General features: G+C 47.9%; 1 protein-coding gene across 7 annotated transcripts; it reads right to left on the bottom strand.

Moving 5' to 3' along the window:
- Window positions 1–1,954: 1,954 nt before the first annotated feature.
- IGSF9B (immunoglobulin superfamily member 9B) lies at window positions 1,955–55,429 on the bottom strand. Of its 7 annotated transcripts, none has more exons than XR_013757556.1 (22): window positions 55,170–55,429; window positions 44,433–44,630; window positions 42,435–42,581; window positions 36,596–36,747; window positions 36,151–36,268; window positions 34,868–35,009; window positions 34,411–34,556; window positions 31,664–31,806; window positions 31,261–31,401; window positions 31,058–31,174; window positions 30,631–30,781; window positions 29,388–29,511; window positions 26,709–26,884; window positions 25,083–25,309; window positions 24,159–24,243; window positions 21,900–22,061; window positions 21,462–21,507; window positions 19,232–20,878; window positions 18,497–18,586; window positions 17,694–17,739; window positions 11,000–11,121; window positions 8,128–8,137 (listed from the first exon to the last, which is right to left on the bottom strand). XR_013757556.1 is itself a non-coding variant. In XM_079102103.1 (20 exons), the coding sequence occupies exons 1-20, from the start codon at window positions 55,231–55,233 to the stop codon at window positions 7,929–7,931; spliced, it is 4,305 nt and encodes a 1,434-aa protein (XP_078958229.1). In that variant the 5' UTR covers window positions 55,234–55,429; the 3' UTR covers window positions 1,955–7,928. The 7 variants fall into 7 exon arrangements, 4 of the variants coding, with proteins under 4 accessions (XP_078958229.1, XP_078958228.1, XP_078958231.1 ...); XR_013757557.1 differs by lacking the exon at window positions 8,128–8,137 and adding an exon at window positions 18,156–18,210 and having other exon boundaries at window positions 11,053–11,121; XR_013757555.1 differs by lacking the exon at window positions 18,497–18,586.
- Window positions 55,430–71,777: the final 16,348 nt, after the last annotated feature.

The following is a 71,777-nucleotide window of genomic DNA, read 5'->3' on the forward strand; positions in this document are numbered from 1 at the left end:
AATGAACTCCTGCTCCCAGAGTGTACCATTCTTGGTCATATTCTTTTAAAACACTTCAGTTTTTTAAGTTCCAGGCTGAGTACAGAAGGAGATCCTCCTAGGACCCATCTTCCCAGTCTTGCCCCAAATTAATCTCTCATTCCTGATCCTCCAACTGGTCCTAGGATTAGAGCATCCCATTTCCAATGACACTTTATTTTCCAATTAAAAATAAATGAAAACAGCAGAGATGACATATTTTTACTAATCACATTCACACTGGTTCCAAGAATCTATAGCAATAATTATCAGGGTGTCTCTTCATCAAAAGTCTCACAATCTCTCTCATCACCATATCCTCTAGGAGCTGCTGAACCCAGGTGCTATAAACTGGAACAGGTGTTAACTCTAAGTCCCTTGGTAGTCTCGATCTCCCCCTTTCCAAGCTACTGAGCTGGATTCCTTCCAAGGAACTGGGTACCAACCCATAGCCATAGGGAGATGGAATCACAGTCTCCAACTCTCCATTATCCTTACTATGTATCAAACACCCCTTTCAAATAGTTCAAATCAGTGTCTCCTCCAGTGGCAAGACACATGTGGATCTGGGTTTTTTAGGGCTATTCGATCCAATATATCCCACAACGATCAGCTCACTTGTCCTTTCTGCAAGTGAGTTCTTTGTTTTGTTATTTTAAAGTTTTTTTTTTTTTCACATATACATATCTCCATCAGAGATACCCAAGAAACTCTGAACAGAGAGTGTATCTCAGGAAAGATGGAGAAGAGGTGGCATCAAGGCATGAGCTAGTACCCCAGACCACATGGGGACAGTGATACTGCTCAAAGTATCTCTAAGCACAGGTACAAAAATAAAGCTAACTATGACTGCATATAGATATATATATAGATAAGATAGATAGATAGACTTTATATAGGTTTTCTTCATATTTATATGTGTGCAGAGGGCATGAGTCCCCACTCATCCTGCCCAGTTTGCATTTCTTACCCACCCACTCCCAACTTCCCACATGGACCACTTGCCTGAAGCTCCCACTGTTAGTCACCACTATTGCATCTGATCTTTGCCCCCCCCAACATAAGTTCCCCTCTTACCTTAAAATAGAACAAGTTATATATATTTATATAATTTTATAAACAATCTCCATAAAAAATACACTTAAGACAGTGTATTACCAATTTAACCCTCCTACCCCAAACAAAAGTTGTCTAGCAAAGAAAAAGCCAATCAAAAAGAGTGTCTCCTAGGCCTGATGCTACTCAGGCAAAGCCATGTGTTCCTATAAACCTATTACGCACACATACAACATGCATACATATATGCACTCACACACATCCTATACCACCAACACCACACCATACACACATACACTCAACACACATACAGACACCACACACACCACAAACTCACAGGTACCATGCATACACTACACACACATACACACAACACAGACACTTACATACACCCATCATACTTACTTCCTGAACCCAGGAAAGGAACACTGAAATAGACAGTTGTCTGGAGGTTAGAGAACAGGAAGATAACCTGTTGCCTGCAGAGGGACAGGTGAGGTAATTCCACTTCTCTGACCCAGCCAGGGCAATGTCAACTCATGACAGGCCTCTCATTGATTATGGTAGGCAATATAAATATTCACTGATAGAATGATTGACAGTTTCCCTTTCAAGGATTACAAGATGACCATATGGTTTATTCCTCTACACCAGATGTAAGGTTTCATAAGTCCCTAAGTCAAAAAGAAGCAAAACACCCTTGTGCCCTCATCACCAAAATGAGAAGCATAAGGCATTTGCCCCTACCATCTACTTATGTGAAAACCCCAAGGGGTGCCCAAAAGCATGCTTGCAGTATTTCTAAGGCTGCAAATGCAAATTCCCCTCCCCAGCCCAACCCCTGCACCCTCCCCGATTCCCTTCCCCACCCAAACACCTCCCTATCATAAACCATGCACAAGTTCAAGATCCCTGGAGCCCTATAGTAGTGGGGGAAGAAGGAAAGGGAACCTAACTGATGTGTACAAGAGGTACACAAGTACACAAGAGGGAGAACTTGCCCTAGTTCCTAAAATTAATCCAAGGAACCCAGAACAAGGGGGAGATGAGATTGGTGGGGCATATTTCTTCAAGACCCTGAAGAAAAACAGGCTAGACAGTCATTCATGTCACCATTTAGTGGGAAGAGGAAGATAGACAACCAGAAGACCAGGAATGGGAGCTGAGAAATTATACCACTAAGGTTGAATTTCTCAATCTAGCTTTCCCAGTCAGTGGTTGAAAGCAGACAACTATGTTATCAGCTCTCTTCAGAATCCCAACTACTCCTACTGACCCACTATAGAAGAGGATGCCCATTTGATTTCAATGACCAGTTGCTGTTCTACCAAAGTACTTAACAATCAAAATATCCTGACTCTTCTTCCCCTAAGCCATGGTCAGCCATTTATAATATTTGCAATAATGCTTAATTTTCCTTATCCTACACAGAAACTCTTAGGGCCTATGGATTGCTTTGGTTCAGGCTTAATTGATTGGGAATTTTTCAATCAACTTAAAACAAGATCATGAGAAAATTACCTTCTGAGCAAAGCAATGCACAAAACATCTGGTGGGATGTTTTATTTGCTCCTGAAAGATTTATTTGAAAGTATAGACAGGGGTCCAGAAATAAGGCTCTGGACCTGTGCAGATTCACTATCAGTCAGAGGGAGGGCTGGTAAGACACACCCCTATCTAAACTCTAAGTTGGTATAAGTGCTAAAGTTCAATCTGGGTTTTGATCCTTGGTTTATGGATTTCTTCTAAAGAAGAGAGCTTAGATTCTGCCTCTTGATCCAAGGAAGCAGAGTTGGAGACATTAAGGAGGAGGGAAAAGTGGCTGGTCTCTGATCACAAAGTGAAATGCTTTCATCTGCTTACCTCAGTCAGACTAGTGACTTTTTAACTTATCAAAAGAAAAAGTGAAGACAAACCTCTAGGCATGAAGTCACTATGTAGCTTCATGGCCTGAAGACATCTCCCATACCTCAAGAAAAAGGGATGACAAATATAGATACCAGGCTCCATTCCTCTTCTACCACCACCTCCAAAGTCTTGTGAATATTTTTAATAATGGATGAGGAGGAACTGGCCCTTCTTATGAGAGCAAATACACAAAGCTCTTAAGAAGGATCCTTCCTTCTCTGCTGACCAAGAGATGGTGATAGAATGAGCATTTCATGTAAGTCTCCCAACTTTGGACCTGAGGAACCCCAAAAACAAACAGATAAAGCTGAAGTAGATGGTGAAGATGTTCACACATGGGCACTTAGTGTTAGAGACTAATTCTGGAAGAAGCAAGTAAGTCCAGCTAAGAGGAAGATCCAGTCTGAGCCTGTGCGCCAGCTGCCACCCACAATCTGTTCTCGGTGGCTAACTCCCACTCCCCCACTAACCTTTGCCTCACAGGCTCTTCGCTGCCACCACTCAGCCTATCCCTCACCAGGCAGGCACTGTTTGTTCTTGAAATGTGTACACAACTCTATTATTTTTAACTAAGTTATCACATGCCCCAAAGAGAATGGTAAGGCTTGATGTCCCCTTCTTTGGGGCTTACAATCCTACCCCTGGATCCCTGCTTCCTACTTCAAAACTGATCCAACACTGTTTCCTTCCAGCCTCACATATATCTGGCAAAGGATCAGAGCTTTTCATGCTCCACCTCTCTAACTACCCCTCCTGGAGCACCCCTGTCCCAACAGTTACCACACTTAAGTGTAGAACTGGCCATCAGGATACCTCCCAAGTCCTCCACAAATGCAGTCATGTGGGGCTCTGAGTCTCCATCTTACTGGAGTTTGCTTTGACTTTATTTTGGAGAAGACACAAAAGGTAGGACTGGGCCAAGTAGCACTACTGGCAATGCTCATGGTTCCCACTGAGAGCATCCAGGAGCTACCCTATGTTCCTGCTCATCTCTGCCCTTTGACTTCTTTCTATTGCTCCCCACAAATCCCTGCAATGCCCCCCAAAGCTCCTTTACATGCAAGCAAAGCAAGCCCAAGATTAACCATTAGCTTTTCTTTTCCTAGGGTTTTCTATATATGAATAAAATGTACTTATCTACAATTCTTCCCTTAGCCCACCCCCATACCCCAAAAGGCTTCTGCTAACAAAACTGGAAGAAACAGTCCCAGCCACAGATTCAAATTCTGGGCAGTGGCAAAGATGCCCTGATGCTCCATGATGTTTGTTTCTCTCCTGAAGCTACAGTTTGCTAGGAAAAAAAAAAAAAAAAGGAAATTCCACATATGAACCTTACCCAGTGTCTTACGCATGAAAAGGGCATGGGAACAAATGACTGAAATCTGTTCAACCCAAATATTTTAGATCACAAATCAAAAATAAAGAGAGAGTACATGGAAAAAGCTCAACAAGTACTTACCCCTCTCCACCCCTGCTGAATCCTTCCCCCAGGGACATGATCATGTGACCCAGACCCTTCCTCACAGGAGGGTGCAGACCCTTTCAGCCCTTTGGAATAAAGGCATCCTTCCTATTGAGAAATAGAATCTGAGAAGGCCTCTCCTACCCCCAGTATCTCAAGGAAAGTTGTTATGGAGATAGGTTGGCCAACAGGCAGGGTCCACTCCCAGTTGCTGGGCCCACATTGACAATCTACACCAGGACTCCACTCAAAACCATGAAGCCACTGGTGGTCAACCAGCAAATCAAGAAACAGAATCCACCTTCTCCTTCTTATTGCTCATCTTTCCCTAAACAATTGCAGTCTCTCAGGTCCCTTAGAGACCCACTTTATCCTCTTCCTTCTCTGTGGATCATCTAATGCTGAAACAGCTACTGTTTCCAATCAAGATGCAGAAGAAAGAGGCAGACAAAAATCTGAGCTACAGGAATAGGTTTTTATCCGGGTTACTTCTACTGCAAGGCTACCAGATCCTAAAGGGGGAAGTTTGGAAGACATGTGATCTCCCACAGAGTAGAAAGTGAAAGTACTAGAAAACTTAAGAGTGGTCGTTGCTATGTTCAAAGGCAGAGTGCAAAGGACATTGGTTCCCCAAAGTGGAAACACCCCAACATCCACATGTTCCCAACTGAACTGTTACACATGTGCCCATACCCAGCACATTATGTGAAACCTTGACCATCCACTCATGGACAGAGGGGATCCTATTTTGTCAATTTCCTTTGCAGTCCTTAAAGTAAGGACTGAAATAGCTCCCAGGAATGCAGGAAGGCTGATGGCCTCCAAGGGCACTGTCACAAGAAGGAAGCCCCCATTAGGAGGAGAATAGTCCAAGGCCACAGAGGAATAGGTAGACCTTGGGTCCCTTCCTTGTCCTGAGGACATCACCACAGAGCTGCCACCTAGTGGCCAGAGGAAAACACAGCTCCCACCATTTGGTCTGATATGCTGAGGTAAGGGGCACTGGTAGAGGCAAGAAAAGAAGGGAGTCAGCACCTTTGTTAGTACAGGACCTCTGGAAAGTGAGCTGTAGGCAGAGATACCTCAGCTCACAAGGTTTGGCTCTTGGCCCTGTATGACATCCTAAAGCAAAACCTTCCACATCAACTTCTCCTCTTCTTTTCTAACCTCAAGACCCAGATGGCCTCAGGGACTAGAAATCCCAGGAGGGTGCTCATAACAGTTGGCCAAATTTATCCCAAAGTCCTTCAGACCTGATGTATGGCAATCACATACTATCGCAGGACCTGTCTGGCCAGCCCCAGTGAGACAAAGGCTACCTGCTGTAAGTCCCAACATTCCAAACTGATATTTCGGGTAGGCCTGCTCCCCATCCCCCCTGGGAGAGGAGCTCCAGTGAGCAGCCCACTGTGGCACGGAGGCAGTGGGAGCACCACCTCTGAAAAGAAAACAAAGAGGCACACAACTCTACTTTTCCAGTTTGCTAGAGCTGTCCAGTGGTCAAGTGGATTCCAATGCCTCACAGAGTGCATCAGCTGAAGGTCCAGGTTCCACACCAAGGGTGCATATCCATAAATGAACTGTGGTGGTGTAGGTCACATGGCAGAGCCTCAAGGGTTGGTTCCCAGCTCACTAGGAAAGAGTAGGAAGCACCAAGGCCTGGCTGGCAAAGGCGAAGCCCATCCCCCAAGATGGAAGCTCCAACAAAGGACCGGCTTCCCAGCCCTCAGAGATCACATCTTGCCTAGGTCATTGGGCTGAGCCACTGGCAACTGCAATGAGACAAGCAGAAGCCTCCTAGTGCTTTGACGTGGCCAATGTAATAGCAGGTCACTGGGGGAGAAGTGGATGTCCCCAAACCCACTAAGACAGCAGCACCAAGAAGGAAATACTTCAAGGATCCTAGCACTTTCCATTATTCTAGGCCAGGCCAGAAGGGTAGCCTCCTACACAAGAAGAGGAGAGAATGAGAACAGTTCCACTCTCTGCCCCATCCTTGGACTGCTCTATTGGGCAGCACCGTTATCTTATGGGAAGAGAGAGAGATATCTGAGTAGGAAGATGGCCTCACAAATGTTTCTGGGTGCTAGTTTGAACTAGGACAAGATTTTGGCAGAGGAAAGATCAAGGCCCACACCCCTGCCTGCTGCCTGTTTCACCTCCATTCCTGTCTCAGAAAGCTCTATTCAAGAGTACTTGGAAAAGAGTACCCCAGAACACAGCCATCTGAGGCATCCTCAGGACATGCTACCAGACTTTGGGTCCCCAGGGAGAAGGGGGACCCTCAAGGCAAAGCAGAGACGGCAGGCAACAAGTTGCAAGTGTGCAAAGAAGCTGCAGGCAACTCTGTACAAGTGGCAATTAATCAATCTGGATAATTAGCTCCCACAATAGGAAAGGAGGAGCCAATCAGCCACCATGGAGCAACACTCCAGAGAGCGCAGAGCTGGAGAGTGATATAAATAGAGCTATGGCAGCTTGGTGCTCAGCACAGGTGACCCCAGAATGGGAAAACCTTAGGCCACAGGGCTCCTGGCCCTGGCTGGACCAAAAGGAACAGTTGATGCATGATCATGTGAGCTCAGGTTTGTGCACCAGGGCCTGCCTGTCAGTTCCATTGCAAAGTAGCTTCTACTTCTGTCATATGGGCCAAACTGTGGAAGGTAGAAAGATGCCAGTCTGACCCTCTGCCTGGTCACACTTACTTCACCTGGCAACCAAGGAAGAAAGGTTTGTGTTTAGTTCAGTGGTAATGGTTTGCTAAACCCACAAAGCAGGCAGCTGGCAATCATGGCAGGGCCCCATTTCTGCTCTGGTTGGGACAAGTTAAAGAGAACAATGGCGAATTCAGCTGAGAGGCATGAATCCTGTTTCAGCAAGAATAATCCCCCGAGATAGACATGAGGGTGCCCAGCCAGCTCGCAGCCAACCCTGCTCATAAACCCCAGCTGTCCACTGCCCTCCTCCTTCCTTCATTGACCACAGAAAGAAACAGCACTTTGCTTCAATGTACATATATATACACATAGAGAAACCCACCAACTACATACATGTGCATTTGTATCTATATCTATATATATGTGGAATTTGAAAGATGGGATGGAAGTCTAGCCATCTCCTGGGACTTGAAAAACTAAAACAGAAGCAGAGAGCAGTAAAAGCCATTGCTTTCCTCTTCTTCACTTTCAAAGACATTGAAGAGGTGAGAAAAATCAAGGGAGAAGTGGATGGAGACAGATGTCTTCCTGTCCCCAACTTGCTCCCTGACCCACAGGCAAAAGATCGGCCCCAGCCCTCTCTCCTGTGGACAAGGCCAGCTGGCCAGGATCTGAGGGAAGACTCCAACTCTGGCAGGAGAGAGGGTACACAGGACAAAGGTCTGAGCCATGCCGTGGTGGACAGAGGAGGATGAGGCCCCACATGATGTCCCTCCCTGCCCCCACAGCCCAGCACCCTGCCCTGGGACACTTAGAGTGGTGTGGAGTCATAGCAGAGTGGCATGGCCTGGGTCATCATGATCCACACTGTTGAGGATTGCTGTCTGGTCTTCTGGAAGCTGGCGGTGGCACAAGTCTGAGAGCCGGGCAAAAGGGTCAGGACGAGAGTGTCTCTTCTTCTTTCGGAGGCAGACAGCTTCGTCGGGCCACAGAACCTGAGAGTTGGGAAGCTGCTGAGCCTGGGAGGCAGAACCGTCTAAAGAGAAGAAAATAGAAAAGAAACAAAGAGAAGAGAAAGGAGGTGAAAAGGAAGAATGCAGCCCCACACACTCACCTTTGGCACGGGCCAGGACATATATGCTGAGTTTCTAACAGTGAAACAAAGGGTGAATCCTCTGAGTATACGAGAGATGAGACTGAACTAAAGAGAAACCACCTCCTTTACTGCTAAGGCAACAATCAATTTGACCCTGCTCCCCTTGTTCTAATGAGAGTCAAAGGAGTAGGATGGATACGATTTTTCCTTCTATAAATGCATAGATCTCATGAATCAATCTACAAATATTTCTTTAGCAGTGTCTACGGGGTACCAGGTATATTAGAGGAACCAGGAATCAAGGCTTCTAAGAATGGGCTGGGACTCAATACATTTTTCTCATCCACCCCAAACAGTGATGGACATTACATAGATTTTAATCATCTGCAATAGATTCAGACCTGGACCCTTCCTTTACTGCCAGGGCCACTCCTCCACCTCATGGCCAATCTGGAGAAGCAATGGGAACGGCTTGCTTTCTATAGGATTGTACTTCAGTATGGGGGTTGGGAGAAAGAGAAATAGAATTTTCAGATGCCACAAGTGCAACAATGAAAGATAAAGCACTCATGTGATAACAAACAACTGAGGCACTGCTTCTGCTCCCTGAAGGCTTAACACTTGAATTGTCTTTAATTATAAGACTTCCACAGATCTAAAGGGAAATTATTCCATTACTAGGAACAGCCAGTGCAAAAGTCCTGAGTTAAGAGCAAATGTGGCATGTTCCACAGTCCAGGAAGACTGGCAGGGGTGTTGAAGGAGACTGAAGTCTGTTCTGATTGCAAGGGGGAGTTTTCTGGCAGGTTTTAACCAGAAGCAGGTGTGTGCATGTGCGTACCCACATACCATTGAAAAAGAGAAAACTGTTCTGTCCTCTAAAGCTTGCTCTGGTTGCTATGTGCAGAACACTCTGTTGAAGGAGTTGGGATGGGACAGGAGGGCCAGCTCCAAGGTACTGCAACAGTCAAGGCAGGAGAGGAGGGGGATGCGGACTGCAAGCTTAACAGTGGAGACAGCACACACTGGCCAGGTTCAGGATACATTATAAAGGTTGAGCCGACAGACCTTACCAAATGAATTGGGTATAAACCATGAGAGCAAAAAAAGAATACAGGTAGAAAGCAATGCCATTTACTAAACTGAGGAAGAAGTGAGAAGGAGCTGATTAGGAAAGGAAAATCAATAACCCTATTTGGGACCTTACAAAGGCTTCTAAAACATCCAATTGCATGTTCAACAGTCAACTGGGAATACAAAACTTGAGTTCAGAAATGAGACCTGGGCTAAGGACAGACAATTGAGAGTTGTCAACATAGAGTAGGTACCAGGACCACCATCATCAGACCAAGAGAGAATCTGACAAGGCTTATTTTGCAATAAGCAAATAAATTTTGCTTATTATAACTTAACAGTTATGTACCACATAACATTTTGGCCAATGGTGAACCACATTTACAATGATGGTCCCTTAAGATACTGCCTAGTGATGTCCTAGCCATCCCAGTTTTAGTTTAAGCACACTTGGTAATGTTTACACAATGACAAAATTGCCTCATGATGCATTTCTTAGAATATGCCCTATCAGGTGACACTTGACTACACACACACACACACACACACACACACACACACACACACACACAAAGAGATGGGTCTTAAATAAAAATGGGCTTAAACAGATCACAAATTCAGCTCTGGATTCCAATTTCTCAACCAGACCCTAAAAATTCATTTTCTTTTTTTCAACCTCAGTATGCGCATCTGTAAACTGATAGGACCAGCATCACCCAAAGGCTAAAGGATAGATCATCAATCACCATCTCCCAACAATTCAGGTGGCTTCACTTTTGTGTAATGCTTTTCTATAATCTTATCTATAAAGGAAGTTGCTCTATAGTAGTTATCAAAGGTCTGCAAATAAACTATTGAGCATTCTCCCTTGACAACAACATTCTTAACCATTGGTAGAAAGACTGTTTTGCTAAATCTCAAGGAATTTTTGGAAGGAGGACTGAGTTATTTTTGTGCTATTTTAGAAAAGCTACCTATTACTGTTGGATAAACATTGGACATATTTCAATGGAGGTGCCCTTTACATGAGATTTTACTCTATGTAACTGAGAAAAGTTTGATCAATCTGTAGAGGCTGGTCCATGCCACATGTAACTTAAGCACCATTACTCCTTTGTTCAGCTAGAAAACTTGAAATGATAAAGGAAAAATACATAAGGATATAGGTGCATTCTCACAGTATGCTGCAAAATGGAAAAAAAAAAATATGATACTATTTATGTCATTAAAAAACACATTAAAACAATTTGATATATTTTCAAAATCTACATGCACAGAAACTGCTCGGCAGACGTACATACTATTGAGAGTGATGGTTCCCTAGGTGGGAGGAAATTAATTGAGTGAGGGAGGCAGCCAGATTTGAATCTTATCATTCTCATTTTATATATGAAAATCACATCTGTGTATTACTTGAAAATGAATGTTTAAAAGGAAACCAAGAGGGCTGGTGCTATAGCTTGGTGGTAGAGTGCTTGCCTAGCATGTGTGAAGCACTGGGTTTAATCTTCAGCACCACATAAAAATAAACAAATAAATAAATAAAGATTTTTAAAAAGAAGTATTAAAATTTAAAAAAAAAAAAAAAAAAGAAAGCAAGAACAAGAGAAGCTAATGAATTTGATTCTAGAGAAAACCCACAGTTGGAATCCTGGACCCAACTGACAAGCATCATGACAATGGGAAAGCAAGGTGGAAAGAGAGGAGCAGATGCTTCCCACCATTTACCGGATCGTTTCTTTGACTTCGAAGAGCCCTTCGATGACTTTTTGGGCTTCTTTATCCGTTGGTATTTCAGAGCCTCCAGCCTCTCAGGTACAGCAGCATTCCCGGACGCAGGTGGAAGTGTTCTGCAAGGGATAATTAGACAAGCACAGGTCAGCTCCTGGATGAGGGAGCTTTGGAAGAGGGCTGGAAGAAAGCCAAAGAGCTGGCCCATAGAAGGATAGAGCCCAGGGCTATGGAGTCCAAGGTGTCCACAATGGTTCCTTGACACCTGCCTTCCTATTGCTCCTGGAAGGGAGAAAACCCAGGAGAAAGTTTCAGCACCAGGTGGCCTATCTCAGGTGGAAAACAATCTGTAGAGAAATCAGAAGACCCTAGAAAATGGAAAGAGAAACTTTAATAGTAAGCCCCATCACACATGACTCAGGCTGGGACGAGTGTTAGAGTAAAAGTGGGTTCAACACCTGCACTTCCTAGAAATCATCACAATCAAGACCCTAAGCTGAAAAGTAAAAGGTGAAAGCCAAAGGTGAGCAACTCTAATTCCAATTGACTGTCCTCCATCTCCAGAAAAGGAAAGGGCAAAATGAGAAGCCCAATGCCCAGTGTGATGGAGGCTCCATAAAACCCACTGGGCACTGGGCAGCTTCCCCTCTGTCTGCGAGATTCTAGTTGAATCTTGCAGCAAATAGCAACAAATAATGATCACAGAACAATATTTTCAGCAGGGGTATCTGGCTGACCCTGCAGATTAGGCTGATTTCCTTTGTCTTATAAGAGAACAGAAGATGGTGGAAGTAGGTTATGACAGGGTATTCAAATCTGAAGCCTCACAAAGCCCTTGCTGTCTATAATAAGTATCCTATGGATTCTACATTTTAAGATTTAATAAAGACACTGAGGTTGGGAGGGGGGAACCATGTATGTAGGTCTCTCTTCACCTTAGTTGGTGGAGGGAGGTGGATTTTGTTATTTACCTGATGGACTAACTACACAGCGAAGACACAGGCAACTGTTTAACCAGAGCCTGCGCAGTCCAGGTAATCAAGGGAACCCAAGTGGACTGAGAGGAGAGCAGTGTGTGACTATCTGTGCATACTAGAGAGAATTTTCAAGAGTCATAACTAAAGAAAATCTGGAAGGTATGTTTATCAAGACATATTAATCAATGTTATTTCTTCTCAAAGGAAGCCAGCCTGGAGCCTGTGAAATAAAGGGGGAAAAAGAGACAGGGGGCTCTTTCTTCCCCAGCACTGTTATTAGCACAAGCAAGGAAGTAGAGACATTCTAGGACATGGCGGCGGCAGAGGTGACTCACATTCTTCCCCTCCTCAATCTTCACATCTCCCTCCCCCTCTCCATCACAATCATGTTTTTCATAAATCCTGATCAAAAGACAGATAATGCTGGGAGGGCCAAAGAAGTCCCCAAAGGTCTGCAAGCCATCTGAGGTTAAAAAGGAAAAAAGGAAGAAAAGAAAAACAATGAGAGAGGTATGAAAAGACTACAAACCCATCCGCCCAACATCAGATGTTTCTATGAGCACCAGGGAAGAGGAAACTTACAGACTCTGGTCTCTGCCGCAGTAACTGGCAATGAAGTGGCCTCCATTTTCTTTGATGGATGTCACCATTCTGAAGTCTTTTAGCATAAGAAGTATCAAGAAGCTCCCTCAAAGTTCAAGTCAGAGACAACTTCTTGACTCCCCACAGCTTCCTGACAGTAGTGCTAAGCAGCAGCCCACACGGTGCCACATGTGGGCACCCAGGTACACATGCATCTCATGAAATAGTAGTCCGACTCACATCAAGTCAGGTCTTTTCCCAAGTCCCTCTAGATCAATGCCCCACTTATTCCCTTTCTACAAACCCCTGAGTCTACCCACAGAGATCTTCTACTATAGTAGCAGCTGGAAGGGAATTTGGATGACTAGGGCAGGAGGGAACCTGCCTGCCCCGAGGCTGGGGGAATGTCCTCATCCCCTTCTCAGCCTTGACCAAGGCTTCTTCATGCTGCCTAAAAGGAAAATCAAAGATGTGATGTGAATCCACCTGTTCAGTTATCTCCATATCCTGGTCTTGGGCAGTTTCTTCAGAAAGACTATACAAGTTAAGGAATATACAATCTGAAGAGGCACAACACAGGCAAGAACAGTATTCTCCAACATACTCCTGAGTAAGCCACAGTTAGACAAGTTTTAGTTACCCCCTCCCCCTCAACACACACACACAAGTCAACAGGCAGAAGCAGTGGTATAAAGAGCAGTTCCTGGCCAGGCACAATCGTATCCACCTGTAATCCCAGCTACTCTGGAGGCTGAGGCAGGAGGATCACAAGTTCAAAGCCAGTCTGGGCCATTTGGAGAAAGCCTGTCTCAAAATAAAGAGCAGTTTCCTCCTCTTCTTCACCACCTGAACACAAACTTCACCTGCCTGCTGAGATACTGTAGATGGGAGGCAGAGGAAATCCCTCACGTACCTACTCTGACCAGGGAAAAAGTGAGTGCATCCACTCCATGCACCCAGCAGACAGCTCAGCAGCAACCCAGCCTGACCACAAGCCAGTCCTGCTCAGTGAGGTCAGGATACAAACTATGTAAGAAGTTGGTACAGGGCACCCCTGAAAATTCCTATGGATTCTTCAAGCCAGGTGAAACTTCTAGGAGGGATGTTATGCTTACAATCAATATATTATTACTATTAGCATTTTTGCCACACTGCATTTGTTTACCACTTACCATGCCAGGCACTCTTCTATGTTGTCTATAATAATTGTCTTTAACCTTTTCAACAACCTAAGCAATAACTTCACATTTCAGATGGAGAAACTGAAGTTTAGAGAGATTAAGCAATTTACCTAATAATCCAGTGTCCCGAAATAGTCAAGATTCATTAGTATAGTATTTGAATAAATTATTCTTCAAATTTCTTCCCCATAAAAACAGGTACAGAAGCTCCAATGAAAGAAAAACACTGCTTCCATGCCACACTTGAGAAATAACTCTTCCCTGTAAATGTTCTAGTTGCTAGTCACCAGTGTGCTCTGCCTTAGTATCAGAGCTAGGGTTAAGACAGACTGGAGATGGAGAAAAACTGGCTAAAGTTATGCCTTCAAGGTAAAAATTCCAAAACAGTAATGATCCAGTGATAAGGAGAAGGAAATCTTCCCTTGAGAAACAGCCAGACTCCAGTCCTTCCAGGACACCTGCTGCCCACCTGCTCTAGCTCCTGACTCAGTGCAGCCTGACAGAAGTCTCCTAGGTGCATCCGGACACTAGCCTAATGCCGGAAGGAAAAAATAAAAGTGTCTAGCAGGACAGATGGAAGGAAAGGGGACAGGCGAAATGGGTTTATTTATGGTAAATTATACAAAAAAGGCACAAGAAATGTGTTCCAACAGACTTTACCAATAGCATGAAGCCCTCGGCAATCAAAATACCTCCCTTTTTAGCAAGGGTGATCATGTCCCCTATTAATATCAATCTCAACCGTTACCTTTCTGGTTTTGGAGTCTCTGGTGCAGATATCTTGGACAGGAAGCTAGAGTTAGTCAACTCCTTCTTAACCCTGGAATAACCCTGGAATAAAGCTATGTAGTCAACCTGCACTTGACCTGTAAAAGGCCCTGTTACAACAGAACCTAACTTTGGGCTCTACAAGAAGCTAAGGTCCCTGTTTTCCTTCCCATCAGCCTAAATCCTTCCAAACATGCAGGAATGCTGCAAACTCTGGCATTCTCCTCCTAGGAAGTAAGAATACCACTGAAAAATGAGCCTCAAAGTCTATGGGGTTTTCGGGTCTCCCATTTTCCATATATCTCAGTTACTGACCCAGTGGTGTTTACTGAAGTTCAGAACTACCAAAAATTGCTAGGGTTTTATTTTAATATGTCCCTCCCTCTTCTCCCCGCCCCCAAAAAAAGATGCACACAAAACCCCAATTATGCTTATTTAGCACAATAGGTCTTAGTTGCTTGGCTCTTTGCTTAAGTAAGATAGCGAAGGAACAAGGCAGTCAGGTTCAAAACAGGCAAATTTCAGGACGAAAAAGTCAAAATCTATCTGGACACTTCCTTCCCTCAATGCCCTATGAGCTGACCATTACAACACAGTTCCCAGCTACCCCACCCAGTCAACAGGCAGAAGCAGTGGCTTAAAGAGCAGCTTCCTCCTCCTCTTCTTCACTGTGTGAACACAAACTCCACTTGCCCAGTGAGATACTGTGGGTGGGAGGCAGAGGAAATCCACTCATGTACACATTATGACCATTCTCCAAGTTCCCACAGACAGCCAGGCATGTTCAGGTCAGCCCCAACCCAGCCTGATTCCAAGACGGTGCTTCTCAGTGGGGTCAGGGTACAGACCAAGTCTCTGCCTCAGAACCTCAAAACTCAGGAGAGGCTGGTAGGCAAATGGGAGTTACCTCCTAAGTTCACCTATAAAAGACTTCCAACCCCCCTGCATCAATGAGGTCACCACAGGTATTAGGGGGGAAGAGGGTTAGGTAAAGATGTGAGCGCAGGGGTGCTACCAGCATCAGATGGGAACTGAGTGAACAGCTCAGCCCCTAGCAATTCACACAAGGACAGGTCCACACAATACAACTCCACATGTTGAGATGGGAGTTGGGAAGAGGAGAAAAAGGGGAGAAAGAAAAGAGGAGAGGCAGGGGAGACAACGACAAGCGTGCAAAGAAGGAATAGGAGAGAAATTGAAGGGGAAAGAAACAGAGAGAACGAACGTAGACAAGAGGCGTCACAACTTCTCCAAGCAAGACCGAGTGGGCACACATGCAAAGGCGCAGCATGAAGACAGCGTCTAGGGAGGAGCCTGCCATCTCCCCATGGCCCCAGCAGCAACTGCGCCCCAGGGAGGCTCTCAGCAAGCAGGAGAGCGAGCAGAGGCTCCTGTTGCCCAGCACCATGAAGGTCTAACTCGGAGGATGTGGGAGGATCTCATTCTCCTAGGCAGGAGATGCTGGCCACCCCAGGAGAGGAGCAAGTCCCTCATCGCTGCCCCTGGTTTCTGGGTTTGCCACAACAGTGACAGGACATCTGGGTTCTCTCAGATCTCGAATGGTGGGATCACGAGGGAAAAGGGCCCAACAGAGTAGGGAGTGGAGAGTGGAAGTGATCAATGAGAACGGAGTCCAGGTACTCTTCAGGAGTTGGGGTGAAAGCTGGTCTAGAGTTACCCACCCCAAGGGCAACAGGGGAGACAGCAAGGAGGGGAGGGAAGGTGCAGTTTGGTCAGTCACTCTCACTCCTCTGAAGCACTCAACCAGGAAGCCACAGGAGGATCCTGGAGCAGGTGAGCTCATAAATGCTACCTGCTGGCCCTCATCCTCCCTCCAGTGCTGGGAAACGCAGCATGATACCAGTAACCTCATATACAATTCCAGGGCCTCTTGGCTACTGACAGTTATATAGCTGCAGGTCATTAAGAACTATGTCAAGAAGTTCTCTTTATGACAGGACATTCTTAAGACCCAAAGTGACTTATAGTCCAGAATTAGAAAAATCAGCCTCTACTGGCATTGCAAAGTGGGAAAGGGTACCTACTTCTCATCTGGGGAAGCCAAAAGCACTTAGATAGAAGACTCTCTCTCTCCCATGCAGGTGCCCAGTGTAGTGTTATGCTTTCATAAGCATGGTCAGTGACATCCATGACCAAAATAAGCATCTTTTTAGATAACCAGGAGAGAGAGAAAGAGCCTTGAGTGTTCTGAGCCTGTTTAAGAGACTCAGTGGCCCCCTACAATGGTCACATTCTTTTGCCCTCCACCCAGAAGGATGTTAGAGGAAGGAGTCACCCATGCAGGGCAGGCTCATGCAGTGCTGATTCATTCTCCCCTCTTGCTAACTTAACTTCCTTCTGCCTGGAGGAGGGAGCTCCTGCCAAGGCCCTTGCCCAAGGAGGTCTGCAGAGCTAATACAGGGACCCTGAAAACCAATTTGGACCCAAGGGCGAGGTCATAGTTCAGTCTTAAAACAACCAAGAACAGGCTGCAGGATGCGAGGAATATGGGGAAGTGGTAATATTTCACCACTCTTGCCCTAACATGATCAGAAGCCACCTGAACCTGAGGAAGACCCAGATGTTGAAGGGGAACACTCGGGCTCCTTAAGATAACCTAATATTATGATTCCAAGAAGTGGGTGAGGCACCAGCAACCCCAGGGGAAGATTCAAGCCTTTGTAGGGTGGGTAGCTAGAATGGGGACAATATGCATGAGGCTGCTGGGAAAACAGGGCAGAGGTTTGAGGGTGAGGGAAGGTCCTAGACATCAGTATGAGTGCAAATAGGTCCCCAAGGGTGGAGATGCAAAGCTGATTGTGGGCATCCTGGGTCCCTTGGGTGCATGCAGAGACCCGGGCTGCTGGGGAAGGAGGTTCTAAGGTGTGTTGGCAGCAGGATGATGGGGGTCTGAGTAGGAGCAACTGCAGGGAGCTCTGGGAGGGACTGGACAGGGGCTGGGAGGTTACAAGCTGCAGTTAAGGGGGTTCAGGCTGAGCCCAGCTGGAGCAGCCTGAGAAGCACAATGTGGGGAACCCAGAAGCCATGGGAATCGAGGAGCGGTAGCTGCCCCCCGCAGGGCAGTGAGGGGATGTGGTTTGGATCCCCTGTCAAGGAAGCGATGGCCCTGCCAAAGCCCCGTCCGCCTGCCCGCCCCCGCCCGCCCCCGAGGAGCTCCCTTACCTATTGAGCTGAGGAGAGGCTTGTCTCGACAACACTGCCCAGATAGCTGAGATCAATCAGAAACAAAGCAGTTACCAACACCGGCCAGGGGGAACCACCCACGCACACCCAGAGGGGAGGAGGGGGAAGCACAGCGAGCAGAGACCCACAGGCGAGGCCAAAGAATGGGGTGAGGGAGGAAAGGAGAGAGACGGAGAACCAGACGCACGATGGAACAAAGCAGGTGAGCGGGCTGCACAAAGCAGACAGGGCGACGACAGCATCTCCTGCAGACAGAGGCGGGGCGCCCTAGCCAGCTCTCCTCCACCTCCCTACCTTCTCCACCCTTCTCCACCCACCCACCAGGAGCCCCCGCAGTGGTACTGAGGGTGGGAGGTGAGCTTGCACTTCCAGGTACCAGAGAGGGTGGGAGGGAATGGGGGCAGGGGAAGGTTGCTGGGGTCCTCTTCCCCAGCCACCTACCAGCCCCTACCACCAGGCCAGCCTCCTCTGGAACTCTTCTCCCCTCCACAGGCAGCTACATCAAGAAGAAAGACCAAAGGACGGAACCAGAGGGAGAGAAAGACAGAGAGAAAGGGAAAGAAGGAGAAAGGGAAGGGGATGGGGGAGATCAAGGGGCACTACAGAGTCATGGCAGGCTCTTCTGAGTAAGTCAGGTCAACCCAAAGGCAATGGAAAAGAAAGAAAGGCAGACAGAAAGATTGACTAGAGAAGGAAGGAAGGGTGAGGAGAAGGAGGAGGAAGGTAGGATAGAAAGACAGAGAAGAAGAGGTATGGACAGATGTCCAGGCCAACTCTGGTACCTGGAATACCAGCTGCTACAGTTTAGAGTGTGCTCTCTCAGCCGGGCTGATCGCGGGAGCTTGTCTGTCTGTCTGTCTCTCTGCAGTTTCCTGTGAGGCACACAGGTGGGGATGGGGGATGTGGCTCCCAGAACAAAAGGCCTGAGGTTTTTCTCCCAGCCTCCAGGATTCACCCTTCCTGTAGAGGCTGTAGACAAGGCCTGGAGTCCGGCGTTCACTAGGGCTGTTAATGGGCAGGAGTTTGGGAACAAGCAGCCCTTGATCTGTAGTCCCAGGGAAGTCAGGCTCTAGGGTCCTTCTTAGCAAGAAGGAGGGGCCGGAGAAGAGAAGGAGCCTGGGCAACTCCAAGGAACCACCACCCAATGTCAAGATCACGGGAACAGGGAAGGCCTAGACTTCAAAGGCATCACTCACAGAAGTCACTCTCTGACACACCATGTTCCCCTCCCCTGCCGCAAACTCCCCAGTATGCTGTGGGCCTCCTTGAGAGCTCTGGGCTGGGTGGAGAAGATCCCTCAAGCTCCTGGTGAAACACCTGGGCAGGTAAGTCCCACCCCACCCCACCCCAGTGACCACACCCTGCCAATGCCGCGGTCAGAACTCCTGCCAAAGGGATGCTGCAGCATGTCCACACAAGCCCTGTCATTGGGGCGATGGAGAGGTGGAGGGCAGGGTGAGGCATGGGGGGGGAAGTTGACCAGGTGCGGTGGATAAGAGACAGCAGCTCACACTCACCCTGAAGTAGGTAATGTTGTTGGGGGCTCTGGTCGGAGCAGCTCCTCCCCCATCCTCCGAGGGGAAGGTGTCTGTCCAAACACATCCAAGTTGTCCCCAGGCGCCGCAGGGGCAGGGCCCGGCGGTGGGGAGGGGTAGCCTGTGGCCAGAGTGGTGAAGCCCATGGCGGGCCTGTAGCTGGGGCTCCCACTGCGGCTGCTCTGGGAAGGAGAGCCTGTGGATGGCGTGGACTTTCGAGAGAAGCTGACTGCAGCTGGCGGCTGCAGGGTGATCTCCGACATCTCCGCCTGCTGTAGGAGGCCTGGGCGAGGCCGGGCACGGGCTGCGAGCTCTGGAGAGCCGGTGCGGGAGCTGAGGGGACTTTGGGTCAGAGGTGAAAGCCGGGAGGGCTGTAGCACCACTTGATGTAAACTGGGCTCGGTGCGCCGGGCCTGCCGGGGGCTGGGCCGGGGCCGGGGCTCATACCACCGGGTGTCCAGGCCAAATGTGCTGGGGCCGCCGTGCCCCCCGGGCTCAGCTGGCTCGGGGTAAGGCAACACGGGTATGCCCATACCTTGGCTGGTATGTCTTAGCTGCCCTTGGCTCACCAGAGGTTGCATAGGTCTGTCCTGCCACTTGGCGGCGGGCGGCACTGGGACAGGGCCCCTGCCTGGTGACTTGCCCGCCCAACCCTTTGGTGCCTCCAAAGACAGGATGCCGGGGTAGGCCGCGGGCACCTGGAGGGAGGAGGGGGGCAGTCCTCGGGGCAGGCCAGCCTTGGGCTGCAGACTCTCGGCCACATCACAGGGGTGCAGCTGGTGGGGGAACATCATGGCTGGGGTTTCCAGGCCCCCAAAGGGAAATTCTGGCCGACCCCAGGGCTCAGGGGAGCGCCCGCCCGTAGGGGTTTGAGTCAAGGGCAGCGTGCTATTGGAAGCATTCTCTCCATTTTCCTCAGGGATGGTGGGGTGGCCAAATGGCCCCTCCGTGTGCAGGGGTGGGGACGACATGACTGAGCTCAGGGGGCTGCTGACTTCTGGCACGTAGAAGGGTGGCGGTTCCACCTCCCCAGGGCTGCTGCTGCTCAGGTACCCATAATACTGGCCATGGTGGAAGGGCCGGGGGGCTGGGGGTCTGGCTTGGCCAGTGGCCTGGAGTCGACCTCCCAGGCCACTGGTGCCCTCCAGCCCACGGGGCTGGAACCGAGGGCTATATGCTGGTGGTGGCAGGTAGGACTCCTGGCTGGAAGACAGGGGAGTCAACTGGGACTTCAGGGCAGCCACAGATGTGGGCACCAGCGGGTCCTCATTCTCCTCGTCAGACTGACGGAACTCAGGGTACATGTCTGTCTCTTCTGCGAAGGGGAAGCCCTCAATGCGTCTGCTTTTCATGGAAGGCTCTATCTCAGAGGGATCCATTACAAAGCGGCCATCAGGGCCTCTGCTGATCAGCTCGATGGGGGTCGTGGCCTCAGCCTCTGCCTCAGCCTTGGCCACACTATACTTCTTGCTGCTGATGGCCCTCTTGGTCTTTTTGTACAAGGACAGCTCCTTCTCCCGGGTGGGACTCAGCATCCTCTTGGCTGCGGGTTGGCCCTGGTCATCGGAGGACTCAGATGGAGCACGGAGTGTGCGGATGCTCTCCGGACTCACCTTGCCAGAGGACAAGCTGCAAGGAGAGTAAGAACAGCAAGGGGGTAAGGGTGCTACACCAGCCTACAGCTTCTTTTCATTCTCTTCACAAAACCCACTACCTTAACCCAGGAGGGCAACACTGAAGAAACAGAGCAAAGATGGGCTGAGTATTTTGGTGAGAAATACTCTGGCCAATTCTCAATTGTCTAGACATGTATTGTCCATTTTTGGAATGAACACCCACATTCCTACTTTTATTCTGGCCTACCCCTATATTTGGCACACTCTGTCTAAGCACACCTCCAACTGCATTCCCAGGTTGTTCAAGAAATTCAACCTCATTTTAATACTGACTTAAGCATAACATATTATTTAGGCTAATTTGTTAGGGCAGAAAAAATTACAGAAGTACATCGCAAGGCTAAAGAGAAATAAATAACCCATTATTATCTACACGACCACTCCCTCCATCTCTGTGGACAACTTAAAATTAACATGCAGATCAGTCAATAGGAAACAGCTAAGAAACATGGAAATGGGGCAAAGCAAGGCAAACTGTTCATCTACATCTAGTCTTTCCATCCTCCCACATGCCAACAACAGCCAGAGACACTTACGGAGACTCAAGACTCTTCCTGCAGTGAGTGATGGAGAGCGGAGGGTCTGGAGGGGCAAATGAATGGAGAAAGCCCTCTGAGGCCTGAGTTCACAAAAACCCAGCATCCCACACCCTGGTGTCAATGGGGTGGGCCCAATGCAAAACCACACAAGGGAAGGCACTGTGTTTGTATCGCATCTTCATGTCCAGTTGAGAGACCTATGCCCACCACCAGGCCCAGATTTGCTGTCAGCTCTTCCCCGAAACCTGCTTCCCTCCTCTCTCTCTTTCAAATCAGGTCCCACATTGGCAGCTCTACCAGCAAGATACTGGTTTCCCAATATCCCAGGGAGGGGAGAGAGTGGGGCGAGGGAGGATGCTACGAATGGTCTGTCTCTATTGATGGGGAACATTTGAAACAGGGCCAAATTGAGAAGGGGAGGGGGCAGACACTCACCTTTTTTTCGCTTGAGCTTGCGCTTGCGCTGCTTGTTGACAAAGCAAGCAGCCAGAGTGCTGAACAAGATGGCAGCTGCCAAGAAGCAAATGGTTGCAACAATTCCAGCCAACACAGGCCGGGCCAGCCCATCATCAGTCAGGTCTGGCTGCGGGAAGATGTCTGTAAGGGAGACCAGGGAGCACCATAGGTCCCATCCTTCTCCACAATACCCGCTTACCCTGACACTAGCCCCCCAAGTTACTTCCCCTATTGCTGTACAACAGGCAATGCTGGGGCTCAGTCTTGGGGCTCAATTCCAACCCTGAGGAAGTATAGAGATGCAAAGAGGGAAAACGAGGGATCCTCTATAGAAGTCAAGTAACCTCTATGTAGCTCATAAAGAAACAGCATCCATTTCAAAGCTCAGCTGTATTTGTCTACTGCTTTACCTGGTGCAAAGCATTTCTATGCATGTTATTAGATCTTCTCATATTAACCCCATGAGCAAGACAGAGCACACAAATTGCTCCCAATCCCTAAATGCAAACACTGTGATTCACTACGTTGAGTGATCGGTTCATGTTATATCAGTATCCTAACCAGAGTCTAGTTGTTCTGTCCTCCAGTCCAGGAATTTCTACTTTTTCCCATGCCATGTCTACCAAATGAGAGTCTTCTTCACCTTGAAGGTAAAATCCTAGAGCAGGAGAGGGCTTACTGCAATAGCACTCAGACCCATTCATTTTCATCTCATTACAGACAGGCATGCAGCTTCCCGCAGCAAGGATGAGCATGCCCTGGTCCTCTAAGCTATAGAAGATGCTAGTGCTGGCAGGGAAGGTAGAGACAGATTCAGTTCTCTCATTTTATAGGTAAAGATTTAAGCCTCACTTTGGGCCCAAATTACCAGAGCTAGTTAGTGTCAGAGGCATGACTGGACCAACCCCAATCTGTTATATTAGACTCAAAAGACAACTGTATCAGTAAGTGCCACTCGTCAGGTTCATCAGAGGGAAAGTCAATATATTGTGATATATTTGGCCAGAATTCATTGCTATGTCAATAATAATAATGGATAAAAATAATCCAAATTATGCTGATGGGCTGAGTGGAAAACAAATGCAACGGCCTTTGCAAATGGGGGACTTAAATACAGGGAATGCTGAGGTTGCAGCATCCCCTTTGCCTGTGTGGAATCATCTGACTAGGCATGTTTCCTTCCAGAAGCAAAACAGAAAGCTACGAACACAGAAGAGTTTACAGAAACGAGCAAACAAAACGTTCAAGCCTTCAACTTTGGCTTTGACTGTAAGCTTCCTTGTTCCTACATCTCTCTAATCTTCCTGGAGAGAAGCCAGGACAGAAGTAAGCTAGGTTCTGCTGCCTACAGGAGGTAACTGTTTTACAACAAAACCTAGGGTGCCTAATATATATGACAGAAATCACATTCCAGTTCTTCCCCTCCCCCAAGCTCCCTTGCAGCTCCAGTTCTGCCCTTCCTCAACCTCGCCACACCAGCGCTTCTGTAACTCCAGGAAGCTCAGTGAGTGAGCTTTTGGCCAAGATCCTTCTCCCTGGTCCCAGAGGTCTCTGTGCATGCAGAGTCCAAGGAAATGGGACCATGGTTTGCTTGCTAGGCAAGAGCCTTTTCCATACCAAAGATACCACTTCCCTGGGGGAGGGGACTTTGCTCTGTTTCAGAAACTGGAGCTGGAGAGAAGACATGTAGAAATGGGACTGGTGCCAAGAGAAAGAGAGATAAATGGAGAAAATGCTAGGGAGTTGGTTTTATTTAGCCTGAAAAAATCTAGGGAGAGGAAGGAAGGCAAAACAACACCAAACAACAATTTTCCAAATAAAACCCACATAATTATAAAGAAGCCTATAATAGGCATCCAATAAACACTTGTTGACCCTCTGCTTCTTCCCTCCAATGCACAGTCCCATCCCCATTATGCAGTACAGCACTAGAGGACACAAAATGTATAGCAAACAGTACTTAAATCAAGTTTTTTTTGACAACTGTAATGAGAGTCATTGAATTTCCTTCTGTGGTTATCCCATAGAATTATCAGAAACCCAGCTCTTTAGGGGGATAAAATTCCAAGCATCATGGAAGCATGGATCTGATGGGTTTCAGAAATGCTTTGACTCCTGCAATTTCAACTAGACATCTTAGTTTCTAACCCAATCTGGCCTGTTTCACAAAAGAACTTTTAAGTAGTTCTGGGGTTTTCTGTCCCTATTACTATAGCAGAACTTCCATCCCCAAAGTACCTGTGCTGGAGACTCCGGCGATGTTGCTGGGCTCACTGATCAGATCCTGCATGACAGCCAGAACCCGGAACTCATACCAGGTGTCCTACAGAACACAGGACAATACCCAGTCAGTTGAGGGACCTGAGATACCACTTCTTCTATCACTATAGATCCTGGAAATGACTTCCACATAAGAGGGTACCCGAGCACTGAGGTCCCTGGTGAGTATTAAATGGTGATTGCAAGCACTGGCTAATTGCTATGGTATAAGTATTCTCACCATGGTTGATATAAAGCTACGAATATGAGGTCTCTGAAAGACTTGCAAAGATATATGTGCAACGGGCTCTCAAAAGCCACTGTGAGCCCATCTCAGCATACCACTAAATGAGAGCCCAGGGAAGAAAGACAAAATGAGATTGTATCTGAGCTGCTTCCTCTCCCAAGAGAGACGTTCACCATTCAGGGGAGATTGCTAGGAAAAAAAAAAAAAGAAAGAAAGAAAGAAAGACAACGTATTTTTCTTCCAGTGGCTCTAAATTGTCAAAGGACAGGTTCTTTGCTGTGCTAACCTAGGAGAATATCCTTCTGGGATCTCCTCTACCCATCCCTCAGCAAAAAGCTGAGGACAGTGTTCTGAAGACACACGTTGGCCTGTCATCCTGCCCTAGCTGGTGTTTGTCCTTGGGAAGAACCATCTATCCAGCACAAGTACCCACTGTCACCAAACTGGCTCTGAACCTGAGGGACCTTAGCGGCTATGACCCAAGGATTTCTTGGTAGTAGATGTGGGAGAATCCAGGAATGTAGGTGGAGAGGTACAGTGTAGAGCTTAGCCTCAGGCCCCTGATCCGAGTGACTCCAAGTTTCTAGTGGCTCTAGGAAGAGTTATGACACTTCCAGAATCTGGGAAGAAGAGGCAAGGAAAAGCAAGGCCCCCACCTGCGAGAGATCCTTGGCAAAGAATTCGCCATCAGTGCCTGGAATGGCATCATCTAGCATCTCCCAGCGCTCCCCAACTCGGAACTCCATGATATAGCGATCAATAGGGAAGCTGTGGTTGGCAGGTGGGAGCCAGGACAGGAGCACACCCTGCTGGGTCCGATTGGCTGTGAGGCACCTTGGTGGGGTAACCAGCACCAGGGGTTCTGGAGTTGTAACAGGGAATGCTGCAGCAAAGGGAAAGGAAGATGGTATCAGTAACAGTGAGGTGACCATGTCTCCCCAACCCACGTGGGAGTAAGAGTGGACCAGGAACCAATGTACCATTTTAGAGGGGAAGAGGGTGTCACTTAGAGTGGCCCTCCTGGTCCAAGGGAAGGGAAGTCAGGGACAGTGGCTACCTTCAGAGTAGGTCTAAAGAACATACATGAGGAAACCAGGTACCTCCTTAAAAGGGAAAAAATAGGAACTACAGGGAAGAAGGAAGAATTAAATATAATTAAAGTACAATCATGCATCGCATAACATTTTGGTCAACAAGGACCCACATGTGGCACTGGTCCCATGAGTTTATAATGGAGCTAAAAAAAATTCCCATTGGTGAGTGACAGAGTAGTTACGATAACATCATAGAATAATGCTTTATTCATATTTGTGGTGATGCTGAGCAAACAAACCTATTACGCTGCCAGTCATGTAAAAGTGTGGCACATACAACTGTGTATAGTACAGAATACTTAAAAAAAAACAATGTCACTGGTTTATGTATTTACTATACTATACTTTTTATCAAAGTATACTCGTATTTATTTAAAAGAAAAATTTCCCTGTAAAACATGCCCTGCTCCACCAGCATCAGCTTCATACATCTTGTGTTTACAGTGTCTCTTGACACATCACTTTCTCCTGTGCTGTACCATTCAGGTTTGCTCAGGTACACTCTATAGTGTTCACGTAAGGAAAGTACTGCTTAATAGCACGTTTCACAGGGATCCTCAGGTTGTGCCCCTGCTAGTAAGTGACATATGACTGTTTCTTTGGTTCCCGTCCCAGAAACTAGGAACATCTTCTCATGTCACACTATTCACTCTCCCAAATCCCTCCTTGGCCCAGGAGCACAAAATGAGGCCCAGCAGAGGCACTTTAGAGCTGGGGGTGAGCCTCACACCCCTGCTGCTCATCCTTGTGACAGTACAGAAAAGGATTCTGGAAATGGGGTTGGAGTTGTGTCCCTGACTCTACCTGGCAACAGTCAAAAAAAAAAAAAAGAAGAAGAGGGCAAACTCAACTGTAGGAGAAAGATTCCCAGTTTCTCCTGTGAAGCCACAGGGCATACAAACACATGGCCTAATTAGGAAGGGCAAAATATAAAAGCTCTTCTTTCTATCTGAGGCTGCAACAGGAATTTGGGTAAATATACTGTGACATGGGAACAGGCAGACCCAATAGAAGAACATGACAAGTCGTCAAAAGGAAATCAAATGGAACCACTATAGAGAGTACTTAGTAAGGTGCCAGGCATGTACAAACTAAACCCTAAACAATAGCTCTAGACCATGGCCATCATAATTTTTATCCCAGCTCTGCAAGAAAACAGCCCCAGACATACCAGCCCCAGACCCTCACCTAAAGTGTTCACAGTGACCACCTCACTGAAGGCGCTGGTTCCCAGCTTGTTCTGGGCCAGAACACTGAACTGGTATGCGGTCTCGGGCTCCAGGGTGTCCACCAGCAACCAGCTAGGGCCCGGTGGCACTGACAAGGACAGCCAGTCATGGGGCCCAAACTGTGCCCGCTTCATCCTGGCCAAAAAAGAGAGAAAGAATGGGGGACAAGGGGTGGGGTGGGTCACACTGGAGAGAAGAGCATGCATGCAAGGTCCTCAAGGAGAAGACAGTGAGAGGACAAGCATTCCCAGGTTCCAGGACAGGAAGAGGGGATGGCCAAGGTAGGGTGACCTGCCCGGCTCTTGCTGTTCCAACCCTCCTGATGCAGGGTCACCCACCACCACTGGTACCTCCGCTAAAGAAAGGGAGTCTCGTATATAAATCATGCTGCAGACGCTGGTCAGATTACAAATTGCACTGAGAGAGTCCCATCCTGCACACCACCCTACGAGTGGGCTCTGCCTTGGGAGTACAGGGACACTGGAAAGTAAAGATAAGCAACTGGATCACGGCAGGACTAGGGAAGGAACCCAGGTGACAATGGCTGCCCCCTTCCAGGGAGAGCCCAAAGTGAGAACCAGAGTGACTCAGGAAGCTCAGTCCAATCAGATCTGGGTCATCTGAGGATGTCCAGGAAAATGGCAAAATGATCAGGGGTTTTCCCACAGTGGGGCCAGGATCCCTAAGGCCTTAAAGGTTAGAAATCACAATCAAGGAGAAGGTCAGCCTGTGTGTGTGTAAGGGTAAGGATTTTCTACCACTCTAAAGGGCTCCCAAACTTCCAACAGGCAATGAAGCCACCTGCGACAGGTGCAGTACCATCACGTCACCACAGGGAGGAGACATTTTCCTATGGGATTGGCCAGCTTTGGCAGACCTGAGCTATAATTTAGCTGATGCCCACAGGCTTCCCCTCTAGGTTTAAAGGCCGCTCCCATGTATGCCCAGGAGGGTGAGCTGAGGCAGCAGAAACAGCAAAAAGAAGCTAGAATCAAATGTCTGAGTCAGTACAGGGAGAGTTGGAGGCAGTCAAAAAAGAAAAGAGGAAAAGAGACCTCCCCAACCTTGGCACCCACTTTTCCCCACCCAGGGCACCAAAGCAAGTGAGCAGAGTGTGATAAAGCAATGCAGATGAGCAGCAGTGTGGAGCAGCACCACAAGCAGCAAGGGAAGCCCCAGGATATGTGCCCAGCCCTTCCACAGGGGCAACCCCAAAGATGGCTCAGCCATGCCAAAAACCCCTCCCCTAGCCAGCATCTTATAGCAGCCCCTGGCAGTATGAGGAGTTCCCACCCCTTGCCCTGCTGTGGAAGGAACCAAGATAATGGGTTGGAAGGATATTCTAGGTTCAGCTTCACCCCTCCCCCAAACCCTCACCCTATTCCAGGGACAGATCACCTATCTAAAATTCAAAATACTCAGGATTCTCAGCCTGGGAACAGTCCCAAACCATTATGACAGAAAACAGGGCAGGCTCCCTTCTTAATCTTCTGCACTGTTGAGGAGGATCTCATGGGGCCTTCATGAGTTCCCCTGAGTCCTGCTCTAGCATCTGTTTTTCCCCCTCCCCACACTCAGACTGAGCCTAGCTAGAAAAATAGGCCCAGGTGGGAGAGGTCAGAAAAGGAGAACGTGAGGAAGTTTGACCTCCCCACACAAGGATGTCAACGGTGACACAGGTGGAGGTTTTGGCTCAGGACAAGAATATGGAGAGTCAGAGCTCTAGGGGGATGGGAGGGAATTCCACTGGACTTCTCTTCCCACCATTCCTGTTCCTCCTGTGCCCACCCTGGTTCGTGCATTTTTGAAATCTTTACCTATCCTAAGGTTTGGGCAAAGATCTCACATCACTGCATCTGACAGAATTAATAACAGACATGAAAACAATCAATACAGTGTTCTAGAAAGTGCAGCTGCTGGAGACAGGGTCAGTAAAGTGAACACAAGCTCTCCATACTAGCTTCTAGAACCACTGGGCAAGGGAGAGAATAAAAATTACACTCTTCATTTCAGGTCTGGCTATTTCACAAAGTCCTTAACAATTAGGAATCTCTTTCAGACTCCAGAGGAACCTCAAAAAAAAAAAAGCATGAGGATGCATCCAGTGTGGTGGCACATGCCTATAATCCCAGGAACTTGGGAGGCTGAGGCAAGAGGATCACAAGTTCAAGGCCAGCCTCAGCAACTTAGCAAGGCCCTAAGCAACTTGGCAAGACTCTATCTCAAAATAAAAAAAAAAAAATAAAAAGGCTGGAGATCTGGCTCCAGGGTTAAGCACCCCTGGGTTCAATCCCCAGTACCAAAAAAAAAAAGAAAAGAAAAGAAAAGAATGAGGGAGGACACAAAAGTGGTGGCAGGCAGTTGAGATAAGCTGGGAAAGAGCTACAGAGGATCACAGACGATTCACACACAGGCTCAAATAGGCTTCCCTAACCTTCAGGGTGGGAACTCAGGGATACCAAATCCCTTATGACATCCCCCAGAGCCCACAAGAACTAGTCACTGTCTAACCCACTTTGCTGTCTGCAGGTCTAGCAAGTTCAGACACATCCTCCTTGGACCCTCTACCCACCCCAGGACTGCCTGTGTTGGACGGGAAAGGGAGAAGCAGAAAGCAAAGCATGCGGGGCTGACTCACAGAGGTCCGTACCAAACTGAGAATGTCTGCTCGTAGCCTCCATCATAGCCTGGCTCCCAGGACACGTTGGCAGTTGTCATGGAGACCTGGACCCGGACACTGCCCGGGGCATGGGGGCTGGTGCCTGGAGACCAAGGGAGACCTCTCAGACTGAAAGGAGCTGAGCCTATTTGCAGCTGAGCCTATTTACCCATCATCTTGCTGCAGGGAACCCAAGAGAGACCAAAGTATGGAACTAATGCATCACCTTAAGTGGTTAAGGACAAGTGAAGTCCCTAAGGTGCTGGCCCCCTGACCCTGCCAGCTTAAGAAAAAGAAGTCTGTCCCACCATGCAGTCCAGTTTCACTAGCAAGAGACCACCTGAACCGCAGGAGAATAGAACACAGGGTAACCAGGACCCTCTTCAACCCAGCCCAAACTCCTGTGCTCCTCTGAGGTCCTGAGCAAACCAAAAAACATCACTTCTTATAAAAAGCATCATATTGTACCCAAATGCTGGTATGAGACAGCACAACATGGCAGGTAGTAGATACATCGACTCAGGTCTGAGTCCTGGTCCCATCGACACTGGTCAATGTGCTAAGCCCACACCAGCCTCATTCTCACAAATATGACCTTGGGACCCATCAGTCCCACCTCCACTTGTAAACGACTAGGTGTGTAGACCAACTGGTTCAGAGCCCAACACTGAAACTGAAAGTTCAGACAGTTAGCCATGGTTATGATTGTGACTCAGAACCCAGAGGGACAGGCTAAAAGGAGACAGGCTGAGGTCCTAGGATGCACACGCTAGGCAATCAGACCCAGAAATGCCAGGAAACAGGAACACCAATCACCTTCTCCTGCACCACCTCCTATACCAGGTTGAGCCCTCAGGACTCAGCTTGGTACCCTGTTCAAGATGCCACATGGTCCAACTGTCCCTCATTCCAGGTCCACCAGCTTTCTTTCCCACAGTCCTTTAAATTCCAAGTCCCCAGAGTTCCTACTGACGATACAGCTGCCTTCTTGCATCAGGTGAGTTGCTAGGTACATTAATTTTTCTGTCCTCCCCAAGAAGTAGACTCATGTGGACCTTCACTTTCACAGCCTACAGGTGGTAGGCGCTGGGTTCAAGGTTGGACTGACCTAAGAAGGATGACTGCAGAGCATGGATAGTCATCATAGAATGCCTCTTGGGATCTGATGCCCAGACCCAACTCTGCCCTACCACCCACCCAGCCCAGCCCACTGTTCACGTACCGATGACAGTGAGGTGGGTGCTGGCAGTGATGCTCGTGACCACATTAGTGGCGACACATTCCCACTCCCCGTGGTCCTCCTTACTCAGGGCGCGAAACTGGAGACTCCCACTGGGCAGGGCACTGTGCTTGCTTCTGCTGGGCTTCCCTACCTTGGCCAAACAAGAAGACAAGGAAGAGGTGGAAGCAGGGACTGAGGTTAGGAGAGGAGCAGATAATAGCTCAAGAGTCTGAGGAGGATACAGATAGTGAGGGGCAATCCCCAGGCCCTTGGACCACACCTTCCCACTGCCCCTCCTCAGGCCCCCCACTGCTCTAAGAAGTCACACCCCCCTTGACATCTGACCCATCGGTGTAGGTCCAGAGCAGATCTGGTCACTGGGTTCTCCCACCTATGCCACAGCCCAGGAGCCTGAGAGCCCAGGTACCTTTCTCCAAGTGATGACAGGGAAGGGGTCCCCTGCAGCTGCACAGGGGATGAGCAGCTCCCGGCCAGCCTCCTGCCTATACTCCCAACCTGGTAGCACCGTGAAATACGGGGGGTCCTGGGGGGAGCAGAGGCACGTGCATGAAGTTGGGCTTTCAGGTGCCCCTCTTATGAAGCCACCCACACGCAGCCCTAAGGTCTCACCTTCAGGACAAGCCGTGCAGGCGCAGACTGGCCCATGGTCCCCAAGGTGTTGTAAGGCACACAGGTGTAAGTCCCAAGAGCCTCCTCTGTGGCCTCCTCAATTCGAATAGAGCCATCCTCCATCAAGGTCCAACCCAGGTTCTGCCAGACACAGACGAGAGCAAGGAGCAGTGGTCAGGAAGCGGATGCTCTGTCCCACCACTCTAGACAGAGCATGGGACAGAACAGCAGCTACAGCCTAGGGCAGGCGCCACCTAGGTGCCCTGGGAGAACAGCCAACCTTAGTGGGACTTTTTTTTTAGGGCTGGAGGAGCCCTGGAAGAGAACCAGAACCCAGAGATAGCAAAATCATCAGCAGGGGGGCGCTTCTCATTCTGAATGCCAACGAGCACCTCGCTCACACCTTCTCCACCTGCAGCGGGCGGCCGTCTTTGTTCCACTTCACCACGGTGGCCGGTGGCTCTGCGTCCACAGGGCAGCGGATATAGCCATGGATGCCCACGGGCACATAGATTACAGGGGGCATGTTGAGGACACGGGCTGGGTCTGAAAAGAGGGAGTGTGGGTGAGAGAGAAGAGCTATAATGAGAGAAGCCAGAAGAGAAATCCAGGCAGAAGGTGAGCCAGAGCATAAACCAGGCATTGTGCTTGCAAGGCACACCCTCATATCCATCCCCCACTCAGCAAATACTCACCACAGGCTCCTCAGTGCTCAACACAGCATTACGTACCAGGGCCACAATGGATAATGGGGACAACAAACCCAGCTCTGGAAATTATAGCCCAGGGGCCACACACAGCCAGCCGGGTCAGACTGCAGACTTGTGTCTGCCACACCTAGCATGTTTTTAAGAACCTTAAGCATTTTTAAAGAATGTTTGGAGGCATTCAAGACAAATTCTGGACTGCCCCAGTTTTCAGTACTCCTAAATTCCTCAATTCACAGACATTTACAGGCAAAAATTCTCCATGTCCAATTCCCTCAGCCCCTAAATTCTGAACCTCAAAGCCAACATTGACGATGTCTTTCCCCTTTGGTTCCTTATCCCAAGGTCTCTCTTGAGCAGCAATTCGCTCTCTGCATATCCTGAGCCAACATAACAACTTCAGTTCTATGTATAAGGCCATTGTAATCACATTGGTACTTTTTCTCCTCTCCGTTCCTTCTGCTGGTTGTCCAGCTCCCTCTGCCTCAGTCTTCCACTGGACTCTGCAGTTGAAATGCAGAATCAACCCTGGCCACAGCACAGATGAAAGGCTCGGAGACAGAGGAGAGTGGCCCTGCAGCCCTGTGATGCGGCTGAGTCACCTCTGCTCAATTCTTCCAAGGGCTATGAAGAAGGATCCAGAACTAGGAGGCTGTGAGGATGAATGAGCTGGTAGCTTTTAAGCATTTGAACTCTTCAGAGAACAGCATTACATAAATACCAGGCCGAGTTATATATTTAGACATAGCTTCCTACTTTTGTATGGTAGTCTTTTTTTTTTTTTTTCCTCCAAGGTTTTCAAAGGGTTTATGAATGGGAAATACTCTGAACACTGCTCTTTAGCAGAAATAAAGATCCTTGTCTCACCCACCTGTAAATCTCACCCCCCTGGATTCTCTTTGAAGGCAGGAAGAAGGTACAAAAGGACAAGTGGGAGGGGGGGGTGGTGCCGGCACTGGGGAGAAATGGGGAGACCCAACACTTCTCCCAACAGAAGATGGCCTACATCTTCAAGCATGGAATCTGCATCCTAATTAGGATCAACGTCCTTCGGAAGGACCATCCCTTATCCCAATCCAGGCCACCAGAGTCATTGCCACTTTCTTGTTCAGGTGGCATCCCTGCGTACAGTCCAAAGGAATAGGAGACACTGTGAGATGGAGTCTGCTCCTTCTTTCAGGCCCTACAGGTTCAGAACAACGTGGCTACATTCTGAGTCACTTAGGAGCAATTTATTCACTTCCTAGTCAGGTCTGGTGAGAGGCACCCAGTGTTCCGGGTGTCACAGCACTTAAAAGCTTGGTTTTTATACTATACCATGCTACACATCCTTTCAAGTTGCTGCCAATAACACCGGAGAACAGAGGTCTTTGCCAACCCCTGCAGTCATTACACAGAGGGGAAAAGATGATACAGGTCTGAGGTGAGGGGCTCAATGAGGCTCAGCCGGTCAAGCTTAGCTCTACCATCTTGGCCACTCAATAGCAATTGTGTCCCAAACACCCAGCTTGGTGCAGCCGAGTTGGAGGAGTGCCACCTCTTGGGCCACAACTATTCCTCTACTTCTCTTCAGCTCCTAGGTTGACTAGGGGCCAATCTGTCTCCAGTCTGCTACACTTCTCACTCCTGCACTCTGTGCCTTGGGTGTATGCAATTCTCCCATGCTAGCGATCCAATGATGAAGTGTCTGTCACCTACAGCAACATCATGGAGCCTTTGTTGTCTGAGTGATGGGGGCCATCCACAAATCAAAAGCAGGATATTAATCCTCATTACTCATCCTTCTTTCTCTCTCTTTCTCATAATGCTCAGCTTGCCAGGGGGTGGGAAAGCAACTGGCACTCAAGTATTAAAGATTAGCATACTGAATTGTGCTCAAACAGAGGTCCTCAATTGTTCTGGAGGGAGAATGAGGTTCATTCATTTGGATCTCCAGCAGCCCTGGAGAGGAACAAGGAGGCAGACACAGGGAGCCAGGTATGGGAAATGGACCAAGGTACCCCATAAAAAGGTCCTCTTCCCCTCACCCCAGATTTGGTCCATAGTGTGGAAAGACAGAGTGAGGCTGGCAGAAAACTAATCCTGTACTGGTTCTAAGCTGTGGCTCCCCTCAAACACCTGAGAAAAAATAAACCAATAATGACTCATTCAAGGTATAGCATTCAATGCCAGAACAACCATTCAGAAGGGCAACTGTTCAAAGAGAAGGTCAGATTATCCTTGAACCTGACCTTTGCTTGGCTGATGCAATGAATTAATGGGCATACAGTGATGCCTGGTCCATAAAAGATGTCTAGCAAGAGTTAGTTCTTTCCTCCCTCATTTATTCCTCCACCCACATTCCCCTGAAAGGTGCTTAGTCTTAGCTGCCCTCCAGCCTCCAATCTGGCTAATGTGGCTTGAATCTTTTGGAACACCCACAAACACTCTCACCCCTACTCACACTGCACAGTCAGATAAGCTGAGGCAGATGGGGAACGCCCCAGGCTGTTGCTAGGAACGCAGGTGTACTTCCCAGCATCCTCTGGCTTCACCCGGAAGATGATCAGTGTCCCATCAATTAGGATGCGCACCCTCAGCTTCAGGTCACTGCAAAGCCAGCAAGGAAAAAAGGAAGTGAGTGCTATTGGTAGGTGGGAGAAGAGGATCTCACAGCAGACACCCAAGCAAGGGTCACCTTCACCTCCCCTAGGTGCAGCAAGGAGACCCAGTGTTCTTGTCACTCTCAGGATCCCTTTCTCAAGGTCCCTCCATGCAAAGACTGGCCTGAGTATGTGAGACACAAGAACCAGACTTTCCACTTTCCCCACCTCTGCAATCTCTAGAGCAGGCAGGCTGCAAAGCCCCTGCTCAGAGTCCCTTGCGCCTGCTGATCTGGGGAAACCCTGTGAGCTGCTCACTTCTGGAAGTAGACGTTCTCATCCTGCCAGTACCAGGTGTAGGTGAGGTTGCCGGGATATGCCTCTGCCCTGCAGGTGAGCAGAGCATCTTGGGAGATGTTGACGGTGATGTTCTCAGGAGGGGAAACAATGAAAGGAGGCCCTAGAGAGAACAGGAAATAAACATCACCTCCTGATGAGGCAGAGCAACCACACCAAGCCTCCCAGGAAGGTGTGAGGTAGTCAGGGAGGAGCACTGCAGGAGTATGGCCTGGACAGTTATCACAGTGATTTTTAGCCACTACAGGGCTCAGTCATCCTCCCTCCACCCCACCCTCATCTAGCTATCTATCCACCCCTCACACACACCCTTCCTGCCCACCCTGATCCAGCAAATCTTGAGTAGGAGACATGCAGGAGGAAATCTGCTTTTTAAAAATCTGCAGCAAGGAATAATCTTGTCTCTGGAGGAGACAGAGCCTTGCAACTGCCTAGTGGTCAGAGGTAAAGAGGGCAGCTCAGTACAGAAGAGGCTGGGGGCTGAAGGGAGAACAAAATTCCAGAAGTTCCTGGTACTGGCTGTGGGAAAAAGAGGCAGAGCTGCAGCCAGCTCTTTCCTGAGAGAGGAGCAGCATCCAGCCAAGCTACAGAGGGACCTCTGGCCCTGACTGCTGCTCAGCCCTCAGAGCAGAAGGAACAACTACAACTGCAGCCACTCTCAGCCGTACACAGCTGCCACCAACTCTCCCTATCCCTCCAGTAGGTGGTGGGTGGAAAAGCAGAAGCCTCTTCACAGGATTCCACATATTCTGAGTGAGTGTCCACCCCTTCTGGGGCACTCTTGGGGCCCAGGCTGGACAGAGTAGCATCTCAGCGCTGACTGTACAGACCCAGCTCTGCCAAATGCTCTTGGTGTTGTTTAAATGTCTGGGGCTTGGATCAAGTCCTTATCTTTATTTATTGATGCCATCACTAATGGATAGACAACCTGAGGGAGGTCTCCTCTCCTGAGGAGGTAGAGGCATGGTAAAGATGCTAAACAGACAGAGGGAAACCAGAAGTTCATTCAGCACAGTGCCTCCCTGCTACACTGTGGGGTGCTCTTTCCCAGGCAGGCCAGGATAGGAGGTGTAACCAGTGGGGGATGTGTGATACAGGAGCCCCTGTCCAGCTCCCATGGACCCCTGGTATCTCCACTACCCCCAGCTATGCAAACTATAGCCCAGGAGAATACCACTGTGGCTCAGCAGGGCTGGGCACCCCCTGCAGGAGCTCAGGAGAAAAGGAGGAAATAGCCCCTCTACCTTGTACCAGCAGGTGAGTCGTGTGTACAGCCTCCCCCTGGATACTATATGCTCGACAGGTATAGGCGCCTCTGTCCTCCCGACTGACAGATGTCACTGTCAGGCTGCCGTCACTCACCTAGGGGTGGAGGACAAACACAGTTCACACCCATCTGTGGGTCCCACAAATGCAGCCCTCAGGCAGAGGGATGCAGAGAAGCTGGGCTGGAGAAGGCCCCAGGAACGCATGCATCAGGGGATCCAGAGAGTAGGTGTCTCCTTGTCCATCTCCCTCCAAGACACCCAGAGGGGATGCCTGCAGCCAGGTCAGGTTATTGGCTTTCTTGCCTCCACCTTGTACCTGCACAGTAGTGTCAATGGTCATCTGCCTTGGAGGGGAGAGAAGGGCAGGGAGGAAGGGTGAGGAAGAGTGACCGCAGCAGTCCCAGCCTACAGCCACGCTCACCTGGTACTTCCCACTAGCACCGAGGAGCGTTCCCTCCTTGAGCCAGGTGACGATGGGCTTTGGGTTCCCAAAAGCTGTGCAGGTCATGGTAATACTGCCACCCTCCTTGGCCTCGATGTACTGGGGGGGTGTTTCTGTAAAGGTGGGAGGGGCTGCAAAGGAGACCACGAAGGTGAGGGATGGAACCAGCCCACCCATACAGAACTCTCATTGCAACTCTGCAGAATGCAAGGATGGTGCGACGAAGGTAGAGATGGGGAGAGTCCTGCCTAGGAGTATCACAGGGAAGGGGAGATTTGGGATCCAATGTCAGTCTGGCTGGGTCCAAATCCTATGCTTTACCCACCAAACTTAGATACTTCCCAGTAAAATACTTATTGAGCATCTACTACAGGGAAGCTGCCATGGTCAGCACTAGGTACATGGTATACACAAGACAGCTCTCTGTGGTCCCAAAAATTTCTACCACCTTTCAGTGTTTCCCCTCAGCATTATCATGATGCATAGGAACTATACTTCCACATTCCCTCTCAGCCAGGTCCCCATATTCCTAGGACATATTCCTAGGACATTTGCCATCTGAGACACATCTAGGACTAACATAGATCCCAGGCCAAGGCTACATAGTCTTTAATTTCCCAGATTCTGCAAAGAAAATTATCTACCTGCCTCCCACTCTGGCTTCCACGGATAAAGGTAGACAGCTCCCTCTGCAGGCCACTCCCTCTATAACTGTCCTCTGATTATGCTAGGTTATCTTTCTCCTACATTGAAATATAATTAAAACCCCATCCTGTTTGTATAAACAACTTTTAAGATATTTAGTTCCATCACCTGAACTACTTGTAGAAGCAATCCAGTCAGTCTTAACCTCCTGGACTACTGGTTCTAAGAGCTTCCAAAATGGCCCTAACACCAGCCCTAAAGCAAGCCACTCTGAGCACCTCTAAAGGCACCCAGAGCTCAGGATCTGAGTTCAAGTGCTAGCTTGCCACTTGCTTTATAACTTTGGTTCCTCAATCTCTCTGGGCTTTACCTAAAACCTCCGCACTCTGGAACTGATGTGAGGAATAAATGAGATCATGTTTGTGAAAAGGATCTTATAAAATGCAGACATGTTTTTACAAAATAGTTATTATGCCATTACTTTCATGGTTTTCATTTCTCCAGGAACCACTGAAGCCATAAGGAAGAGTTTTGGGGGGTCTCCCTCCCCTCTGCACAGTCCTAAATTAAGAACTCATCACAAGGTTTTAGGATTTGGTCCTGACCCGCCCCAAACTCATCTCCTAAAACATTCTTCCCTACCTGTGCTTTAGACACATCACCTTCTTAGTCTCCCTCCAATGTGGCAAGCATTTCCAACCTCAAGGTCTTATATATTTGGGGTTCTCTCTAGAGAACCACTCCTTCTGTTCATACAAGTCAGTTAAATGCTATATCTGCCTTACCTGATTTCAGTCCATTTCAGATGGCACTTCTGGAATTCCCTATTCCCTTGTACTGTTTTATTTTCTTTAAGGAACTAATCACTAACGAACGTCCATATATAAGTATGTGTTTTTGTTCTGCTTTTGTCGGTACTGGGGATTACCCCAAGCCTTACACATGGTAGGCAGCATTCTACCACGAGCTACATCCCCAACCTTCATTATACATGTATTTGCTCACATGCTTCTTATCAGTCCCAATTTTTGGGAATAGTGACTCCCTGAGAGCAGATACCTTTCCTGCAGTGGCACTGAATGTCTAGCTTTTAACACTATTTCTGGATCAAACAGCATTTTTTTTCTTATTTAAACAAATGGGATACATGTTGTTTCTCTGTTTGTACATGGAGTCAAGGCATACCATTTGTGTAATCATAAATTTACATAAGGCAATGTTGTTTGATTCATTCTGTTATATTTTTCCCTTCCCCCCCACCCCACCCACCCCTTTTCCCTCTATACAGTCCTTCCTTCCTCCATTCTTACCACCTTCCTTATCCCTAACCCTAAACCTAACCCTAACCCTAACGCTAACCCCTCCTAACCCCCATTCTATGTTCTCATCCGCTTATCAGCAAGATCATTCGTCAAACAGCATTTTTAATAAATATTTGCTCAATGAAAGAATAAGAAAACTGAATGAACAAATGAATGAAGGCTTTTACCAACACAAATTCAAATACATAAAACTTCTTAAGAGCAAGACCATCCCAAGACCATCTTGGGCTTTTAATCTCCAAAGCCCACAGCTCAATATGGATACACAGGGGGCATTTGGAAAGGGATGATGGAAGGTATTAAGAAGTACACTTCATCACAACCAAAAACATACACAACACACATCCTTGAGAAAAATCAATTCTCAGTGTTTAAGAATATACTAGACATAACGGCAAAAAATCATTCAAAGTCCTTGTAAAGGGATCCTGGAGTCCTAGCCCCCAGGCCCCAGGAACACGTGCTCATCCCCAGCAGAGTCATCCTCGCCCAACCTATCCCCTGAAATAGAGTTAATACAGCCACAGCCTCTGTTACCTCTGGTCTCCAGCTTAAAAGAAAAGATAATAAATTAAACTACGTCCTGAAGTGACAAATTAATTACTAATTACATAATTACTTTATTATTTAGGTGCTAATCATGAAAGTACTCTGAACAATTTCGAGTTTTCAGGAAAATAATGGTTTGACTCTTGATTATTTACTGAATTAGGTGTTAGCTTGCCAGCTGCATTTCCAAGCTTAATTCTTTTTGCAAGTGCCCTATAATTAATAGTCCAGGTTAGAAACAGGCTGGCCTCTCCTCCAAGTAATTCACCAACCTAAAGCAAGACTTGGCTTGGGTTTTTGGGGTATTTTATATGTGATAAAGAAATAATTGGGTTTGTTTCCACCCAACTGGTCTTCAAAGAAAGCACAGAAGGGGAATGAAAAAATTTGTAATTCTAATTTTTCTCTGGCCTTTCAATTTCCAAAGGTGATCCCTGTCAAAAAAAAAACTGACATTAAACCTTCTAGTTTGGACGAAACAGAATGCTAGCATAACTCATCCATAATAGAAATATTTATGATGGGAGGAACCTCAGAACTCAGGTAAAAGGGAAATGGGGGGATAAGGGTAGGGAGATCTTTCTTCTTTTTGGAGGCTATCTGTTCTGTTCTGCCCATTTCAACAGATAAGCTTCTTGGTTATGGAAAACTGTTCTATCATTAAGCCCTGTTCTCAAGCATGGAGCAGATGGTGTACCATGCTTGGCGTTCCTGCCCAGTGCTTCCATATGAACAACCAGGCTGCACTCCCTGGAATGAGGAGTGCCACTCTCCTTGCTTGAGGGTTCAGACATGCTGCTCCCTCTTCCTGGAGTTGCCTTCCCCACCTCCCATCTGCTCCTGGCTAGCTCTTCTCGCCAGCCAGGTCTCTGAACAGAGGCCATTTCTTCAAAGAAACTGTCCCTCTTTGGTGTTCCCAAAGCCACATGGCAATCATCTCTGGACTTGAATGTCTCTGGAGTTTTAAGGATATTCAAAGCCAGAATTGGGTCATGCCCCTGGTCATATACCTGGAACCTGCCATGGATTGGACATTCAAAAATAAGTTTTGAATGGATAACTATTAGTAGATTCATGAGGATTTTTAGTACTACCAAAGTCCTCTGCAATCTTTTAGTCTGACATCCCTGCTAACTACATTTAAAAAAAATTTTTTTTTTTTTTGTAGTTTCACTGGCTTTCTATCTTGACAAGGAGGGTGGCCAACATTTTATCCTTAACTACCCATATGTAATTAATGCTCCAGACCCTGTGCAACATACTTCCTCACACAGCATTTCATTGAATCCTCACAGCAACTATGCAAACAGACATCAGCTTTTTCTCCCCTGAGGAAGGTAACTTAACTCATCTACAATAACATAGTTAATACACAATGAGTTCATGAGATAAACTAAATCTTTTAAGGTTCTTGGTCTACATTTATTCTACTCAAAGTAATTAGAAATTTCCTAAGAATCAACTCCCACTGGTGCAAACTAAGAAAGACATACAAGAAAACATACAATTCCAAACTAGATTCTACTTTCTTCATGCGTCAACTGAATGCCTGGAGTCTCAGATTTCTGAAATAGACACTACCATCCAGAATAATGCAAAAGAAAAGGAGGCAGCAGCTCTAGATAGGTTCCAACGATTTAGGAAAGGGCCCTGGAGAGAAAGGAAGCAACGTGGGGACTCTTGGCTTGCTATTCAATCAGGGAAACTTTAAGCAGCAGATTCACCTTCCTAATTATGTTTTGCTCAGGCTAATATCAAGATGAGTTTGCATTCACTGCACACACAACAGCTGGCATTAAAACGAGGTGACTCAAAAGCTTGCTGGGTGGTGAGGACAAAACACCCAAGATTTAAAATCTGTCTACAGTTAGCCTCTTGGGAACGATCTGCAGGAGACAACCACATCTAATACCAGAGCCAAAACGAACCTAGGGCTACATCTTTTCACATTTCCTATCTTCTGGACCAATATTCTTGCTAAATATTCTGTTCTAGGGATGGGGAGAGAATGCTGCCTGGCATGCACAAAACTGGGTTTGACCCCTAGCACTGAAAAATAAAACAAACAAAAAACCAACAGACTTGTCCTTCCAAAGACACCGGACAGGTTTTCAGATCAGAAAGAGCATTGCATCTGATCCAAACTTAACAAGGTAGGACAAACAGCCATCCTTCAGGGCAGATCAATACTGAGAGAAACTTCCACGCCAGGAACAACACCAATTTCTCTTTTCCAACCACAGCATCTATAGTATTAGAACTCAAACCGTAAGGACCTTCAATGTATAGGCATATAAGTACAAGTGCTGTGAAGCCTCGATAATCAGCATGGTGTCTAGACACAGTAGGTCTGAATACATTTTTGTCATAAAGTTGAATAAAGAAGAATAAGCATCTGGCCAAATGAACAAAGAAAACAAAAATAAAATATCCCACTCCCTCCCACTCTGGGGATCAGTTCTCTGTTCTTTCTCTATGGTTCCAGCTTTCTGGCTCCTCCAGAGCATCTCCCCCCAGGTAAGAATTCCCAGAGATATAAAAGGTACATTCTCCCTCTGGGGAGACGTTGAAGACCTGGCCCCTAGTGACATCACCACCACAGACCCAGGCCCCCAGCCTCAGCCAACACAAAGGAGCTGGGCAAGTTCACCCAAGCATCCTTTCCCCGATACAGATGTTTGAAAAGCATCTGTATGCAGCATGATCCATTTAACCTGAGCTATAAATATGATGGCCATTAAAACTGTTCCTCTTGCCAGGATTCTTGTGTTTTATTAGCTGGTAAACTGTGTACAAACAGGGACTGCTTCTGGGTTTGCTTGCCATTGTTTACCCATCATTTGGTGCAAGGCTAGGCACATAAAAGACCCTCAATACTTATTACCCGAATAAATATATTTAACAAGAAACCACAGTATCAACCTAAAAAGACTAATGCTAAGGCTCCAGGAATTCCACTGGAGAGAGGGAAGGCACTCTCTGGGCTAGCACTGGAATCCCAAGGCTGGAATGACATCAGTGTTTAGCCCTCCTGGTTTCCAAAAGCAGATTCCCACCACCCTCTTAGGAACTCTGACACCACCTTGCACATAGGGAACTGCTGCTTCTATGCATCTCCACTGACCCCAGAGGCTCCAGGAAAACAATGGAGGCAGGCACAGGAGTGAGCTGAGATCTCATGGGGCCAAGGTTTGCCCAGGCTCCTCTGCAGCAAGAATTGGGGAAAGGGATGGGGTTTCCTCCAGAGCCGGTCCTCAGAGGAAGTCTTCCTGGGCTACTTGCAGGAGGGGGCCCATACGCACCGTTGATAGTGAGATGGACCCAGCTGCCATTGTGGAAGGTGTCATACTGCTGGTCCAGCATGAGCACTTTGCACTCGTACCAGCCCTGATCCTCGGAGCGCACCTGCTCCAACCGCAGAGATGCTTTATCATGAAGACTGGCCCGGCCTGGGGAACAGAGTGGACAAATCCTAAGAAGCCATCAGGCAAGAACAGCAGCTTGCCATTCCCACCCCACCCAAGTTAAAGACAGGAGACTCATCACAACTTTCAGACCACATTCCACAGCAAGGCCACAAAATGACAGCTGGCACCTATCCCTGCCAGCAGCAGGTGGCAAAGGGAAAGGCATGACGCTTGGCTATGGAGTCACTGTCCCTCCGCAGCTGGCCCTGCCCCAGCCTACACTGGCAGTTTTCAATGCACTTGGCACCGAGAAAACCCTCATCTCCTTAGAATATATGTATTCTTTTGGAGCTCTCTTGACACACACACACACACACACACACACACACAGGAAAAAAAAAAAAAAAAAACATGATAGATACAGAGCTGAAAGAAATGAAGAGAACGAGGGTGAGACTAGAAAAGAATAGGCCAGGGGTGTCCAGAAGGTTCCAATGATTTCCACCTCCAGTTAGGTAATATACCTATCCTAGGCAGGGTGCCCAGAACTGCCTTACCCAGCTTCTCTCCATGTCTTCCTTCCCTACAACAGGGCAGTGGGAAGGCAGGCCAGGAACCAGGATGCTAGGGGTCCTCTCCTTGGTCCTGCTGCCAGAGTCAGAAAAACTACATATCTGACTAAAACCAGAGACTCCTATAAATCTGAGAACTAGGGAAGAGTCAGCAAACACAGCAAAAATACCACAGCCACCCCTTCCTTAAACTCCATCAGGAGGCCATTCCTGTGACACTCTGAGCCCTGAGAAAATAAGCGTTGCTGCAGGACCCCTTTCTGCACACCAGCAGGAGAAAGCAGGCCTCAGGGTCCCCTCACACCTTGCCTCCCATCCCAGCTCCAGCCCATGCTTACCCCAAGCCAAGATCACCACCTCTGCTTTCCTCCTTGTTTGGCACTAGAAATCTGCCTTTAAAAAAAAAAAACTTAAAACCAAGCCCAGCCAAAAGGAGAGTGAGAGACATTAGCTCAGAAGAAAGAGAAGCAGAAGGAAGCATTCTTAGAGAAAGGCAACTCAGACCTCATAAGTCACAGCAAAGACAAAATAAAAGCAGTACCCTGCCTGTTTCCTGTCTTCCTCTCAATGACAACACACGTTCATGCTCACAGACATTCACACACACACACACACAACCCACACCCTCCTTCCTGGCAGGCTGGCGACTGGCGGGTGGCAGCAGTGAGTCACAGGGAGGCCACTGCTGACAGAGTAATTGCAGAGCAAGACACAAACAGGGCCAAGGAAAGGGGAGGACAGGTAGCAGAGGAGACAGAGACTGACACCTGCCAGGGGCACGGAGGGGTGGCAGAGATGCACACTACACTTAGGGATGGAAGGCCTCTCCGACTTGAGAACCAGGAGGGAAGGAGTGGGCCCAGTCAGACTGCAGATTCTGCAGCACACCTGGCCAAGGGTGGGGCTGTCTGACTCCCCTCCTTCCCTGGAGCGGGAGTCCTTGCTCCCTCACAGTGGGGCCTCTCTCTCTAGCTTGCCCTGGGACTTCTGGCTCTCTCCACATCCCCAGTTGTGTGGTTTAGAAGGGCTTTATGTCTGTCTCCTATTTCCTGACGCTTAATGAAAACCTATCAGTGGGAAAAGCTGGGAGTAAAGAGGCAGAAATGGTGAAAAACAGAGATAATGGACCAGTCAGAAAAAGATAAAAACTGATAGAGACAAAAGCAAAGGCAGCTGGGAACTCATGGGTAACCACTAAGGCCTGGATAGGAGTGGCAAAGTCAGAGCTAGAGGAAGCCCTTGTCCTCGGGTTTATAGTACCCACAGCTCTCAGGTTCTGGAGTCTCCAGAGGTGGGACAGGGCTCAGCATTGAAAGCTTACCTGCATACTCAGGGTCCACGTGGGGCGGGTAGTAGCCAAACTTGATGAAGATAGGGATTGGGACCCCAAATTTGAACCACTCTACGACATAGGGCGGGGGCTGTCCTGTCACCGGGTGGATCACGTCGCATCGCAGGACCACGCCCTCACCAGCTCTTGCAGTCACAAACTCGGGCTCCTCTCGCAGGCCGTGGGCACCTAACAGAGACAACCAAGTTGGGACATGGAAAGGTGACAAAGAGATCCTGTTCCAGCAGCCTCATGCTCCCCACATTAAAGGATGGCCTCTGCCTCCCTCCTTAAAACCATCCTCCATCCAATTCCTAGGCTTACCCTACCGGCTCTCCCTGAGAGATCCTAGTACACCCTCCAACTGCTCTCTATTCATACCTCCCTCTTGCCTGGGGTCCCTTGGGCATCCACAAAGCTGGGGGGTAAAAGAAAGAAAGGAGAGGGAAGCAGTTTTTTTCAGTCCTAGAAGTCAGACCTTCCCTCCCCAGTCCCAAAGAAGAGCAGGCATAATTGTGCCCTGTTCCACTAGGACAACACCCCCAACCAGAACTATAAGCAGCCACAGACTTGGAGGTGGAAGGGCCTCAGGGCCTGGGAACGTGAAACAGTCTCCCTGAAGCAAGATGCTTCCAACTAGCCTCATAGGAGACATAGTCAGCTCTCCTCCTCTGCCCCACCCCCAGCTCAGCCTGATGTTCACAGCACTAAACAAGAGTACTCCATACAGGAGCAGGGGAATCCCTAACAAGCAAAGCTGAGGCTGCTCATGGCAACACCAGAGGGAAAACCCCACCAGCCTGAGCTGGCCTCTCCAGCCCCTCCTCCTACCACGCACAGAGCCAGCCCTGCTGCAGAGCGGAGTGGGATGGGCTGCAGTTCTCCAGTTTTCAAGCCCCAAATGGAGCTGATTCTCACGGAAGACTCAGATATCATCATTAGGAGAGTAAGATGCGGGGGGCAGAGAAGGGGAACCCTGTGGTGGTCACCGCCTTTGGGAGAGGACATCAAAATTAGGCAGCTCGATAGGGCACACCCATCCTGGCTGGCAAGGAAGGATGCAGGAATGAGAAACCCCCAACCCCACCCAAGCTGGAGGATGCAATAGAAAGACTGAACCACAGGGGTACTGTCCATGCCCACAGCACCCACTCCTGGGCCCCAAACAGGGCATGCGTGCAGCCCACCTTCCGTTGACATTCCTCCCACACCAGGCCTCCGTGACCAGGCACAGCAAAGGAGATGGCAAGGTCACCTTGTCCAGTACATCCAGTGAAAGGGACAGCCAAGGGGCAGCCTTGCCCCTTCCTCCTCTGTTCTACCCACCACTCCCACGTTGACCGCAGGTTTTCCCCATCCCTGTCCTCCCAGTCCAGTGTGAGCATCTCTACTCTCCAGGGCAGCACCTAGGACAGCAACCGCCTGGCTGCAGGCTCAAAGCCAGGAGCCTGCTGGGTCCTCCCACCCGGAAAGGATGCCAGAAGAGCAGCACCGATCTTTGGATCTTTGTCCACCTAGGTCTGATTGTCTGCATCTCTGACCACTGTGGGTTCCCACCTCTCTCTGTCCTTTATGTCTTTGTGTCTGGCTGTGTGTGTGTGTGTGTGTGTGTGTGTGTGTGTGTGTCTCCTCCTGTGTCTACCTCTGTCAGTCTCTGTTTCCTTTTCTGTCTTTGTCTCCTCTATGTCTCTGTATATATCTGTCTTTGCTCTGTGTCTCCTGTGTCTATTTCTCTATGTCTTCTTCTCTTTCAGGCTCCTTCCCTGAATTTCTATCTGTTTCTCTATTCTCGCTTTCCTTCTCCATGTGTATCTCTCTCTGGTTCTTTATGTTTGTCTATCTGTATGTCTTTCCCCACTTCCCATGCCTCTGTGTTTCTCTGGCTCCTTCTCCGTGTCTCTGTCTCTCTGTAAGTTTCTCTGTCTCTTGCTGTGTGGGTAATTGTGTCTACCTGCCTGTCTTTCTCCCTGTTTCTGTTTCTATTCATGTGTGTGTGTGTGTGTGTGTATGTGTGTGTGTGTGTATGCACAAGCGTGAGCATGTGTATTAGGGAACAGGGATCCAAGATTTCTATTGGCTTGTGCGAGGGGAATGGGTTTTGCTTGATTGGGGGGAGGGAGTCTCTATGTGCATGTGTGTTTCTGTGAATCTCTGTGTGTCTGTCTGTATGTCGTCTGTGAGCGTCTCAATGTGTCTCGTTCTTCTCCCTCCTCCTCCCCTCGACTTGCGGAAGGAAGAGGAGGAGGAGGAGGCAAGCCCTCCCAGAAGCTGATTGGCTCCCAGTGACATCACTGTTTTATAGAGAAAGAGCTAAGATCACAGAGTATTTTTGGAGCAAAGCAGAGTGTTGCACTCACCTGCCCGAGGCCCCAGCAGGTTTCCCAACTCCCCCTCCCCCAAACTTGCTTCAGGCTAGGTTTGCAGCAAGGTCCCTCAGGGAAAGGAGAGAGCCCAGCTGCAGCTGGCACCTCCCCCACACCCCCATAGGCACCTGGGCATAGGAGCCTGCCTACTGCATCAGTACAAAGGCCAAGGCTGGACCAAAAGGAATGGTGAACATTGAACAGCGGCATCTTGAGCAAGCAGGAGCATGAGAGCATGTATGTGCACACGTGAATGAGCACACATAAGCACACACGTGTGCACATACACATTCAACAACTGAGTGTCCACAGCAAAGATGAAGAGAGGAACCACAGGAACCTGGGAATAGGGCAGGGAGTTATTCCCAGGAGCCAGGGTACCTGGAGAAGGTAGAGCTGAACACCTCTAACAGTGAAGTTTTGCTCTGGAGAGCGGACTGCTAGGGTTGAAGGCTGTGGGGTGCAATACCAAGAGGCAGGTAAGCTTTGACATGGCTTCCCACAGTGCCAGCTGCTCATTTGCACCTAGACCTGCCTCATTCTCACTGCATGGCAATGAAGCAGGCTCCTTCACACCTCTCTTTCAGGAAACTGGTGAAGGCTCCAGGTTGCCACCCCCAGCCCCAGCCAGCCCCTGGGCTCAGCACTATGTCCCCAGCATAAGGCCTACCCATAAAGCAGTGAGCCTCAGTCACCCAGCATCTCCTCTGGAGGAACTTTTCAACCACAGAGAAGCAGCTACAGAGATGACACATCCCAAAGATGACACAACAAAATGAGAAGGGTTTCTCCAAAAGAAAGCAGAGGGGGCAGCCTCATCCTAGCCTCCACTCTCAGCCCAAGGCCTCCAGATCCTTCTAGATCCTAAAATATTCATCTTCTTTTCTTCATTTCCTACACACACACACACACACACACACACACACACACACACTCACACGTGCACAAGGCATGTTCTCTCACTCCATCATCCACAAGCACTTCTCCCTAAGCCTCATCCTTTCTGAGCAAGAGTGTATCTAATACAATACTATCTCCAGAAATGTTCCCTGAGAAAGAGAGAAATCAAGCTGGCAGTAAAGAGAGAAGAGGGGCTTAATGGACAAGACACAAAAAGCTCAAACACAGGGGGAAACAAACCCAAAGCCAGGAGTGAAAGAGATACAGAAGCAAGGATTGGGGAGGCCCAGATGGGCCTGCTACTAGCCAGACACAGGCCAAGCCTAACCAGGAGACAGTTCAAGGGCACAATACAACAGAGAGGGACACAGGGACACAGGGACACAGACCCTCACAGCACCTCAGAATGAGGGGGACACAAAACTAAGCCTAGAGAGGCAGGCAGGCTTGTTCCCCACAGGCCAGTGGGAGTGCAGAGAAGATAGAGGAAAGGAAAGGGAAGGGAAAAGGAGAGAGAACGGCTAGGGACAGGGGCTGCAGTGGGGGGACCCTGAACCCTCTCCTTCAGAGCGGCTAGCAGGGGCCCAGAGGAACCAAGCATATCCCTCTAAAGAAGAAACTGGCCTTGGAGAGGACAAGCACAGCAACAAAAAGGCTATGAAGAGTCACACGTCACATATATCCTTTATCCAGAAGGCAGGAAACTATACACCCTGAGCATAGCCAATCTGCATCTTGGGGGACTATTTACTGCCAGAGCTCTGCCACCCTGGAAGGGAAGAGAAGGGGGGGCAGGTAGTGATTTTGAGGTGGCCCCCCATGGGCTGGCTGACCTTTCAAGAAGCCCACAGGATACAAATCTCCCACTCTCGGCCAGGTGGTACCCAGTGGGTGGCTGAGTCCAGGGCTGCCAGCGGACCCCCACCATAGGCACAGAATGACAAGGTATCCAGGACCTGGCATTGCTACACATCCAATACTTAAAACCTGAAGCTGGGTAAGAAGGGTCCTGAGTCTGGGAAACAATCTAAATATTTGGGGAAGAGATAAGAGGAGAGACAGCCTCAGCTGGCAAGGGAACAGAAAATATTGCAAGACTTTACTGTCTACCAGGTTCCGTGTTAGGAATGTGTTCAGTCTCACTGAATACCCTCAATGGCCACCTTGACATAAGTACTATTTTCTCTATTATGCAAATGGTGAGGCTATGTGGCTCCCCCAAAGTTACACAGGTAACAGGTGGCAAAATCAGGATTCCCACTCTATGCCACTCTCCTGCCGCAAGCACAGACCCAGAGAACCAAGCCTTCTCTCTTATAGCCTCACCCCTTCATGGTGGCACAGAGCTCAGTCACTCTCACCCCATACTCTGGAAAGGTTCTGGGAGTCCAGACTCAGTAGCCCAAGAAGACCCAAGAAGGATTACAGGGTAGGCCTGCATCAGAAGGTAGCTGGACCATCTCTGACCAACCATAGCATGAATGTAATTCTGCCTGAGAACCTGAAGCCCCCGCCGGAGTCTAGTGGTGGCTGAGGGAGGAAAGGGATGCGGGCTGAGCATCAGCCTCCAAGGCTCATTAATCCTTGTTGCAGCCTCCTCCTCTTCCTCCTCCTCTGGGCACCAGACTCTCAAACCACAGGCCTGTTGTCTAATAATACCAGCGACAGCCACCGCCACCTCCATCTGCCAGTCTAAAAATAATCCCTGCTGAGTCCAAAAAAGGCACAGCCCCCAATAGTCCCCCAATCCCTCCTCCTCAACAAGCCAGGAGGCTCCAGGAGATTCCAGGAAGCAGGCAGACTCAGGGCTCTCACCAAGTGGGAGGCTCACACCCAGAGGACAGCATGAGGAAGGCAGAGGCTGGCTCCCTACTGCCCAAAGCAAAGGAAACACTCAGAAAGTCTGGCATGGAGAAGAGACCTGTGCCCAGATAAAGAAGACGTCCCATTCTTCTCACAAGACAGGGGGATATCCCTCTGCATCTAGGAAACACACCCCTCCCTGTGCCCATCCAAGAAATCCCTACCCCTCTGTGGCCTCCCCACCAGTGTCCTTACAGCCTTTCCAGTCGTCCCTTCCCATCAAGCCTCTCAGGGTCTGAAGTCAGAGGTCAGGTGTGCATGGAATAAACCCATCCAGAAACCCTGGCAAACTTATTATGAAAAGGTACTGGGGTAGGGGACAGGAATGGCCTGCTCCTTCCCTCTGTGGGTACCTCTCCTCCCTAACCCTTCTGAGCTGGGCTCCCCCCGCCCCCAGCAGCCTGTGAGGCAGTGATGTTATTAGCAACCTTAATTTGCTTGGCTAGATTGTATTTCCAAAAGCCCTTTCCCCATGAGCCACTGGCAGGAAGGAAGTTAGTAATTCAATCTCAGTTCTGCTCTTTTAATGGCTCCTCAGCAGAAAAGTGAAGCCACACCCCCCATACCCACAACCCTCTCCCTACCACCTGGGCGGAGGCCTGCCCCTGTACTCACCCACAAGCCAGCAGGCAGGCAGCAAGGCCAGTCCAATGAGGGCACTACAGGCTGGGCCTGCCACCAGGCCAGCATCCTGGGGTAAGGGGCCGAATTGGCATGATTACTAAGTGGGAGATCAAAGTTCCATATTTACTCCTGATAAAACGTCAACACTCCCTACTCTAGGAAGCCAGAAAATGAGGACAGTGACTCACCTCGTATAATTTGTGCCTGTGTACAAGTCGTATGCTACATCCCTGTCTCAGTGGCCACATGTGACCAAGAGTGAGGTAAGGGGGCTACAAGGGGGACAGGTGGCCTGACCATAAGTTCCCTATCTTCTCAAAAGGATAGTCAGGCTGGCTGAGAACTCCCTCACAGCCATGGCCTTATGGAATCTTTCTCCAAAACCCTCATGGTCAGAGGCCCCATCTCTGCTCACCACTCTTCTGCTTATTCACGCAAGAGAGAACAGAAAAGCAGGAAGATTCTTACGAAAAATAGGTCAGCTGCTTCTGGCAGACCGGGCCAACACCCGTTGGCAATGCCCCTGGGCAATGGGTGGGGGCTGACTATAAGCTGCCTCTCCAACCCCTGCCTCCTCTCCCACCTCCCCAGGGACCCAGCCCCTTCTCTGCTCTGGAGTGTGCCTGGCTAATGGCATCTGATGCCACAGTCCCCCTTTTAGGGAGACAGGCCATTTTCAGTGTCCCCATGAGCTCAGACTCTGTCCTATCATTTAAGTGTTCTCTCTAGAACCCCAGGCATCCTTTAATGTTAATAACTTCTGGGCTGACTAGACTCAGGTACAGAGCAAGGGGATTGGAAAGCAAAGAGTCTGCTGAAGCAGTAGGTCTCACAGTCACCCACAGCACTAGGGGAGAAATGGCTCCTACCTCATGCCTGCACCTAACTCCCCTGTTCTGCTGCAGTCACACATGTGCACATATATACACAGGTGCTTGCACACACATACAACATACAAAAAGCTGTATACACACCTGTGCGCATATATGGGAATACATATACATGTGCAGTTATACATGCAGTTATACATACAAATGCACATACATAAACATGTGCATAAAATGCAGAGACACATTCAGATACACACACACCCCTCTAGATATCTAGAAGTTCTCACCAATTACAGATCTTTTCACCATTCAGATCCACTCTTAACACAAATTGCTTAACACATTCCAGCAAGGAAGCATTTAGTAAGTAAAGGGAAGGAGACTGCTCCCTGGGGACCCTGAACCCCAGCTGAGAAGACCACATGATGTTGGGAAAGGAGACTCTCATGTAGAAGAGAACTGGTTAAATCACAGGCCCAGCCCTCTTTGGGGTTTATCTCCTACCCTCACATCTTCAGCTCAGCAAACAGGTGAACAGGCTATGGGAACGCAAGCCAGGATCCAGCAGGGCTGAGAAAGAGTTAGCCAAGGGAAAAGGCACACGGAGGGCCAGCCTCTGAGAACTGGCAACTGGCTGAGGAAAGGGCAGAGAGGAAGGTACTGGAGGGAGGGGCAGAGAGATAATAGGCTTCAGCATATCTCAGAGTCAGCCTTTGCTCCTTAGGTAACCAGATCCCAGCTTTCTGTCTCAGAACCATAAACATGAAACCATCTAGGACCTGGGACCTGACAAGTCCAGAGACTGGCATAAGTTAAGCTACAGGCCAGCAGCTGATAGCTCGTTCTTCCCACTGCCTCTTGACCATCCCCTTTCTAAAGCATGGCCTCCCCAGCTTCTCCCAGGGTACAGGCTGCCAGACACACCCCTGTGCGTGTGCACTGAGGATGGGCAGAAACACACACACACACACACACACACACACACACACACACACACACATACCCATTGACCACTTCCTGGGCCAAGTCTTCTCATCTGATAGGACCAGTAAGGTTTAAACCTCCTCTCTCCCATCTTCAATGCCAAAAGGACAAAAGGTAGGTGACAGCCAGGTAGATAATAAAAGGCACTAGTCCAACCACCATCAAGATCTGAGCCAGAACCCCACTTCATTGGAGGACAGGAATAATCCAACCACAGAATTTCTGGCAAAGAGGGGAGGCAGCCTTGAGAAAAAAGTCCAGACTTCCTACTATGTTTGAGGTTCAGAGTAAGCCAAGGATGGCCCAAGGTACTCCTACAGTATGGAAACTCCCCCCAACTTGCTGGGTAGGCATCTGGGATGAGGAAACTATGCCAATAGTCCCTCTTCTCCTCACCCTCCCAACCTGTCCACTGACCTCAGTCACACACCTCTTTTTAGAGAAGTCTATCTCCACATTTGTCCCATATCCCTGGCTTGAAACAGTCCCAACCCAACATGGCCTGAGGGGCCATCCACTTTCACCCTCTGCCAGGGCAGCCTCTGCTTCAGCCAAATCCTAGAAGTGGCATCCCAAAGTCCTTCCAGTTTAGGGATCTCCCCAGAAGTCACCTCTGCCAGGCAGAGAATAGCTGAACTCTCATCAGAAGTCCTACCAGCACCCCAACACTGGCTGTTGCTAGTTACATGAGCAGACACCCACTCACTCCGAAGGCTGGCTCTGCATCCTTCCCCAAGCCTCTGGCCATTAACAATTGAGCTTTGCAGACCTTTTGAAGGATTTCTAAGCAGCTCTGAAAACTACACACCCTGCACATATCCCTGGATCAAGGAAACAAGAGGCTCTGCCCAGACAAGGTCAGCCACAAAGGGACTGACAGAGGCAGCCCTCTGAACTTCTCCTCAATATATTCCCAAGGGTCCCAAATGGCCCAAAAGGAAAAAAGTAAGAAGGGGCTAGGAATCCCAGAGATAATGAAATAATGTTAACATTTAATGAGCACATACTGTATAACATATAATAGGTAGCCACTTGTTTATAGCAAGAAGCAAGGGAGGACCTATAAGCTCATACTACTCATTCTGTTAACCCATTTTCCACTGAGGCAACTGACATTTAGAGAGGTCAAGCAATTTGTCCAAGGTCACAGGGTCAGCAAGTGGAAGAACAAGGACTTGAACCCAGAGGATTTAACTCTAAACCTAGTCACTACACATAGTCACTTTATGCTAAAAAGATCCCCCAAGACCAATAAGGTCACCCCCACTTTCAAAAAGGGGTGCATGCCAAACTATCTCAGAAGGACCTCTGTACCCTGTAAGAAAGCATAACCTTCATGTCCGACAACCTGCAATGATGAGATGTTCTTCCTATCTTGCCATTCTGTGTGTTGCTGCAATATAAACCCATTGCCTTTCTGTGCATAAACTTAATAAATTAAAAAAAAAAAAAAAAAGTCCATTTCCCCTACCCTGACTTATGTTTGGAAGCTATTTCAGAGACTTCCTTCAGTGTCTCTTCTATTCAAAGATCCCAGCACATCCTTTTGTGCTTTCAGCGACAGTCCCATAGCAGGAACATACCAAAAACCGGAGGGGAGAAGGATGAGGACATTGGAAGACTACAAGGAAACAGGGGAGAGGATGAGGATGAGGCACAGATTCTCGGGCATAACTGGAATCACCTCACCTCCAACCCCATTCCATAAGCCTTGGCGGTCAACCTGGCCTCAGTTTTCCTACCTGACAAATGGAGAGTTTCAAAACTATTCAAATAAACATACCACTTGACAAATCATCCTTCCCTTCACCCTTCGCTCTTTCTGTTTTCAGACGCCCCTCTCCCAAGTAGCATAGGAGACATATTCCATTCCAGAAACTTTCTCAAATCACGCCCCCACCCCCCGACACACACACAAACACACAGGCCCAGACAAGGAGGGGAGAAAACCCTGGAAAGGACGCCTCCCGTTGACCCCTTCTGCAGGGAGTGGGTGATCTGGGTTGGCGGGTCCTCGCCGGCTACTTCCACCCACTGACCGGTTTTCTCCAGCCGCCATCTCCTATTGGCTCTGTGAACTTGCCCTCAACCAGGTCGTGTGTGCGCGCTGCGAACCATGAGCTCAGAGTCGGGGCAGCCTCCAGGCTCCGCTTCTACTTCCATACAAGGGCTGAGAGCCGGGGTGCCACCCAGAGGCTTTCAGGTCGCTCTGCCGGTCTCCAAAGCAAAAGCCCGCGCGCTCACGCACGCATCACCCAACACGAAGGCTTCCCTCTTACCTCTTCTCTGGCTCAGAACGGAGAAATTAGAAGGAAAAATCCCACCCCCTCCGTTCTTTGATGCAGCAGTGGGGACCCCTCCCCCGTCGCCCTCACCCCTAGAAAGCTCTACCTCGTAGCTAGGGAAGGCAGCATGGGGTCGTCGCAGCTGCGGCGCGCTCCCGGGGAACTTTTGCTTGGCCTGGGCCCAGCTGCGGCTAAAACCGGCGCAGGAGACGGCCAGGGCCAGTCCAAAGCCCGCACTCCTCTGAGCCGGCTTCATCAATTCTCTTCTCACTGGACGTCGCACGACCCCCGCCCCTGCGAGTGATCCGACCTCCAACTGCCAAGCTGGTGGGCAGGAGGGGCGCGAGCTGGAGTGGCGGCTGCCCTCAGGGCTGAGAACCCCGTCTCTTAGACGTGGGTGCAAAGAGTCCCAAGCCTCGGTGTCGCGCCTCTCAGTTAAGAGCCCCTCGGCTGAGCGGTGGCACTGAGCGAGGCTGGAGCGTGCTGCAGACTGCCCGATGACCTGCAAACTCCCCAGCAGCCAGAGTTAGGAGAGTCACTGACCCCCAAAGCTCGAGTAGGAGGCTGCTCCAACAAGAGGTAACGGGTTCGACGTGCCGGTATGAAACATAGGGCCCAAGGTGAGCGAAGTCGACCTCGATTTCAAGACATTCTTTCCCCGAGTGCCCGGCAGCCCATTCGGTCCTGCCCCTTCCCGCCGGGCTCCTATAGCCCACGGCCCCGGGGGCCCCCCCAACAGTGCCCAGAGGCGCGCCTGGCCGGAGCCGGAGCCTCGCTGCAAGAAGTAGCGGTGTTCCGTGGAGTCGGGGAGCCAGAGCCGGGAGCAAAGGGCTGAGAATGCCGGGAGGGGCAGAGGAGGGACGCTGCACTTCAACTCACCTTGAGCCGCAAGACCTCGGGTGCTGATCACACTTGCTATCAAAGTGGCCACATACCAAATCATAGTACTACCGCGCGCCAGCCAAGAGCCTCATCCTATCGCAAAGTGCTCTTGCACCCGCACACTTCTTGTGCCCGAGCGCCCGCCTCTCTCCCGCCTACGACCCGCACCGGTGCTTCTGCAACCCCGGCGGCCCGCTCTCCATCCCTCCCTGGCTCAGCTCGGCTAGGCGCGCAGCCTCCCCGGCCCCGGCGCAGCAGCACCTGCACTACTAGTGAAGGCAGAGCACAGCCAGTTCTACGGTGAAGCCTAGCCGGGTCTCCTGGCCCGCCCCCGCCGCCTGTTTATTGGTCTTTTTCCACAAGTCTGCAGACCGATTGGTTAAAATATCTGCCCGTCGCGGCGCGAAGGAGGCGAGCCCATTTCAAGGTGCGTTGAAGTGTGGCAAGCACAGAGCCGCAGAATCATGCGCATTGCCTAGGAGAAGGCGTTGTAGCGTCCTCGCTGTGTTCTGTTCTCTCTTCACACTCCATGGCAAGTTAAAGGTGAAAGAAAAGATAGCTTCTCGGACTGGCTAATCCGACCTTAGGAGTCTCGATTACTCCTGACAGGTCTGAGGGGATGGAGCCCCCGCCCACCCAGGGAACCCAACATCCGGTTTCCATCCAGCAAAAAGCAGTTCCCGGGAGAACCATGCTGATTCAGTGATGGGGAAACCCAGGAGCGGGCAGCCTAGGGAAGCTCGGGAATGTCCTTCGCTGGAGATCTTTTCAAAGAGGTCACGCGCTACCTCCCCCACCCTCATTCCCTTGCACACACACTCTTAACCCAGGCCGACACACCACCTCCACCAAACGTGATATCAAGTTAGGCTCCATCCAGCCTGAAGGCAGGGGGATGACTAAAATGACCTCTAAAAGTCGCTGAGATTTTAAATGAGTCATTGACTCAGCTGAGGCGTGTCACAGACCCCTCTAGAACACATGCACACACATACTGCCACCCCCAGTGCCGGTCATCGTTGCTCATCATTACTAAATTCCAACTTTCAGTAATAAGTTTTTCCCCCTCTCCTATATAAACTCTGCTTCCTCCTGCATATGATCCCACCCTCCCCACCTTATGAGGAGCCTAGCCGCCTCTCAGCAGCATGAAACCAAGATGAATTTGGGGAGCATTTTAGAGACTTGGGGTGGAGGATGCCCAGGGAAAGGGAAGAGGAACCTCTTATTCCTACAGAGAAAGATAATTACAGACCTTGGGAGGTCTTCATATTTCCCAATCTCCCTACTCTAGCCTCTCCTCATCCCCTCCCCCAATACAGTTGTATTTGCAGAAGGAATAAATGAGTGTCATGGAAACATCTACTACAATCACCTCACAAGAGCAAGCTGAGGCTGCAGAGAAGATGTTTGTTCTTTCAAGGAGTGAAAACAGTGGTGAGAGCCACACAGCTCCCTAAGATGGGCCGTTGATTGAGGAAGGAAGACAGAGGGCAGTGAAGGAGAACTCAGGAATTTCACCAGCTTAGAGCACTCATTAGGCATGAAGCCCTGGCTCTAAGGACATGACCCTCCCAAAAGAATAAGAAGGGGACTCGCTCTTAGGAAGACCTATGTCCACACACACATGCACAGAAACAAACACACCTTGCATGGAAAGTAGTCTTGAATGATGGAGGAACAGCCTTCCCTGAAACTTGCACTCTCTTAGGTCACTGCCAGTCAGAAGATGGAAAGCTGGGACCCCGAGCACAGTAACAAATACACTAGTACAGTTTAACATCTGAACATTATCTGGAACACCAGAACTCTTATATAACCTCCTACCTACCCACCCACTCTATTCATGTAAACACACTCAAGACACATCAGTCTGGGGCCATCTCTACCTGAGCCTTGACTCAGGTTCTCTTTCAAGATCAAATGCCTTTCTTGGGACTAAGAAAGTGACCTGGAAGCTCTAGGCCTCATTGATATACTAATTCCCAAGCAACAGACCCCAAAATAACATCTCCACTCCTAGCGCATGCACACAAACACATGCACAATCTCTCTGAATCCTGGTAAGACTGTGAGGTCTTACTGGAATCCATTTGTGGAACTGGTGCTATACTTTAGAAATGATTTAATTGTGTTCATTCAAAGTGTTTTAGTCAGCTTTTTCACTGCTGTGACTAAAAGACCCAACCAGCACAATTATAGAGGAAGCAAATTTTTTTTAGAGGCTCACGGTTTTAGAGGTCTCAATCCATAGACAGCAGGCCCCATTTCTCAGGGCTCAAGGTGAGGTAAGACTTTATGGCGAAGATTGTACCAGAGGGAACTGGCCCACATGATGATCAGGAAGCAGAGAAAGAGATTCCACTCTCCAGATACAAAATATATACCCCAAAGCCACACCTCCAAGTCCCACCTCCTCCAGCCACACCCTACCACTTCAGTTACCACTCAGTTAATCCCTATCAGACGATTAATCCACTGATTGTGTTAAGACTCTTATAATCCAAACGTTTCTCCTCTGAACCTTCTTGCAGTGTCTAACACATGAGTTTTGGGGGGACACCTCACATCCAAACCATTACACAAAGTTTTGTGTGATTGAAGTCTTGACCCCCAAAGCAGCAGTATTAGGACGTATGGAACCTTTAAGAGGTGAGTGCTAGGTCATTAGGGCCATGCTCTCAGAAGGTTGTTCTGCTGGGAGCCCTTGGAAGTTTTCCCAAAAGGTTTTTTATGAAAGAAGCAAGTCTGGCCCCTTCCTCTCTGCTTCCTGGCTTGAGATGTAACCTCAAACCCAGACACTTGCAGCCATCATTGCCATCTGCCATCTGCAATGGGGTCCTTACCATATTTGAACTGATGCAGGTACCATGCCCTTGAACCTTCAAAACCATGAGCTAAATACACCTCTTTTCTTTATGGAGTCAACTGTCTCAGGCATTTTATTATGGTAACAAAAAACTGACTAATACAAATGGTAAATACAGGATTATTCCCATTACAAAACCTATAAGCAGCTAATTATGCCCTACAGAGTTCTCTAGGACTAACTTTACTTCCTTATTCTTTAGAGGCATGAATAGGTAGGGCGGTGGGAAGCATCTGGGCTCATAGAACCTACCTGCTAATGGTCTGCAGGCTGAAGAAAAGGACAGAGCCTCTATTACCATCCATCTTAGTCATATTTACTTGGCCACCCACTTTTTCCTATTCAAGGTGGTGGTTTCTGCTAGGAAACTGAAACTGTCAGGTTGGAAAGAAAAAAATACACAGGAAGTTTAAACACATAAGTCATGAGGTGGTCCAAAGGAACCATTTACAATGAGAATAACCTTCTGGATAAGTCTACTGGAAGTAGAGTAGAACAAGGAGGTGAATAAGGAGAGGAAAAGGAAAAATTTGAGATACAAAGGGGAAATTTAGCATCGTCCTTATCATCAAACTTGTGTCAGTTGAGTTACCGATCAGCTCAGGAAAGACATGCTGTATGAACTGAAAGTGATGAATGAGACCAATCAAATCTTTTCCTCTTAACATATTGCTGAGCTTTGGATCCAGGAAGGATGGAAACTCCTCCCTCACGTGGACACCCAGTTGAATATTTCAGGGCCGCATAGACCTCAGTATCAAGAGAGGAACATAAGCCAATCCCAAGAACAGCTCCAAGATGTACCTGGTTAGTCACTGATGTCCATAATAAATGTGGTGGTCTATCTAGAATGTTGTGTATGTTGGGTATGGAAATGTCTGTCATCTTCTCATAACCTTACAGAAGTGTTTGCTTTTTGTAAATATAAAATGCTAGTCTTCTTAGTTATCCAATGTAAAATCACACCTAGCCATATACCATGCCCATGTGTCCTTGAAGGACAAATGAGAAAAGTAACTCATAGAAGACCCAGGTCTAAAAGAGAAAACTCTCCTCATTCCTTCTTCCCATCTACTGCGCAAGTTGTGACTCAAAAACAATAGTTCACTCTCCTGTCACTTCTAACCTTCCTCAGTTATTCCAGACTTTTTGTAGAATCTAGGGTAGGATGGTGTTGAGATAGCTCATTCTGAGAAAGAGAGAAAATTCTAAATCAAAGAATGTGGCCAAAATTAACACAAAAGAGTGTTTAGGATTTATATAATTGGGAAACTGTAAAATTCATCCCCCAAATAATGTGATGACTTAAAATAACAAGCCATTTGCTTGTGCATGTATCTGCAAGTTGGGCAGGCATGGTAGGAATGGCTACCCCATGTGGCATCAGCTCCACTGGAACATGGACATACTACTTTCAAGATGGCTTACTCACATGGCTGGCAAGTTGATGTTGGGTGTTAGCCAGAGCTGTCAGCAAAGGGCAGTGTTTCATCCTCATGTGAACTTCTCCATAGACTACTTGTGATTGCACATGACTTGTTGGCTGGCTTCTAAGACCTCACATCTCAATAGAACCAGGTAGAAGACACCATCCTTTATGTCCCAGTCTGGGAAGACACATAGCTTCACTTCCATGCATATCAAAAACCTGCCCCAATTTAAAGGGAGAGGATGTAGATTCCATCTCTTGATACAGCAATATCTGTGCCACGTTGCAAGAAGAGCTTGTGGGATGCCAGAGAGTATTGCAATTTTTGAACTGAAACAGTTTGCCACGAAACCGTTTTTTTTGAAATTAAAACAAAAATGAAGTCTAGGGGAAATATCTAGAAGGTATTTTAGATTTTAGCTTTTAGCCCAACTTTTCAGAGAAATAAAACCAGTATGTGTGTGTGTGTGTTTGTGTGTGTGTGTGTGTGCGTGTGTGTGTGTGTGTGTGTGTAAGAAGAGGGGAGGGAGAGAAAAAGAGAGAAGGGGATTTATTATGGGAATTGGCTCATGCAATTATGGAAGCTGAGAAGTCCAACAACATACTATCTAAAAGCTGAAGAATGCTGATGTGAGTCATTCTGAGTCCAAAAGCCTGAGAAACTAGTGGAGTCCAAAGATCTGAGAATCTGAAGTTCTGATGTTGAAGGTCAGGAGAAGATGGATGTCCAAGCTCTAGCAGAGAGAGAAAATCTGCCCTTCTTCTGCCTTTCTGTTCTATCCTGGTCCTCAACATATTGGAAGGTGCCCACTGCACTGATGAGGGTGGACCTTCTTTACTCAGTCTACTGATTCAAATTTTCATCTCTTCTGGAAACACCCTCATAGACACAATGAAAGAATGATGTTTTACCAGCTATCTGTGTACTCCTTAACCCAGTCATGTTGACACCTAAAATTAACCATCATAAAGGACTTGACATACTTAACACACAGTATCTGGACCTGAAACTTTCTCACTTTAATTCAATCCCAGTTCCTGGGGATGTGCCCTTGACCCCTATAAAATACTAGCCCTTTCACCTTGTTTTTTCCTAATACACCCGAGACACAAGTCAGCATGTTTTCAAACAACTTAGAAAAGAAGAAAATAAAGGAAATTGGATTTCCAAAATACAAAACACTAATCTTAAGATCTGATGCAGGTGAGGTAGAGAGAAGCTTTGCCAGCTTCTCAAACCCCCTTATTATGAAAATTTTCCATTTAGATTAAACATTTTATCCATTTAGATTCAAAACTTATAGACACCTTGCTTGACTTCCTTCTCTTCCACTAGTTTTTGGTCTCTTGGGCAGGTGACCTCTGGTCTAATAGTCCACCTTTCCCTCTTCAAAAATAAGTGGGTTGTTGTTGCTGTTGTTATTTGTTTGTGGTTCTGGGAATTGAATCCCTGGCCTTGTGCATCTAGGCAAGTGCTGTACCTTTAACTTATATATCCCCCAGCCCAAAACTTAAGTTCTTAAAGACTTATCGAGTTCTCTTCCTCAGCTGCAATTACCCCTGAAGGTCACAGTTTGTTGAATGATGGTGAATGACTCAAAGACTGATACAGTCCCTCCTGGCATATGAAACCTGTTCTGACCACCACAGGATCATTTCATGACATCTTGTCCAGATGAGTCCATAGACCCAGTATATTAGTCAGATTTTCAAAGTACCCGACCAGAACAACTTAAAGGGGAAAATTTTATTTTGGCTCATAGTTTCAGAGGCCTCAGTCCAACCATGAGAATCTAAAACATAATTATCTAATCTTAAGATTCATTGCTCTGGGCTTTAGATGAGGCAAAACCTCATGGTGGAAGGGCATGGTAAAGGAAAGCTGTCGACTCATGGTGGCCAAGAATCAGAGAGAAATATCAGGTCACCAGGGACAAAATATAAACCATAAAGGCATGCCCTGATAATCTACTTCCTCCAACTATACCCTACTTCCTACAGTTTCCATTCAGTACAATAGTCCTTTCAAATTATGAATTCATAAAATGGATTAATCCACTAAGTGGGTTACAGCTCTCATAATCTAATCATTTCACTTCTAAATATTCCTGAATTGTCTCACACATGACCTTACTGGGGAACATTTTAGATCCAAACCATAATATCCAGGAACAGGATCTACCAGAAACATATCCATTGTAGGCATGCAGTCTACAATTGATTAGATAGGTAGACAGGTAGATGGATAGAGAGATAGATAGATAGATAGATAGATAGATAGATAGATAGATAGATAGATAGATAGATAGATATGAAATTTTAGTTCTTAAAGATGTCTTTGGGGCAATGTAGTAGAAATTAAGTGATAAAAAAAAAAAACAGTCCTGGAATTTTAGCCAAACTGTATTCATTTCTTGTCTGGTTGAAAAGAGAACGAGTTCTTGCCCAAGGCAGAAAGTAGATATATAATTTAGAATAAGCTTATTTGAAAACCATATAAATAACACCCTCAATCTCCTCCTCCTTTCTTCTTGAAGTTCCAGGTCAATTCTTAACAACCTCTGAGAAGACACGTTTTGTGTTTTTGTGGCTTCATCTAGGAGGCCAAAAAGGTGTTCACTGCTCTGTGTGAAATTTGTGAACTGCCCCCAGAAACATACTACCATCGCTCTTCAGCAACTCCTAACCTTGCCAAAGGTCATTAATGGAAAGTATGATGCTCAGGCTTCCTGGGCAAACTCTAGCCCACCTGAGTATGCTTATGTCCACCCACAGGTATAGACTCCATCAGTGAGGTTTACAGGTACAGATGGGCAGCAGTAATCCACATTTACACACCCTGGCATGTGGGAATCTAAAAGACAGGTAGAAGTCAGGTCTCTACTGGACCATGCAAGCTTTGACCCAAGCAAGTTGTGGGTCTGAGGCATTCCTTTGCATCTGAGTTCATCCTCTTCCATTCATAGAAGGAGCAGAAGAAGGTGGTAGAAACTAAAGTCTGCAGGAGAGAAGGATTTGAACATTCTTAGGGGAACTTTCTCTGTCATAGATTCCCCAGCAGCCAAAAAGTTTCAAGTCCCGGTGATACTATATAGGAGGCAAATTGAATCTGGATTTTTATCTCAAAGGATTATTTGGCCAGGGATTCTAATGTAGCACAGAAGCTAAGTAGTATGTGAGGTGACGGACTCAGAAAGCTGGAATCCTTGTAACTGGCACAAGGTTGATGAAGCAGAAAATAATAAAGCTAGTAAAGTCAGTCAAAAAGCAGGTCACACTAGAAGATCAGCAATGGGGAGACCAAGGACCAAGGCCCAGGAAGAATCAATCAGTGAACTAGTAGCCCCTGAATGGTGTAATCTGAAATCTGCACCATGCCAAGCATGGTGGATGGAGGATACCACCATCTGCATCACTTAGGAGCTTAGCACCTAGGTAGAAATTTGAGGCTGATTACATGAACACCACTTACTAAATTCTGTCAACATGAAACCTCAAGAGAGATGGTGGCCCCATCCACTTTTGTTACTATAATAGAATACTGGGAGATGTTTGAATTTATAAAGAAAAGATGTTTATGTAGCTCACAGGTTTGGAGGATGAAAGTCTAAGATCAGGTGGCTCCATTGGATCAGCCTCTGGCAAGAACTCAACAGTGGATGGCATCATGGTGGGAGTGAGAGATGTCACTGCAATACAAGAAGCCAGAGAGGATTTCTGATTTTGGGCTCACTCTTACAACTTACTGTAGTGACAAGTCTCACAAGAACTGCCTTAATTCCTTCCAAGGGCAGCTTCCTCAATGATCTGAGTATTTCCCACAAGTCCTCACCTGTTAAAGATTCCACCAACTTTCAACACCACAACACTAGTGAGCAAGCTTTCAACACATGAATCCTTGGGGGGGAAAATCACATTCAAATCCCAGCACCCAAGCTTGAATTACACTAGACTTGCAAGAAGATGGTAATGGTGCAAGTTGGTAAGGCTGAGTGAGGTCTGAGCTTAGTCTTCAAAGAAGAAAGAGAAGTAGTAGGGCAGACAAAATGAGCCTGCAGGAGAGGGAGACCACTGGTCTGCATCCTGCAGAGGGCAGGAAGTGGTATGCCAAGTATCTCTGGTGCCTAGGCGAGAGTGAACACTCAATAAGTGTTCAAGGCAAATGGAAGTGCAGAGGCAATAAATTGATATGGCTAGTAAGTTTGTAGCACAAAGAAGAGACTTTTATGTTCAGAACAGAGACTTCTGGGGGAAATGAGAAAATCTGGCAGTTGGGAAAGATCAGAAAAAGAGTAAGCAAATGGGAATAAGCAGATGATGGGGAGGGGTTAACTAGAGGAGGTGAGGAGTATGTTTGGTTCTTTTATGGTTTAGATATGAGGTTTCCCCCTAAAGCTCATGTAGGAGACAATGCAAGAATGTTCAGGGATTAAATAATTAGGTGATAAAAATTACCACTTAACCAGTGGATTAATCTCCTGATAGGGATTAACTGAGTGAAAACTGAAGGCAGGTGGGGTATGCCTGGAGAAGGTAGGTCACAAGGGAACGTCTCTGGGGTTTATATTTTATCCCTAGTGAGCAGAACTCTCTCTCTCTCTCTCTCTCTCTCTCTCTCTCTCTCTCTCTCTCTCTCTCTCTCTCTCTCTCTCTCTCTCTTCCTGATGCCATGAGCTATTTTCCTCCTCCATTCCCTTCTGTCATGACGTTCTGCCACCCTCATGCCCCAAGCAACTAGACAGTCACTTGTGGAGGACTGAGACTCCTGAAACCATGGGTGCCAAAAAAAAAAAAAAAAAAAAACTTTCCCTCCTCTATTTTGTACTTGTCATATCTTTTGGTCACTGCAGAAAAAATAAATAAATAGACTGACTAGAGCAGGTCCTAAGGAAAAAGCACCTTTTGGCTCCAAGAAAGCTGAGGGGCATTGAGGTGGAGGCTGGGCATTGAAAAAAAGCCCCTGTAATGGCGAGGGAATAAATCTGTGCTTTTGCTTTGGAATCACAGTTGGATGGGCTGGGAATGGGGGAGGAGAACAGGCCCCAGAGCTACAGCTGGAGGGCTTGAGGGGGTCTATTTCTGGCACTCATTAGACCCCAGACCTCTCATTCCTGGACCCTTCCACACTTAGCTCTCAACCCCACACAGAAGGGCCTTGTGTGTGAGTGTCAGGGATGCCAAATGTATCTTTATGCCATTTCCCCCTCCCTTCCCAGAGTCTTGGCATGAGCCTCACTATACCAGGTGCAGGAGACAGGAAGGGAGAGACTGGCCACCAGATAGGAGCCAGAGGTTAGAGGGAACAGTCAGCTTCCATTACACCTGCTGCCTCCTCTCTGACCCTCAGAGTGCTCCTGCCACTCATCTCAGTCCTCTGTCCCCATCCTGATTTCACTGCCCTCGCTAACACAAGAACTCCCTTCTCAATCCTCCCCTCCACCTCCTCCCTCTCTCTCTCTCTCTCTCTCTCTCTCTCTCTCTCTCTCTCTCTCTCTCTCTCTCTCTCTCTTTCTCTCTCTCACTGCTTCTCCCCTTGCTGGGCTTCAGAGTCGTACAGAGAGCCTAGATACAGAATTGAATTTATTCTTGGAACATGTCCATGACAGAGGGTACCACAGCAACAAGTTTCCATGGTGCTTGGACACAGGCAAATACAGTCTAAGGAGATATAACTGGCCTCAGAGTCAGAAGACCTGAGTCTGATTCTTGCCTCACCTCACCAGCAGCATATCCTTAAGTGGTGTAACCTCCCAATGCCTTGCTGGGAATTCTGGAAATGCCCAAACATTTAATCAGCTTCATTAGGAATTTCATAAATGTCCAACCCTCTAATCTTCAACCTGCACTTCCAAGTATGTATTATTATTTATGGGTGCATATAATCAGTGCAGTCATAGTCCTTGCCTTCACAGAACTTGCAGTTAATAAACAATAGGGTTACTCCATAGAATCAAGTAAATTTAGTGTTAATACAGAACCAGTTCGCAGTTGGAATTCAAGGGGCCCTGTGCACATGAAGCATATCAGAATCCCAGGGAGGAGAGCATAGTGTAGCTTCTGTGTATTCCATGAGATGTGGCTGCTATGGCCATGGTTAAAATAGAGGATGGTGCTGAACCTCTGAGCCTGCCTATTGCTTGGAATTTTCTTCTAGTTGGTTAGAAAGGAGTGACAACATGAAAGAGCACAGACATATATACAATGAAACAAGATCATCTGACACAGGAAGATCTTGCTATAGGAGAGATTTTGGTGTGTATGAGAAGATGTTTCCTAGGGGTGGGGCGGGAGGAATATAAATTGTGGTTGAACCTACTGGGGAGAGGAGAAGAGTTTATTCCAAGCCCTAACTACCAGGGCCTAGAAGCTAGGTTCCCCCTCCACACACACTATCCCTTTCTAGGAATTCAACTTGGAAAAAAAAAAAAAAAGAGGGTGGATTTGGGGGTGGGCACAGCTGCCAGGGAAGCCTATGATGGAGGGGAAGCTGGGAGGCCAGTCGAGACTCTGAAAAGAGAGCCTCATGAGGAATCCAGTACAATGAGCTGATAGAAGGAGGAATGTAGAGAAAAGAAGGACAGAAGGCCAGGCTGCTGTGAAGGCTGCTCCCCTGGCAACCTCCCAAGGTTAATGTAGGGGCACCAAGCAGCTTCTGCGACATTCCAACATGAGGGAGGCTGGTTTGAAAAGAGCATTTACTGCACAGAGAAGGGACCTTTCTCTGCCCTAGGCTGCTGTTCCTTTGTGGAGGTTCTTTGAGGCATGTGCCCTACAAAATATTAGGGGGGTAGGGCGCAGAGTGGATGGTTTGCCATTCATCATCCAGGCAAACCATTCACTCTGGGTTGATGAGAAGAGCCTCAGGGCTGGTTCAGCGGCCCTGGGGCCCTGAGATGATGGCAGCTAAGAAATCTATGTATGTGGAATTCCACATAGTCAAACTCCACCTTGTAAATTATGGGCATTTAGAGAAGGACATAAAAAAAGAGAAGGGGGAAGGGTTGAGTATCAACTGAAGATTCCCTGTGAGGAAAGAAAATCAAGAGTTTATGATGTGGAAGGAAATGCTGACACTTTTTCAGGACTCCAGATGAAAGGGTTTGGCACAGTCAGAAATGCTGAAACTTTTACCATATGCTATATTGACACAACTGAAACCCACATCTCTCCACAAACACACACACACAAGCACCACAGTACACACACACTGTAGGGACACACATGTATGCAAAAATCACATGTGTGTACGTGTGCATATCAGTGCAGGACACTCCTGCAAATAAAGTCACGGGCTGAATCTCTTCATATCATCGCACATATTGCCTATGAAGTCCACACCCTCTGAGGGTCTTCTCTTGGAAAGTGTGTGTTGCTTACTCATGTATTGTGAGGTTAACTCACATTGAACCACAGTTTTGTGCACGTGGGATCTTGTGATTTCCTACACCGAAACTCCGAGCATGGATAGCCCTAGAACAATTTTTTGGCCAAAGTTTTGTCCCAAGGACACTTGTTCACATGAAATCCACCTTCTTCACACTCACCCAGAGCCCACAGTCCAGGTTGCCCTGCCTTCACCCTACTTCTGCTCCCTGGGGTACCTAGCTCCCCATTCTGCATCAGCTACAGACGCTAGGGTACATCCACCAGCAGGTGGCGCCATCAGGAGCCACATGTAACCTGGATTGGCATTAATGAGGAAAAATCCACTTTTCTGGGAGGAGACACATCCTGTTAGTAGATACGTGACCCTCCTTAACGTGCCAAGACAAAGGCCCTGTGAGTGGATCTACCAAGAGCCCGGGCCAAGGAAAGCCACTCCCAAGGGAGGGGACAGATATTCAGTAAGGGAGGGAGGGAGCAATGCAGTGCCTTCTGTTTGGGCCCTCAGGTATGGATGTGTGTGTACATTGTATCTTGTGTGAACACGTATTAGTGTTTGCATGTACATTTGAATGCTGCACTATAATACTGGGGAGTTACTTGTGATTTAGGCAATATGGGCAAAGTACTTCTAAATAGGCTTCAGAATGTCGGTATCTGTGCACATGTATGTCTGCATGTACTGCTACATGCAGTACCACTCAGGGAGGGAATAAAGATGAAGCTGAGAAAACTAGAACTCCTCACAACTACAGTTCTGCCAGCAATGCACACACCACAGTTGTTAGCCTCCTCCCACACACTCCCCACACCACACACACTCCAGGGACACACACACACACTCACACCACCCACACAGGCAGGTGCTGTGCTGCCACATACAGACCTGCCCACCCACACACTTTCACACTTATATATGGCCCCATAGAGAACCTCAGGGATACATACAGATATGGCAAAGACACTGCTCAGCATGCACAGGCACACATGTGCACTCCTGCACATTCTGTGCTGTATTGGTAAATCCTCATGTCTTCACACTCCCAGGAAACAGGGAGAGCGAGGTTCAGAGAAAAGAGAGACGACTCTTCTATCCTGTACAGCATCCTAGATTTTGAGCTCTGGAGATTAAGGAGAAATGAGATCAGAGAGCACCCACTCCTTGTCTGAGGATAGGAAGAAAGGGAGAACAGAAGAGAGCAACCCATGGATCCTCCTGAGTCCCTCAGTACTGGGAACAGCATTTTCACAGCAGGGAAATGAAGCCCCTGAGCAGTTCTCAGAGCTGCAAGACACAGCAGCCTCCTTATCTGCATCCAAAAGAGCAACTAGAGTCATATACAACCAAGGTCCAACTCCTTTGACTTGGGAGTCCTATAAAAAGGGATCAAATGCCTACTTCTCAGGGTTATTATGAGGACACTAAGACTGAAAAACTACAAAGCCCTCAGAACAATACCTGTCACATGATAGATTCTTAATAGAGATAATGAAGTCTGATTTCCATTCCCGTGAACTTCCCTATCAGGAGGTTAATCATCTGTGTAAACATACTAAATGACATGGCATTTCCATGTTGCAAAGTCATGAGGCAGATCAGGGTTCCAGCCTAATCTTGCCAAATTAGCTCCGAAATGTAGGCAAACCACTTACCCCCTTCTGAGTCTCAGTTTCTCCTTCTACTAACCTAAAATAATCACAATAATAGCACTAACACAAATGTTGAGCTTCCCATATGCTCGACCTGTTATAAGCACTTTATAAAAATTAAATTCTTGAATTTGCATGACACTAAATGGAATGATCTGTTACTCTCCCCATTTTATAGAAGAAATAAAAGTATTTTCCTTAGAATAGATCCATAGGAGGGGAAGAGACAGGTCTAAAACTCAGCAGAATCTGTTTCCTAATTCATGACACTGCACTGCCTCCTTCATGGCATGTTGTGTGCATCAAATGACATCATGGGTATAAAAGTTCTTTGAAGATTGCAAAGCTTTATACAAATATGAGAGTATCTAGTTATGCATCCCAGCTTGGCTCATGGATGAGTAATTGTACAAGGCAAGGAGTGAGAATTGCAATAAATACAGGAAACAGGATGGGGATGGGTACCATCTGGGACTGCCACATCACACCAAGAAGAGAGAAATGGGTAGAGGATGGGCCAAAAGAGGCAAGCAAAAGAGGCCATGCATCCACGCATAGTTTTTGCCTCTTTCTGTAGTCAATGTATTTATATCTTGGAGGTCAAACTAGTTTGTAGAAATTGAAGGCGATTTTCAAATCACCTGTTAATTATAACCGTTGTCTCAATGATCTTTTTTTTTTTTTTTTTTTCCCCTTCTGTACCTCCTATTACCACTCCTGGACCATATTCCCCAGCATGGATGTGTCACCTGCTTTGTGCCACATTGAGAATCACTGTCAGAAGAGAACCACTGTATTAACTCACAATCATACCAGGATAGGTTTCAGAAATACAGTCAAGTCAAGAGAACTCAACAGGTTCGAGAAGGCATCTTTCCTATTTCCAAGACTAGGACATGGAGATAAGGAACTGTTATGGTTTAGAAGTTCATGTGTGAGACAATGCAAGACCTAGAGGAGAAATGATTGGATTATAGCCTTAACCTAGTCAGTGAATTAATACCTGATGGGATTAACTGAGTGGTGACTGGAGGCAGATGCATTGTGGCTGGAGAAATGGGTTCATTGAGCATGGCTATGACGTATGTATTTTGTATCTGGAGAGTGGAGTTTTTTCTCTTTCTGCTTCCTTATCATCGTGTGAGCTGCTTTCCTCTGTCATACTCTTCCGCCATGATGTTCTGCCTCACCTGGACCCCCAAGGAATGGAGCCAGCCTTCTGTGAACTAAGACCTCTGAAACTGTGAGTCTTCAAATAAACTTCTCCTCTTCTACGGTTGTCACAGTGGAGAAAAAGCTGACTAAAACAGGAACTTTTTAGCAAATTTCTCAAGAAAAAAGAGACATCTGGACATTGTTTGGTTCCCAACCTGACTTGGTTTGATACAACCTACTGCTTCCTGTAGAAGATTCCCTGATTCTCAGAAAAGAATCATTTTATGTACACAAGGACAAGCTCCATCTTTTTGTGCCTCTGTTCTTGGCTGGGTATAATATAGGACAGAACAATTACTGGCCAGGGAGGGAGGATCTTTGTTCAAAACCCTCACACCACCCCTCCTTCTCCTTTTTCCCTGTCTTCCTTTTCCTTCTAGAACCCTGGGCAGTCAGACTTCCCCTTCCCCAGGCTGGCCCCCCTTCCTTCCTCTCCACTCTGATGAATCCATTAGAACAGGGTTTTTTTTCTTGTGTTCCTCAAGCTGGCAAAAATAATCTCAGGCATTTCATGGCAATGGTTGTGAATCTGTCACCATTAGCAGTGCAGTGAAGGCACCCAAGCACTCCAAGCTCTCTATTTTGCTCTTGTTCCTTTTCCATTTCCTATTGGGCTTCCCTGGATCTCCCCATTGCCTAAGAAAAATGCAATAATTTCTCCTCTAAATCCCAAGGAATGAGAGTCTTAAGGAACCTCCACTAAATGAGGGAGGCTAGAAATGCTAAGGGAACGTCCAACCTGGGTTTTAGAATTGTCGTTCCACTGCTCCCTCTGTTCATGGCTGGGCTCTCCCTATTCTCTCCAGAAGGCTTCCTCCTCTTTCTGTTTGCCACTGGCAGACAGAATGATCCATTACTTCCTGCTTCCCTCTTGACAATCACTTGCCCTGAGCTGGTACTCCCTGTTCCTGACATCTCTCTTCTCCTTTCATTCCCTGTTTCTCCAAACACAACTCATGGGCCACCTGCACAAGAATCACATAGAACACAGAATAAATTCTCTCTCAGCTCAGATCCACCCCAGATAGACTGAATCAGAAGTCAGGGGCAGGACTTGAGACCCTGCTCTCTGCAAAACCTCCCAGTGGCTCAGGTACTTTGCACTAGGAACCAATGCCCTAATAGTAGCAGGAACCATTCTCTAAAGACACCTGGGTTACTTCTTTTCTCATCAGACTTCCTCCAAGTGAGGAATGGTCCTGAAATGGACAAACTCTCTGACTTATTTGAGAATCACTATTATAGGAGAACCTTGTACTTCATAGAAACTGTTCAATTGGTTGAATTCATCTGATTCCTGAAGATAATTTTCAAGTCACCCTGTAATTACACATATACACACACACAAGAACACACCTCTGGAGTAAATTACAGAGGTTCCTCGACTTACAATAAGGTTACATCTCAATGAACCCAGTCCTGCCACTAACTCACCATGGGAATTTGTCATATTGCCACACAAATTTGCTTCTGTTTCCTTAACTATCAAATGGGGCATGATACTTGTTTCTCACCTTATGATTATGATGTAAGATTCAAACAAGAAAAGTGAAATCATACTGACAGGCCAGAATCACTGAATAAAGAACTTATGTTTTTATTATTATGTACAAGATGCATGAGAATGAAAGATATATTATCTGTCAGGAGTTCCTGGTCCCACACTGCAGACCAGGAAGGGCAAAAAAAGCATGAAGCTTGGTCTCCAGTTCACACCACTCTCTGGGAGTCTCCGCAGAGCTCATCCTGAGTCCATCAGAGGAAAGAAGACTGGAATAGAGGTCATGCATTTGAGAAAGGATTGCCTGGATCTGCTGGAATGAGTCTCCCTCAATACGCCTCAATATGCCCAGAGGTAACCAGCCTCCATCAAGAGCAGTGGGCCCAGCCTTTTGCATCAGCTCCTCTCCCGCTAATTACTCTTTACACACTCTGGCACCAGGCCCACCAACCAGATTACGATTGATTCTTTACTCCACCTGGATCAATGCCATCGACTTGGAAAAGGGAGGACAAATCCAAACTCACCCTCTAGGAAGCCAGTGGCCTAAGACAAGCC

This window comes from Sciurus vulgaris (genome assembly GCF_902686455.1).
Source record: "Sciurus vulgaris genome assembly, chromosome: 11".
Taxonomy (NCBI): domain Eukaryota; kingdom Metazoa; phylum Chordata; class Mammalia; order Rodentia; family Sciuridae; genus Sciurus; species Sciurus vulgaris.

Excerpts from the sequence above, each read along its gene's own strand:
- IGSF9B (XM_079102102.1), bottom strand. The coding sequence starts at position 55,233 with ATGATTTGGTATGTGGCCACTTTGATAGCAAGTGTGATCAGCACCCGA. Across the intron at positions 31,807-34,410 it reads AGCTTATCTGACTGTGCAGT|ACCCAGCCCGTGTCCTCAAC; the intron begins GTGAGTAGGGGT and ends CCCTCTTTTCAG. Across the intron at positions 21,508-21,899 it reads CAAGCTCAAGCGAAAAAAAG|ACCCTCCGCTCTCCATCACT; the intron begins GTGAGTGTCTGC and ends TTGCCCCTCCAG.